The sequence below is a fragment of the Diadema antillarum genome, unplaced genomic scaffold (assembly GCF_040938485.1).
Source record: "Diadema antillarum isolate AM-2024a unplaced genomic scaffold, OU_Dant_1.0 scf00000051, whole genome shotgun sequence".
Classification (NCBI taxonomy): Eukaryota; Metazoa; Echinodermata; class Echinoidea; order Diadematoida; family Diadematidae; genus Diadema; species Diadema antillarum.
This window is the reverse complement of record NW_027270940.1, coordinates 1,963,082-2,035,170: the sequence shown is the minus strand read 5'-3', so window position 1 is coordinate 2,035,170 and position 72,089 is coordinate 1,963,082.

The window sequence follows — 72,089 nt, the reverse complement described above, 5'->3', positions numbered from 1 at the left end:
ACCAGGACATGGAGATGGGGCTGGTCGACCCACTTCGAAGCCCCACATCCCCCACTCCGACGGACTGCCTGCCTGCGAAGCCGGCACCCGCAATCCAAGAGGACGACGAGCCAGAGCCTGCCGGCTATGTCAGCGGCTCCACTCTTCTGCCAGAACAACCCAAATTCACGGACTAGAAGAGGTTTGTTGGCTCGAGGAAAGGGAACAATAAATACAAAAACAGGAAGCGCCGGCAGGAACGGTGGCAACAGAGGCGGCATGAACGGCGGCAAGAGAGGGCCCCGTCCCGTGCTGCTGAAAAAAAACAACAAAACAAAAAAAAAAAATACCAAAAAAAAAAAAAACAAACATGCCACGGACGGGGGCGGAAGCATCCGGTGGTGGAGTGCGAACATGTCACTCAAAAATTGCGAGGACATGTGTATCACCATCTGCCGGAGGACTACTTCCTCCCCCATAAGGACCACCTAAACCCAAGGTAGTCTTAGGCTCGGCGGGTGGAGGGGCTTGCGCTAATAGCCAAGCATCTGATTGGCAAAGGGGCCAGTTGAGATGACCTGGTGGCCCACGTCAATGTACCATATTCATCATGCCCTCAAATACAAGGTGGCGGTGGAGATCCACCCAAAGACTACTAAAGGCAACAAAGTTCACCACCGGGCAGTGGGAATCCTTTTTTCGCCATTTGCAACACTCTCGGGTTGTTGCAGTGAGCGAACTGGGCTTTGATTTGTCAGTGCCTAGGAACCAGTTGGGGCCCAGGAGGACCTTTTTAAAAGGATCCTCGCCTTAGGAACTCTGAGGTTTGTCCTTGTGATGCACCTCCGGGGTAGTGCTGCTGACATCTGCAGCACGGTGCCCCACCGGCTATCTCCCCGCTTGCTAAGGTAGAGATGCCAGCCGTTCCAGAGGATACATCTCCACTGTATCGTTGGGATTGCTGCCCTTATCCGGGGCTGTTGCCAGACTTTCCCAAATGCTTATTTTGGGATAACCGGCCTGGGCGGGACATTCGGGGAAGTCTAGCAGGAGGCCGTGAGGCAGATGAAAGACAGAGGAACAGCCGGACAGGAGACACAGAGAAGAGAGCACAGACTACCAACACGCCTCCTTGACTGTGCCCCGTTTATCGTCTCAATCCGTGGAGAGCAGGTGCTCCAAAACGGTAAGTATGCATCTCATTATACTTTTGCTATTGTCGTAAGGAGAGTAGGATTCCGATCGCGCTTCCTACCCATCAATTTTCAGCACCTCCGACTAGAAATTGGTCGAAAAAAACCCAAAACGCATAAATTGCAGATGGTCAAAATGAAGAGAATTTATGATTATTTACGTATATAAAATAACTACACATTCTCCACTACTTCCATGGGTTATAATCAGTTGGAATTTGACCTTGAAAAATGGCCATCTCCACATCGAAATATCAACAAAGCCAAATGACCAATATGTGTATCTACTACCATCTTGATCTCACTCTAACCACATATTCAAGAATATCACATAAAACCAAGCCATCCGCATATGACTCATTTCTTCAAACCCCGAGGAACCATCACACCACCTCGAAGAAATACAATTCAAGTCCGCAGACGAAATGACAACAATCTTACACAGTATAGAAGGCCAATCGTCAAGGCAAAGCTAAAAAGCCAAGATAGGAACAATTGACATACCGTAAGATGGGTAATAACTGTGGTACCGACTGACGTCACCGAATCAGATCTCCTAGATTCATTGAAAGACCATTAGGTGTTACGGCTGTCCACCGTCTAGTATAAACAAAACATACCTAACAAGAGCAAAATCATTACCGGGAACAATTTCCTGCTTTACAAATTAATGCTAGTATATGCCATGATGACAAAGATTTTCTTTTAATCTTCTAGCTAATATACTTCCCAACAATTAGCCAGATACACCGGAAATCCTTCCAACCAACACTAAAGACATCACTTTTTATAATAATATTTTTTTTCTCTTTTTTTTCTTTTTTACTCTCAGACAGGAGTATACGCAGAACCCTCATGGAAAAATCTAACAATGAAATATACTATAAAAAAAGAAAAAAAAAACCTTTTATACAATAAATGATGTTTGGACATCGTACGGGTATTTTATCTGCAACCCGGAAGCATGTTTATAGTGCCAAACAATATCCAAACATGGGAAACGACAAACAGCTCACATCACCATACCAACAAATTTCACAAACATTTTTTTTCACAATTAGCGCAAAGAATGACTACAAACAGAATGGCCTTGATATTGGAAAAATACACTCCAGGTTTATCATAGTTATATTAGTAATAATACTACTACTAATAATAACAGTAATAATAATAACAATGATAATATTAATAATAATAAACAATCATTGTCTAGCAGGGATTTGGACAAGAACATGCAAAGTCAATGGTTCTGTGAGTGTTTAGCACGAAAAGCAACACATCTTTATGGGCATGATGATCATCTTGCTCATCTTAAGAAGAGCGATAGTGAACGTGTGTCAATTGCACAGAAATTTTTGTAGAGAATCGGAATTGCTCGGATACTTGACATTAGAGAAATCCCCTTCCTCTTCCTCTAGAGAGGCGTCATCTAGTGATTAGACAGGATATTAAGACCATAGAGCGCTCGCTTGGACTACGTGGAATCAGTAGGAACAGAGATGAAGCGCCTAGTTTTGGCATGAGGGTTTAGGAGGATGGGATGGATAGAGGTACCAGGAGCAGTGGGCACCTTGCCCAGATACTGGTAGTCTAGATGACCTGTCGCGGGGAGATTGTGTGTTAGTCCTAATGACACCAATACAGAGGGATATTTTGAAGGCTTGTGGGAATAGCATAGCGTGTATGGACGCGACTCATTCTACATGAAAATGGTATGATTTTTCACTTGTTACCGTGCTGGTTGTTGACAGGCTTGATAAGGCTTTCCTGTCGCATGGCTGATGTCTAACAGAGAGGATCGTGTTGTTCTGACTGCTTTTTTTTTGCGTTGGATAAGACATAATATACAGTGTAGTGGGTGCACGAGATAGCACCAAAGCGGGTCACGACTGATAATGCGGAACAGCACTTCACACTCGTGGTTTTGAGCATAGGCCGAGTAGAAAACTACTGTGGAAGTGGAACTACTGTGGAAGAATTGAATGATTATGATAATAAACAATACTCTGTTCTGCATTACGGAGGGCGCGGGGGATGTTATAATCAGCTGCCTTTGGAGGTCCCTGCTAAACCATTTTTGGTTGGGTATAATTATACAGTCATGTTTGCATTAGTAGGTATCCTCGCATGTACGATCCTTTATAGTATGTTTGTTAGTAAGGAGTTATTCAAATATTAAAAAAACATGAAAAAACATACATATGTGTTTAAATTGATTGTTGAATTATTCGTTTATTTGTTTGTTAAATGGTTTGTACCAAAGAAAGGACTTTGTTTCGAACTATTAATTTTGTATTTCCTTCATCCTATGAATGATTACGTGGCTTCGAGAAATCAACAAATTTTATCATTTGGAAAAAAAAAAAAAACTACTGTGGAAGTGACATGTGGATAGGGTATGGTGAGGGGCTGCCTACTCACATTAGTGGGAATTTTGAGCTCCACTCTTCTGTCTACAAAGCACTGCGCTACTTGCTAGATATACTTCCGTCCAACACACATCACCGTCGCCACTAGAACAGCGCCCTCAAACACAAATACAACACGACGCTCAGTACCAAAACCTAAGCCACAAAATGGTCGACAAATCAGAATCAAGTAGAAACAGCGAGTTTCTGAAGAAACACAAGCAGGTAAAGCAGATAAAACCAACACCGGAGCTAAACTGTAATAAAGAAGGAAAATGCTACAGACTTCAGTTGGTTCAGTTTCAGAAGCAAGCTGCATAAACGTGCATTCAATCAAGCGTCACTCCAACCGAAATTAATTCCATGCTTGAAAAAATGTTTCCTAATCTGCCACATCACACTACTCTACTAACACTTTCCCTTTATCTTTTTTGTTTTTATGGCGATCTTCACTTTACAATAGAATGCACGAGCCTAATGACAAACAGCGGGGAGTTTCTCCACTATATCGACTCCCTAGCTGAAAAGCCTCATTTCATTTGAATCCAGGAAAGTCGGGATGGCGAAAACTCGTCTATTAATTAGTATACCGAACTTTATCCTCATTGCACTAAACTGTACAAATAAACGGCGAGGTGAATGCGCCATCTAAGTCCAGTCGAGCATCACTTTTCACATCATCACACTCAACACCGAACTTGAGTTGCAGCAAATCAGTGCTTCCTTTTTGATCGCCAGACAACTCGTCCTCGAATCAAGTCGCCCAGAAGACAGCTCTCCCTCGTTTTTTGAGGGCGATTTGTTTTTGGTCCGAGAGTGAGTTTTCATTTAGCTGCCTAAGTTAGATATCAGAATGCACACAGTTTTGATTTTCTCCAACTAAAATCATTTTTACAATGAAAATTATGACATTTTGTTATCGCATTTAATCAGTTCACTGCCACGAGCCACGCCAGGGGAAGGCAGAGAGGATCGCCATCCATCAGACCATCAAGGGGCACTAGCCCTGGCTAGCCCTGGCTAGCAGGGACCAACACACCGCTGGGGCAGCCTTCGCCTAAGACGTCTTTGCTGGACCATGTATCGTACTATTATAAGACCCATTATTGAATACGCCTCAGAAATTTTTGACCCCTTACCAGAATATTTAACCCATCGAATTGACAAAATCCAATATCAGTCCCTCCAAGTCTGTACAAGTGCCCTACCTACAACCCCTCTTCACTCACTACAAGTCGAATGCTGCGAACTACCCGCCAGCCTCCGCCGGAAGAGAGCTGGTATGATTTACAAACTCTACATATCACGGCTGGACCCCCAACATCCTGTCCGCCTAGCTCTCGCTGAGTGCTGGCAGCACCATTACTACAAGTGGCCCGAAAAACGAAAACATTTCTCTCTAAGAAATCCAATTCCCATTCCCTGCACCGATCCCATCCAACTTACGAATACACCACCATGGTTATTACTAATTCCCCAATCGATTTCCAAGTCCACACTTTATGTAGCAAATCTAACTCCCCCGTACAACAGCAACAAGCTGCACTACAGGTAATAAACACAGATTATTATAATCATCTACAGGTGTATACTGATGGTTCCGTAGACACTTCTCGCTCTAGAGCAAGCATTGGCGTTTATATCCCATATTTCAAAAAAAAGTAAGCAAGCCGGCGGATCTCCTATATTTCAGCATGTAGGACGGAACAAGTTGCAATATTACGGCTACAATGGCTAGAGAAATATCGGCCAATGCAGGCAGTTATTTTCACCGACTCACTTAGCACCTTAGAAGCACTACAAAACTTCCATGATAACTTCCGATCCCTAATTTCCGATATATTACAATTGTATACCAATTTACATCAAACCGGTACTCATATTATTTTCACCTGGGTCCCTGCCCACTGTGGGCTCATAGGCAATGAGATTGCCGACACTGTGGCGAAAAGGGGCCTCAATCATCCCAGCATTGTAATAAATATCAAACCAAATGCCAAGGAAATAAGATCTATACTTTCTCAAAATGTACTAACACAGTGGCAAAACCAATGGGAAAACTCGGCCCACGGTCGACAGTTATATTTCATACAATCCAATGTCAACAATATTTTTTCTCTAGATGTTCCAAGTCGACGAAGTGAAATTATCATACATGTACATCGCCTGCGCCTGGGGCGGGCCCGCCTCGCGCGTTACATGCACACAATACGCAAACATCCCCTCTGCTGTGTGACAGGTGCAGGATGCCGGAGACAGTCTTACATTATTTAATGATGTGTACAAAATATCTACATCAACGACAAAGTTTTTTTGACAAAGATCGGGAAAGCCCACTTAGATATCACAGATTTCTTTAGTCCAAATACAAATGTGCTACATACGTTGCAATATGTTAAGGATACAGGGAAATTTTCTACTTTATAATCAGATTTTTCCCAAGACCATTTTCACTATTTCCCTTGGTATCACCCCTTCTATACTATACTATACTATACTATACTATACTGTACTATACTATACAATAACTACCTCATTGAATATCAATATATGGACGGCACGTTCGCCTCCACTGATCTATCACTCATGTTGAATATATGTGTCATTTATGCTACTGTTTCTAAACAGATACCAAGAATCTGCCCAGTCACTCTGGATTTGATATATATGTTACTCCTTTCTCCCTCTGCATTATTTTCCCCTATTACAATTTTATCCTACATATAATAGCTACTACATTGCCAAACCAGATAACAAGGAGCCGTCCAGCCATTCTGGATTTAATATGTGGTATATTGTGCTACCCCTTCCTCCCTTATATACAATTTTCTCCTTTATACAATAACGATTATATTGAATATACCATTGCACCGATGGGAAGTTCGACAACGTTTAATCATCATACATGCCAAATATTATATTTGTCAATTTATTATGTTACTATTATTATGTTACTAGTCCAGCCATTCTTGATTTAATATATATGTTACTTCTTCACATATGACAAGGTAAGAAATATTTATATTTTCTGTATATATATATGTATACATAGGTTACATAAATGTCTTACAAAATTATATGTCCATATGGAATATATATATATATATATATATAGATAGTTATTAATAGTTAAACTACATATGAAGGGTTTGTTTGCAAAAACCGATAAATCCATTTTTGAAGATTTTGAAGTACCATCTTTGTCATAAAGTACAAAATAATACCTTTTAAATGATATATTGGTCATTACATGTAAAGGAATATTTTCTAAGTTATGGTCAAAAGAAGCAAAAACATTCTTATTATTCTCTTTATTTTTCTTGACCTTTGATCGCAAATATCTCCATTTGGCAAATATGGACTTATCGGTTTTTGCAAACAAACTCTTCATATATACACTGTATTTATGAACCTATATAAAATGCGCAATAATATGATATATAATTAAGTAAGCATATGATATTTATATATAATATGAACCCATATTGGGCCGGGGAGCCTCGGCAGTTTAATATAAACATGTATATCATCATATATTATTAATTCATGTTATATAAACCCACAAGTATACTGTTACACTGTACAAATATTATAGAACACTGTACAAATACTATAGAACAAATCAATTTAAATTGTTACGAACTCATGAACACACACATATCGCTACATCCCTCATTTCAACTATCAAAACCACCCATCCTCATTAATAACTCATAATTCATATAAAGAATACGTATATGGTAGGGAAAATTATCAATAGATAGGTCCCCATTAAATATAAGAATAGAATAGAGTAGACTTTCTCTCACTCCTGAGGACGGACAATCAACTGTCCGAAACGTTGAGTCTCTTCTAACTCTTCCTTTACTTCCTTGGTTCCATACTTCCTTGGTTCACAGTCCTCTTCAGGACTACACTCACTCCAGAAAGAATACTCTTACTCAATTTCTCACCTCTTATACAACCTTTTTTTTCTATCTTTCTCCTGTCATTTCAACAGTCCTTCTAAGGACTATGCATACATGGTGAACCGCAAACCAAGTGTATCTAATATCCAAGGTTTGTTCGTTCGTTCGTTTGTTGCACTATGCCATGACGGTTGTTATACGCCCGCCACATGTAGTGTGAAGGATGTCGGGCGGTCGGTCGGTCTGTTGCAAAATTTTCGGTCGTTAACTTTTTCTGCAGTTTTGAAATAATGATGAAATGATGATATTGAGGAATACATATGTAAGACATGTTTGTTTTTTTTTTGTTTGTTTGTAGGACATTGCATTGCCATGGTAGCCATAATTTTACCAAAATTTTGTGGATTGGATAATTTTTATAGTATATAAGTAATTGATTTTAAAATTGGTATTTATGATGATTTACAGGTGTATTTATGCAAGACAATCTTTGTGTTTGTATTTGACAAAGCGTTGTAACCGCATGTTTTCTTCGAAATCTTGCGGAGTGAACTACTTCCACAGGTTTGAAGCAATCACAAATAAATTTGGTAGGTATTACAATGGTCTTGAGGTAAAGATGTGGAATATATATATTTTTTGTGTCTGTTGGACAAAGTTTTGTTATGGTAATTATAACTTTATCAAAATTTTGTGGATTGAATATTTTTGTAGTATTTAGGTAATTAACTTTAAAATCGGTATTTATGATGATTTATAGGTGCAGTTATGTAAGACACTCTTTGTGTTTGTATTTGATAAAGTGTTGAAATAGTAACTGTACGTTTGTTTGTTTGTTTGTTTTTTGGAAATTCAGTTGAGTGAACAACCCCCACAGTTTTGAAGTAATTGAAATAAATTTGGTAGGCATTATGGTTTTGAGGTATTGATGTGAAAAAAAAAATGTTGGTCAGAAGTGGAAGATTTGCTGAAAGTTGAATTTTTGATAATAAGTATAATGATTACAGAATTTATTTAAATGAATGAATTGATTGAGATATATGTAATATGTATTATGAATATAATGGTTATCATTTTTACTTTTCTGCAACAAGTATTGCAAAACATTTATATTTCATGTTTTTCGTAATCTGTGACGTATATGTTGTTCAATGAACAATGTTATCTGTTTGTATCTCTTGTAGGTAACGCTGGTGGAAGGCACATTTCCACATTGGCATTGTGGACAATAAAACACTCAATTCAATATAGTTATAGACAAGTATAGATAATTTAAATGTCAGTATGTTAATATTGTATTGTTTGAGCTGGTTAGAATATTATTTAGATAGGAACGAACTTTTAAGTAGTGAATTAAATATGTGTATATGAATATATAATATGTAATGTATGCTGTATTTAGTATTGGGAAGGATGAATTGTTAAAGTAATATTGGTGTACGTAAGTAGGCATGTGGATAAATAGATTTATGTAGATGAATTATTTATGTACGCGGATGTGTGTGTATGTACAATAGGAAGTGCATTAATACGTGGAAATTTTAATTATAATTTGGACGTTTTTTATGTTGTCAGATGATTACAAATTTGAGTATTGCTAGTTTATAACTGATTAATGAGAACGAGTCTCAACAGAGAACCCCCAACCCCCTTTATACACACATAAGATACATCCGGCCACAAATATTACACAGACAACATCACAAGACCGCACTTAGCAGTAATACAATGAGTTTTGTTCTTTGATTGTATTTAGTGATATTATGTTCGTTTGTTATTTTTTTTATTAAAAATGTGTTGTAACTTTGTACGCAATGTATATGTTATGTTGAGTATATTTTCGAATGTGTAATAATTGAAGGTTAGTTAAGTTTGGTAAGATTTTACATCAAGGTTGGTTTTGCTTATATGTTGTTGTCATTGTAGATTCTGAATAAAGGCATTTATCCCGAAAGCTTTATAAAAGGGGTGCAATCCCACATTAGCCACATCTCTGTGCGAGTTTTGCTGCCAATATCATAGATGCCTTTATCTGAAATTTTTGAATTTTATTCCAGTATCACGAATCGCTTCCCGGCACCATGTCAATCCAATCAAAAAGCTGGGAGGGATTAAAAATGTCATTACTTGGAACTATCTAAACTATAATTATTACTACTATGATTATGATGATAATATTATTATTATTATTATCATTATTGCTATTATCATTACTACTATTATTATTTATGACACATTTTAAACTACACTTGATTTTCATGAGCTTGATGAATTAGAATAGATAAGTGTCTATATACATACATACAAGCGTGAGCGGGAATGTATATGGATGTATTTCTAAGTGTATTAAGAAATGTGATGAAACACATGAATAATGGGTAACATTAGCATATGCTTATACTAGCACGGGTGTGAGGGTATATGCATATATCTGTAAGATTAGAATTTTAAGATAGTCTGAACATCCAAAACTACATTGCTAATATCATACAACAGTGAAATATAGGCGCCTGCTTTGGTACCGTGTGCTCGGTCATAGCTTTGATGCCTTTAGTTTTCAAAAGGTCATTGGTTCTTATAATATGAATATAGACAATAAATTATGAATTCAACAAAGTGTACACCCCCATTCCATCGTACAACCCACCGATCTTCATTAACAATACATAATTGATAAGAATACGTCGTTTGTGGGGAAAATTGCCAGTATATGTACAATGTAGAACCTCATTAAACCAAAACACAAACAAAGACACAAAAGTGTTTGCTTGCTTACTAGCTCCCACAATTTCTACTTACAATATGTTTGTCTCCTTACATTGATTCGTTGCTTTGATTTATTCTTTTCTTTGGCACCTGCAAACTGCACACCTCTACTTCCGAATCTGTTACTATTTGTCTTACATTTGCCTATACCTTTGTACATTTTCACATTTCCCACGAATAGTGTTTAATACTTATTGTGGCTGGCAAAATAAATCCGCATTATATTGTAAGTGTAAGGGCAAAAACCTGTACGGTTAACGGTTCTGTGAGTGCAGTACCTAATGCAACGCATTGTGGGCCTGACAATGATATTCCTCATTCTGAAGCTGAGCGATACTGAGCGTGTGTCCATTGCACCGAAATTTGCGCAGGGAATCAGCATTGATAGGATACTTGACGACATAAGGAGTTCTCTTTCTGACACTCTAGATAGGCGTCACCTAGTGACTACGCGAGATATTATTAGAACTAAGAGCGCTTGCTTGGACTACTTGGAATCAGTAGGCAAAGAGATGATGCGACTAGGGTTGGCATGTGCGTTGAGGAGGTTGGGATGGAAAGAGATAGCAATCCTGTCCTCTTGTACAAAGAGCAGGGGGCACCTTGCCCAGATATCTTAGATGACCTGTCCTGTCACAGGATTATTTTGTGTTAAGCCTAATGACACCGATACAGAGGGATATGCTGAAGGCTTGTCAGAATAACATAGTGTGTATGGACGTCACTCATGTCACAAATGAACAGGATTTCTCTCTTGTTACCGTAACGGTTACAGAACGGTTCTGGTTGTTGATAGGTTTGGTAGGAGCTTTCTTGTCGCATGGCTGATATTTAATAGGGAGGATCGTGTTGTTCTGACTGCTTTCTTGAGTAGGATAAGGGATACTAGTCATCGTTGGTGAGATAGCACCAAAGTGGCCAACGACTGATGATGCGGAACAGCACTTCAGCGCGTCGATTGGTGTTTTTGCTCATAGGCCGAGTAAACTACTGTGCATGTGACATGTGGATAGGGTGTGGAGAGGGCGCCGCGTATTCACATCAGTGGGAATGTCGAACTGCAGTCTTCTGTTTACAAAGCACTGCGCTGCCTGCTAGATGAACCCGATGTTGTGAAATTTGAAGCAATGTTAGGACAGGTCACTACTGACCTACTAGGGGATGAAGGTACACGATGGTTTGGAGAATATTTTAGGAGCTACGTGGATAGGAAGTCACAGTGAGCAGTGTGCTACAGGAAGGGTTCTGGTATCAATACGAACATGTACGTAGAGGCATTCCACCACTCGCTGAAGTACATCTTCATGAAGGGGTTCGCCAATAGGAGAGTTGACAAGTGTGTGGGTCTTCTAGTGGAATTTGTCATGGATAGGACTTTCGATAGACTTGTAAAACTTCGAAAGGGGAAGACGAGTAGACGCGTCAATGATATTGACAGTAGATATAGGCTAAGTCTTAGACTACGTAGTGAAAATGTGAGAGAGGTTGAGGGCAATAGGTGGGAAGTTAGATAGACTGACAAAGTGTGTGTGTGCATTGTGTATAGGAAGACGAAGTCATGTCAGGGATCGTGCCAACTGAATTGTAAGAAATGTAGGGTTTAGGTTCATGAGTTTGTACGTATACTTGCCCACCTGGGGTGGTTCGGGGTACACTTTGCAAACATGTTCATCTTATAGTGAGGAGTCGGGGTAGACTAGATCATGTTGGCGGTAGTGACCATGAATCTTATGCAACAATGCCTCCGGCGGAGAAGGACCTCGACAGGGATTTGACTGCACAGACTATACAGGCACCGATGAAGGTTAGTAAGGACAGAGTAGAGCGTAATTTGCATGAGATTGGGTAACAGTTATTGGAAGTACCAGAGGATGTAGACTTAGCTTCTGTGTATAGGCACTACGATGCTGCGTTACAGCTACTTAATTTAAGGTTTCAGGAACAGTCGTCGACAGGCCATTTCAGGATATTTGTATTAGAGAGTCGAATGTACCACAGCGGGTCACTCCTCAGCGGACACCATTCAAGTCGACTAAGAAACCTAGGGATAATAAACGGGTCCAGCTGAAGAATCCAACTAGAGTGAGAAAGTATTCCATGCAGGTTAGATGGAACAGATTTTGTAGTTGGCCAGGGAAGCGATAATGATTATTCCAAATACTTCTAGGCCTGGAAACATTGATTCTGCTATGAGGGATACAATATCAGAGAAGAGTGCGAAACAGAGCTGTTTGCCACTTGTAAGGTGGTTGCAAGAGCGAGGACTAACAAGGATAGAGTGAAGGAAACTGAACTTCAGGTTCTGCCTGGAATTGTGCCTGACAAAGTGGTAGATATATTTGAAGATGATTCGAGGAGATTGAGGCAATAATGTTATGAATATTAATGTTAATGTACATTGATTGCTTTTTGAAAGACAAGCATGTACCTTGGTTTATTTGGTGTAATTAGTAATCAATACATCTCTCTGACCTTCAAGTCATTTCAATGCAGCATTTCCATGCTTTTTAGACTCGCATTTAGCTTTGGGCTTACGGCTATTGAAACTAGAATGCGAGGTGCAAAATACCGGCGGACATGAAACCAAACTGGTTTAAATACTTGTGACCTATGTTTATCAATTGTCCAAGTTAGTGATTGATTTTAATTCCTTTTTTTTTTGCAGTATTTCTCTGCTCTTTAGTATTGCCATTTCATATGAGTAGCTTGTGGCTTTGCTGCTACATAAAGCTATACGAAGTACAAAATGCCGGTTGATGTGAATTCACGCTGATCTGAATAATTTGCTTGTGGACAATTTGTCTTAGATAGCATTATCTTGACAGGTTTTGAACCATTTCAGTGAAGAATCTCTTTGACGATGCTTATTCATTTTGCTTTTATCGTAAATTGATTTTTTTCTTTATAAGTAGCTTATGAGATTGTAGCTACATTAAGCAAAATAGTATAATCACTTTGTGTTTGATCATTTGCTTGGTCCTTCTATCAAAAATCTTATTTCATTGAACTGAAATTTTTGTATTACACTTGATTACTTATACTAAGGATGACATGGTTGCAGCTATATTCAAATTTGACGTTCGTTTTGAGGTGCACGGTCACATATAAGCACTTTGTGTTTGATCATTTGCCTGGCCATTCTATCAAAAATCTTATTTCATTAAACTGAAATCGTTGTGTTACACTTGATTACTTAAACTAAGGATAACGTGGTTGCAGCTATATTCAAATTTGACTACATTTATTGCCCTAATGTTACACATATTGACATAGAAAAAAAAATACAAACAAACATGAGTCATTGAAATATTATGGCCTATGGAATTCTTCAATCAATTCTCTAAGATGCTTGCAGCTTGATAATTTTTAACATGTTTGTTAAGCTCATTGTTGTACTGCCTTTTACAGAACTTGACCTGTATTCACCGATGTTGACACTAGGTTGGTGTGGGACACCGGAGTCTTGAACATGTCCTCCCTCCCCTATTCTTGACGAAAGGAGATGTGATGGCTGGCAGCCTCTTCCCTACTTTTGGACTGAGTGGAGCTGGTCACCTCAAACCAAGTAAAGGCCAGGTTTTCACCTCTCTTACCTTTATCGTTTTTTTAATCGTTCCTTATCTTCAATTTAGATTGTTTATTTTCTTACTGCCTTTATTATTTAGCCAATACTGGCATCAGGTTGGTGCGGGAACTGTTTAAAGCTTGACCAGTTCTCCCTCCCTCTTCAAGGCCAGATGTGGTAACTATGTGGCCTATTCCCTTTTGAGGGACTGGAAGAACAAGTTAACCCCAACTTTCAGCTGTTATGTGCATGCAGTTAATTATTCATTTTTGTTCATTATTTATCCATGCCCTGCTGATATGTCGTAAGAAAACTCTCTTTCTTATTTCGAGGCAGCCTCAGCGGAAAGGAGATTTGACAGCACCCCGAATCCTGCTACATCACATTATCATCCTATTGTGTGTATGTCTGTGAATGTGTAAATATGTAAGTATATTATAATATATATATATATATATACATATATACATTATAATATATATTACATTATAATATATATATATACATATATATATCTGTGTGTGTGTGTGTGTGTGTGTGTGTGTATGCGTATGAGTAGAGAAGGTGAAGAATTGGGAAATGTGCCAATTGTCAATCTTTCTGATCATGTCTCCCAATATTGATCATTTTCATGTACACACAAATGTTCTTAACTTTGAAAGACATCTAAAGTGTTCAGTGAAAATGATCAACCCTAAGATGAATCGCAAGGTTAAACACTTTGTTATTAAATGTAAGAATCAGAAACATTAAACGCACTCTTTGGTAGTACCAGTTTCTGCAACTGTGCAGTAAAGACCTTCGATTCAAGTACGACCATCCACCGACAAAAGGAGTTATTAAAAGAATTCCAGCGAATCTAACAGAAAATTGCAGAGAGACCGAACTTTTGCCTCCAACGAGTTACCGAGGCGAGGCGCATTAAGAAACGAGAACGGAGCATTCATACCAACCAATGTCGTAATACTAACCTTCGCTTCCAAGAATTTACCTATCCGTATGCATCCGTACCCGTCTATGGTACACTATACAAAGATGCATGTGCGGCGCTTCAGTAAGTTTAGTAAGTACTCCATGACCGACAACCAGCTCTCGCCTGAAGAGTGAACACAATTTAATTTGTGCGTACCACCCATCTCCCCTTGTAATTTTCGCGACCTTAAAGCAGCTCTTTTTGAACAATGGACACTTTAACTTGTAACTTAAGGCCGTACATCCAACTACCCCTTCGTAAGCAGGCACAATTGATCTAAAATGACCTTGATAGCGATTCTTTCCACACACACTCTCGCCCATCCCGCTCCCGTTTTATACCTTTACGTAGCAATAACTGCCGTAGATTAAAAAAAAGTAACGCAGTGCAATCCCATCCAAATTGCTAGAAACAAAATCGCAGAGAAAGTGGAAGATGTAAGAGGTAAACCCCCCAAAAAACTTTGTTTTAAAATGTAAAAAACAAGGCTATTATCCATCAGTTTCTGCAATAGTTGCGCAGTGAGAACCTCCAAAATGAGGAACATCCCAACAAAAGGGGTCATGAAACGAATTCCAGCAAACTTCTCATACAAAGCGGTGAGTTGGCTCAGTCGGTAGCGCGTCTGCCTCACGATCACGCGGCCCGAGTTCGAACCCGAGTCTGGACTGAGCAATGTTGTGTGTAAACATACCGTCTCCTCTACGAAGAGGCCAAACACTCTGTCCCTCGGATAGAACATAAAATGGAGGTCCCGTGTGTGAGAGAGTAACATCTCAAAAGATCCCGCTTCATTTACTCATCGCAAAGAGCAGGGTGTTTATCCCGGTGAAGTGGTCCCACCTCACATCCAACTAGACCCCATGGAAGACCAGCTTAACGTAGCTGAATATGGGATATCCAGCCATCTTCTCAGATGGAAATGAACAAACAAACAAAGATCTACAAACAGAACTGTCATGTCAAGGCGTAACTAAGGCACGCCGAATACAAAAAAAGAACAAAGAAAACTCACCCAAACTAATGTTGTCAACCCGACTTTCGTTTCTAAGGATCTACCCCCCTCTAAAAAACATCGACTTTGAAACTTTCTCATTACGATGGGGATATACCTCCTGTAGTAAGGTGTTTCAACTGACAGCGCTTTGGACATGATGTTAGTCAGAGAGATAAAAAAAAGTAGGTGCGTAATGTAGGCAGTTTATCTCAAATGCTCCACTTAACATCGAGCGCATTTAGATTGTTGATATTGTTGTTTTTTATTATCAAAAAACGATAAACTGTAATTAAAACAGCGGCAAAAGCTCAAGTCTGCTTTCAAACAAACATGGAAGCAGTTAAAATCTAGGACATGCATCAGAAATGTTGGAACAACATTGGAACATTGGAAGCCGCAAGGTTCCCATTGTGATTTTTGATAATGCTTGTCACTCACTTTCAGAGATTGGTTTAGATGACGTCATTGTCAACTTGAATTTCACTGCACACACCTAAACATGGGGATCTCATAAGAGAAACGCCAATGGTGAAATACTGCAGACTTTTGCAAATATCGCAAGGAAAGTGGAAGGAATGAAACGTAAAATTTTGTTTGAAAATGTAAAAAAAAAAACATGTCACATCATTGCTGTCTATCATAAGTTTCTGCAAGAAACGAAAATAAGCTATTTTTATACTTGAAATTAAATCTAGTAAAATGTTTTTAATAACTATGTAGAATAATTTATGAAACACATATTTTGTAGTCGTTGCGTAGGAATTAGGAAAGGAATACTTTTTCATTTCACAAATGGTATTTGTTTTAGTAGATCTTCACAGAAGTTGCCGAATTCGCAGTTGACACTGAAGCGATGAAGAAGTTTCGCAGGCCCGAAACCGTTAGCATTGCTGAAGGGCGAAGGGCGGCCCCTCTCAAGAGAAGGCCTAGTGTAACCGGTCTGACTTGCCGGGGGAGCGATGAACTTCTGCGACCCGGAGAAGTTCGCCGAGACCGGATTTGAGGGCCACTTCCATCAGGCCCTCAAATACAAGGTGGCGTTGGGATCCACCCGAAGATGGTGGCGAAGTTTACAGCCAAGCAGTGGAACTCCTTTGTGCGCCACTTGCAACACCTTCGGGTTGTTGCAGTAAGCGAACTGGGTTTTGATTTCTCACTGCCCAGGAACCAGGTGGAGCACCAAGAAGACCTCTTTAAGAGGATACTCTCCCTAGGAACCCTCGGATACGTGCATTTTATGCACCTCCGGGGAAGTTATGAGGACACCTTCAGCACGGTGCCCCACTGGGTGGCTCTCCGTCTTGTAAGGCAGAGATGCTATAGCCGTTCAAAAGGATCCACATACACAGTTTCGGTGGGAACATCGCCCTCGTCCGGGGCTGGTGCCAGACTTTCCCAAATGCTTATTTTGGGATAACCGGCCTGGCCCGGACCTTCGGGAAAGTCCAGCAGGAGGCCGTGAGGCATATTAAAGACAGAGGAACAGACGGACAAGAGACACAAACTTGAGAGCACGGACTACCAACACGCCACCTTGACTGTGCCCCGTTCATCTAGACCGGCTCCAAATGGATTCTCTTGAAAACCCCGGGAACAGAACATTTGCCCCTAGGGAGGACGCCAAGGATGCCGGTCCGACTTGACGGGGGGAGGGGGGGGGGGGGGGGTGGTGAACTTTTGTGATCCGGAAAAGTTCGCCGAGGCCGGATTTGAGGGCCATTTCCATCAGGCCCTCAAATACAAGGTGGCGGTGGGGATCCACCCAAAGAAGGCAACAAAGTTCACCACCGGTCAGTGGGAATCCTTTGTTTGCAACTTGCAACACCCTCGGGTTGTTGCAGTGAGCGAACTGGGCTTTGACTTGTCAGTACCCAGGAACCAGGTGGGGCCCCAGGAGGACCTTTTTAAAAGGATCCTCGCCCTGGGAACCCTGGGGTTCGTCCTTGTGATGCACCTCCGGGGTAGTGCTGCTGACATCTGCAGCACAGTGCCCCACCGGCTTGCTCTCCGCCTGCTAAGACGACGCGACCAAAGGAGCCTGATCGAGCCCTGAACTTTGTCCTGGATCCGAACCGTATGCATTAGATTTGAAAATTTCCCCGTCACCACGCATATACACCAGTTGTCAGATGTTTCAAATTCCAAAGGTTTGGCCACAGCCAAGAGGCATACCGTTTTAAAATCAGATGCGAACACACTTCATTTATTCATGGCTTGACTGCCTCTTATATCAGCGAACTTCTCATCATAAAAACAACCCAGTTTTACAGACTTCGTAGTTCAAATGACACCATGCTCCTCAGTCATCCACGGTGCAAGACGAAAATTACCTCAGGTGATCGTGTTTTTGTTAGCGATGCACCAAAACTCAGGAATAACCTCCCTCCCTCAATCAGACATACATCATCAATTAACAGTTTCAGAAATTTCCTTAAAACACATCTGTTTTATAAACAATTTCCCATGGTCACTGTTTAGTACATCATCTACATGGTTCCCACATATTCGACATTTTTTTATGAATTATGAATATGCAATTATCAGTTCTTTAATTGTATTTTACTTTTTAATTTCTGTATGATTTTTCAGATAAAAATTACACTGTATTACTTCCTTATGAATCTGATTGTCTTTCTTTGATTTTATATTATTGTTATGCGCAATTCAGTATATATGCTTCATAAAAACTGCGCAATATGAATTCACAATTATCATTAGTATTAGTATTATTTCTCTCCACCCCCCCCCCCCATTTCTTCAATTTCGTATATTATCCATTTCTTTGTTGTGTTACTATGAGATTCGACGTCGGAAATTACTCCTTCAGCTAAAGGGTCATCCAAGATAGGACTAATCTCCCTCCTTCAGCAGTATATCATGCGGCACCACTCACTCGGCTGGTAGTACCATAATGGAGTGTAATGAGAAGACCTTCCGCGTGGAATTCGGGAAATACAAGAACCGGCAACAGGGTAAGTATAGCAAGCTGACGGAACAGGGTAAGTGTGACACTGATTTCATTATTTCCGATAGTTTGGTACTTAATTTGTCCTCACGTGAATTGACTTCTGACGAGAATGCACTGCTCAAGAAGGGGTTAAATTTATGTAAAGTGATGGAACGAATGATCGTTAAAATAATGTTGTATATTGACAAACATAACATAACTCCACATACACAGTCTGGGTTTATGCCCAAGAGAACGATACTGAACAACTTAGTCAGACTAGAATCTGACATACAAAAAAACACTTATAAGTAAGCACTACCTGATATCTGTGTTTGTTGACTTAGAAAAAGCGTTTGACTCTATTCCACATTCATTATTGTTATACAAACTGAAATGCCTTGGTTTTGAAGGTAACATACTAAACTGGATTAAAATGTTTTTGTCTAACCGCACCTTTCAGGTGAAGGTTGGCGTGACTCTTTCAGATACACTGCCATGCAATATTTGTCTACCCCAAGGTAGTGTTATAAGCCTACTGTTGTTTAATTTATATGTATGTGACTTGCCTGATACATGTCAATATGCCGATATCTCCATATATGCCGATGATGTGGCAATCTGGAAGAGTTCCACTAACATCGCTTTTCTCCAGACTCGCATCCAACAAGATCTCAACAATCTAGCAACTTGGCTATCGAAATGGAGTCTGACCCCATCAACCACCAAATCAAAGATGATGATTTTTCATACACCCAGAGTAGATCCCAATATTATCCATTTGTATTTCAATGATGAACGCCTAGAGGTAGTTACCTCATACAGAGTCCTCGGCGTTATATTCGACCCGGGTTTAACCTGGAAATCACATATTGATGACATGTATTTCAAATGTATAAAACGTATTAATATGATTCGCGCCCTTACAGGCACCACCTGGGGTGCAGATTGTAAAACTTTATTATTATTGTATCGTACTATTATAAGACCCATTATTGAATACGCCTCAGAAATTTTTGACCCCTTACCAGAATATTTAACCCATCGAATTGACAAAATCCAATATCAGTCCCTCCAAGTCTGTACAAGTGCCCTACCTACAACCCCTCTTCACTCACTACAAGTCGAATGCTGCGAACTACCCGCCAGCCTCCGCCGGAAGAGAGCTGGTATGATTTACAAACTCTATATCACGGCTGGACCCCCAACATCCTGTCCGCCTAGCTCTCGCTGAGTGCTGGCAGCACCATTACTACAAGTGGCCCGAAAAACGAAAACATTTCTCTCTAAGAAATCCAATTCCCATTCCCTGCACCGATCCCATCCAACTTACGAATACACCACCATGGTTATTACTAATTCCCCAATCGATTTCCAAGTCCACACTTTATGTAGCAAATCTAACTCCCCCGTACAACAGCAACAAGCTGCACTACAGGTAATAAACACAGATTATTATAATCATCTACAGGTGTATACTGATGGTTCCGTAGACACTTCTCGCTCTAGAGCAAGCATTGGCGTTTATATCCCATATTTCACCAAAAAAAAGTAAGCAAGCCGGCGGATCTCCTATATTTCAGCATGTAGGACGGAACAAGTTGCAATATTACGGCTACAATGGCTAGAGAAATATCGGCCAATGCAGACAGTTATTTTCACCGACTCACTTAGCACCTCAGAAGCACTACAAAACTTCCATGATAACTCCCGATCCCTAATTTCCGATATATTACAATTGTATACCAATTTACATCAAACCGATACTCATATTATTTTCACCTGGGTCCCTGCCCACTGTGGGCTCATAGGCAATGAAATTGCCGACACTGTGGCAAAAAGGGGCCTCAGTCATCCAAGTATTGTAATAAATATCAAACCAAATGCCAAGGAAATAAGATCTATACTTTCTCAAAATGTACTAACACAGTGGCAAAACCAATGGGAAAACTCGGCCCAAGGTCGACAGTTATATTTCATACAATCCAATGTCAACAATTTCTTCTCTCTAGATGTTCCAAGTCGACGAAGTGAAATTATCATACATCGCCTGCGCCTGGGGCGGGCCCGCCTCGCGCGTTGCATGCACACAATACGAAAACACCCCACTGGGCTGTGTGACAGGTGCAGGATGCCGGAGACAGTCTTCCATTATTTAATGACATGTACATAATATCTAAACCAAAGACAAAGTTTTTTGACAAAGATCGGGAAAGCCCACTTAGATATCACAGATTTCTTTAGTCCAAATACAAATGTGCTACATACGTTGCAATATGTTAAGGATACAGGGAAATTTTCTACTTTATAATCAGATTTTTCCCAAGACCATTTTCACTATTTCCCTTGGTATCACCCCCTTCTATACTATACTATACTATACAATACTGTACTATACTATACAATAACTACCTCATTGAATATCAATATATGGACGGCACGTTCGCCTCCACTGATCTATCACTCATGTTGAATATATGTGTCATTTTGTCTACTGTTTCTAAACAGATAGCAAGAATCTGCCCAGTCACTCTGGATTTGATATTTATGTTACTCCTTTCTCCCTCTGCATTATTTTCCCCTATTACAATTTTATCCTACATATAATAGCTACTACATTGCCAAACCAGATAACAAGGGGCCGTCCAGCCATTCTGGATTTAATATGTTGTATATGTTACTCCTTCCTCCCTTATGCAAAATTTCCTCCTTATACAATAACGACTATATTGAATATGCCATTGCTCCGATGGGATGTTCGACAATGTTCAATCATCATACATGCCAAATATTATATTTGTCAATTATGTTACTATTATTTAACAGATTGCAAAGAGCTGTCCAGCCATTCTGGATTGAATATATCTTTTACTTCTTCACATATGACAAGGTAAGAAATATTTATATTATAGTTAAATATAAGAAGACTAATGATTATTTAGAATAATGTATTATGCAAGAGTGGGATATAGGTGTTTTTTTTAAGGTGACAGTTTTGGTGCCATATAAAGCAAACACAGAATATATAGAGTTTTGAATCAATATCATTACATTTTTACAAAAAAAAAAATCTACATACATACACTGTATTTATGAACTTATATCAAATGCGCCATAATATAATATATTGTTAAGTAAGTATATGATATTTATACATAATATGAACCCATATTGGGCCGGGGAGCCTCGGCAGTTTAATATAAACATGCATATTATTATACAATGTTATTGATTAATGTTATATGAACCCACAAGTATTCTGTTACACTGTACAAATACTATAGAACAAACCAATCAAATATATTACGAACTTATGAATTCAACACATATCGCTACATCCCTCATTTCAACTAACAACCACCCATCCTCATTAATAACTCATAATTTAGATAAAGAAAATTATCAAAAGATAGGTCCCCATTAAATACAAGAATAGAATAGAATAGATGTGAGAAAAGGAGACACGAGACAAGGAACAAGAAAGTAACCCGAAAACAGCGAGGGACTAAGGGAAACTAGCGACACCGCGTACCAGCCAGGAAAAGCAGCACCGCACGACCTGGCGTCCGCGGCATCCGGCCTGTCTCTTCCCGCGCTATAACGCAGGACTACCGAGCGAGCTAAGTTCAGTCGGTAGTTACTTATTTATATTCATTGACCATGTTGTACGAGGCGTCGCGACAGACTAAAATCATCACAGCAACGTTTGGTTGCAGCGCGCCGCACAACACTACCTAGGTTTTTACGGTGGTATATCCTGCTTAGTAGAGCTTTAGTGTGTATGTGAAAATCTTTGCAGTACAGCTGTTGCAAACGCTAGTGTTATTTTGGCTCTCTACCTAGGTATTTACGGGGGTATATCCTGCGTAAAAGAGCTTTTGTTTAGTGTAATTTGGCTCCTTACTGTACGGGCGAGTGGCTTCTTCTCTATAGCGCTCTAGTTAACAATAACATTTCAGCGGCGCTTCGGCTCCCGCTAGTTTACTCACGTGACACTCGTGCTGTTCAGTGTCGTGCGTTGCCCCGCTCTCCACAATGGAGGAAGAGGAGGACAATACTGTGTTTGAAGAGTGCAATGAGGGATTCACTCCCGTTACCAACAAAAAGAAAAGACAACGTATAGCGACCCCATCTGGGGACCAGTCTCCGAACGCTGGAATAAGACAAGAGAATCTCACAGTCTCATTGTTTTTTTGGCACCCAAACAAAATGCATCAAGTCCGTTTCCCCCATCAACTTTGCCCGTGAACTCAACCGGCTGGTTGGGCCCGTTAAACAAGTTCAAAGAAGGAATAGGTAACCCTCCTGTAAAAATCTAACAATGAAGTATACAAAAAAAAAGTTCTTGTTATACACTAAATGATGTTTGGACATCGTACGGGTATTTTACCCGCAACCTGGAAGCATGTTTATAGTGCCAAGACCCAAACATGGGAAACGACAAACATCTCACATCACCATACCAACCAATTTCACTAAAACCGTTTTTTTTTTTTCCACAATGAGCGGAAAGGATGACTACAAAGAGAATGGCCTTGATATTGGAAACATACAGTCCAGGTTAATCATAGAAATAATGAAAAACATCAGAAACAGACACATTGGAAAATCTACGTTTAGAACCTAACGCACACAAACTCAACTCCCGGTTACACACATCACCGTCGCACCTAGAAGAGCGCCCTCAAACACAAATAAACGACGCTCAGTACCAAAGCCTAAACCACAAAATGGTAGACAAATCCACACGAGAAGAAACAACGAGTTTCTGAAGAAAGACAGGCCGATAAAGCAGATGAAACCAACCGGACGGCTCAACGGTCACACGAACAGCTTGATGCCTTCTTAGTGTTTGTCATAATGACCTGGATCTAAAAGAAGGAAAAAGCAACAGACTTTAATTGGTTGCAGAAGTAAGCTGCACAAACGTGCTTTCAATCACGCGTCACTCCAACCGAAATTCATTCTATGCTTGCCAAATTTTCCGTAATCCGTCACATCACACTACTTGTTCTAATAACACTTGAAGAGTTTGTTTGCAAAATGGAGATATTTGCGATTAAAGGTCAAGAAAAATAAAGCGCATAATAAGAAAAGTTTTGCTTCTTTTGACCATAACTTCAAAAATATACCTTTATGTAGTGACCAATGATTATATCATTTAAAAGGTATTATTTTGTACATTATGAAAGAGATCGTACTTCAAAATCTTCAGAAATGGACTTATCGGTTTTTGCAAACAAACCCTTCACTTTTTGTTTATCTTTTTTTATGGCGATCCTCATTTTACAATGGAATGCACGAGGCCTAATGGCAAACAGCGGGGAGTTTCTCCACTATATCGACTCCCTAGCTGAAAAGCCTCATTTTATTTGCATCCAGGAAAATCGGGACGACGAAAACTCCTCTATCAGTATCCCGAACTATATCCTCATTGCACGAAACCGTCCAAATAAACGGCGAGGTGGATGCGCAATCTACGTCCAGTCGAGCATCACCTTTTATTATTATTATTATTACACTCAACACCGAACTTGAGTTGCAGCAAATCAGTGCTTCCTTTTTGATCGCCAGACAACTCGTCCTCGAATCAAGTCGCCCAGAAGACAGCTCTCCCTCGTTTTTCGAGGGCGATTTGCCTTTGGTCCGAGAGTGAGTTTTCATTTAGCTGCCTAAGTTAGTTATCAGAATGCAGACAGTTTTGATTTTATCCAACTAAAATCATTTTTGCAATGAAAATTATGGCACTTTGTTATCGCATTCAATCACTTCACTACCACGAGCCACGCTCGCCTTCGTTTTTTTTTTTTTTTTTTTTTTTTTCAAGGGCGATTTGTCTTTGGTCCGAGGGTGAGTTGTATTTAGTGGCGAAGGAATTACATACGCCGAATGATTGATTTTATCTGAAACAAAATAAAAGCTGCTTCAAAATAATTTTGCATTTATCTGCCTAAGTTAAATATCAGAATGCACACAGTTTTGATTTTCTCCGATTGAAATCATTTCTAAAATAAAAATTACGGCCTATTGTTATCGCACTAAATGATCAATCACCTCACTGCCACGTGCCACGCCAGGGGGAGGCAGAGAGTGTCGCCATCCATCAGACCCTCACGGACCACTAGCCCTGGCTAGCAGGGACCAACTTACTGCTGGGGCAGCCATCGCCGAATACGTCTTTGCTGGACCATTGGACTGGGTTACGCCGACACAAACTTGGCTACCATGGCAAGGGTGGCCAACAGGGTAGGGGAGACGACGCGACCAGAGGAGCCTCGAGCCCTGAAGTTTGTCCTAGATCCGTACCGTATGCACTAGATTTGAAAATTTCCCCGTCACCATGCATATACAGCAAATTGGTAATTATAAAAAGACCAACGGGATGATAACACTGATGATCCCAAAGTGACATCAGATATACATCTATGTTATAAAAAATATCACATCCATCCTCGATGCTGACAAGACGGCCATGCATACTAGGGAAACATCCTCTCGGCCCTCAACAAATTGGTGGACGGCAGAATGCTCTGCAACAACAACAGATCGCGAAACGTATTTTCCAAAAATCACATCTTTATATACTTATCGATGAACACAAACTCAAAACAGCCATCGCCCGAAAAAAAACAATCAGAGCTGCTAAACACTGCTACTTTCTCAAGTTCTGCTCCAAATCAAACCGTTTTACCCCCATTGACTAGATATGGTGAGTGGTGCGCACAATAAGCACTACGGCAGCAAAAGTTAAAGCAATTTCCTTCGTTACATATCGACAAGACAAATTTTGTCAAGATGGTAAAACCAAGGTTGATGCCTTAGCTGCGCAATTTCATCACAGTCAGCCAGATACGTCAGAGCACCTTCACGACACTACTCCTGACAAAGAAGATATCAATAAATAAAACGATTCTTTTAAAAGAATCCTTCAATATTCAGGAACTTGAAGCAATTATCTCAGCGTCAAATGACCCCTAAATAATTAGTGCCCTCTCCCAGAGCAGACGGTTGACGCAAACCTCTCTTACAAAACCCAACAATGAAGCTTTGAGAAGAAGCTGCTTGCTATAGTAAATGATATTTGGGAAAGCGGTATCTTACAGTTCCTGCAACATGGAAACATTCAATTCTTGTACCAATACTCAAACCCGGTAAAGATAATGACCTCACGACATCATATCGCCCAATATCAAGCTGCACAAACGTGCCTTCAATCAAGCGTCACTCTAACCGAAGTTCATTCCATGCTTGCTGAATGTTTCGTAATCTGCCACATCACTCTATTCCAATGTCACTTTTCCTTTATCTTTTTCTTTTATGACGATCTTCATTTCACGATGAAATGCACGAGGCCTAACGGCGGGGAGTTTCTCTACTACTTCGACTCTCTACCTGAAAAGCTTCATTTAATTTGCATTCAGGAAACTTGGGATGACGAAAACTCCTCTATAATACTTTAGTATACGAAACTATCCCATTGCAGAAAATCGTCCACACAAACGGCGAGGTTGATGCGCCATCTACGTCCAGTCGAGCATCACCTTTCATTTTATTCCACCCAACACCGAACTTGATGCTCGAGGAGCATCACCTTTCATATGATTGTAATCACCTGCAAACTCATTTTGCCATCTACGCCCAGTGGAACAGCACCTTTCATATCATTACACTAAACACCGAACCTGAGTTGCAGGAAATTAATGCTTCCTTTTGGTGCCTCTGCTTCTCATTACTAACTTACTTTGACCAATGCACTATCATATATTTACACTATACCTAATGTCTATGGTAGATAATTGTTTGGAAAATGTTATTGTTAGTGACTTTAATGCCCACTGTACTCTACATGGGATTTTAAGTCCACATCTAAATATGGACATATGTGACTCTGCACCTCAAAACAAACAAAAAGTCGCCAGACATTAATTTTTAGTTAAGACCATATTCTGAAAGAGCAGACTTTAAGCTTTAAAATGATGTATAACTCAAATTAAATGGACTCTCCTAACCTATCTAAATATTGGAAAGAAAGCACAAACTCAGGAAAAGTGTGAACTGAGAAAAGAGGCTCTGAAGTACAATGTCTATTCCAGCGCTTAATCTTTACCAAACCGTGCTGGCTGTGCGATGAATGGGACAAAAAACAGGAAGTAAACCACCAGAGTAACAACAATGAAGGGATTATCAAATTAAACTGAAATTAAGCATGCCTCATTAACACATTCTGTCCATAATCAATGCCAACTTTCAAAGCAGTGGCACTATCCTTTCAAAAGTTATTAGAGTTGAAATTGAAGAGTATGGACAAGGTTTTTCAGAAATGAAAAAGGGATTCTAAAGACACACCTAATCACACTATTCTACCAAAAATGTTCGAGATAAACTGCTAAAAAAACACACTTTCCTGCCCGTTTTATGATACCAAATTTTAGCATAGTGTAAAAGAAGACCCGCTCTTTCAGAAAATATGAAAAAGTCAAGTTCGGCTAGGTTGACCCATTTCACTTATTTTCAGTCCTCACGCAAAATCAGTGTGGGCGACTTCATGTTCGTTTTGAGGTGCACTGTCATATATATACAAACTACTGAGGAAGACAAAGATATTGTCGACATGAATGATTGCTCCCACACTAGATTCGATATTTCTACAGGAATTTCGCAAGCAATTGGCTTAACATTAATATCATATTCACTTTCAAGACGATTCACTTTGAAGCAGAGACAGAACAGATTTCTCTCTCTCTCTCTCTCTCTCTCTACAACAGAGAGAGAGACTAGATACAGAACAGAGAACACATGAAGAGTTTGTTCGCAAAAACCGATAAGTCCATTTTTGAAGATTTTGAAGTACGGTCTCTGTCATAAAGTACAAAATAGTACCTTGTAAATGATATATTGGTTACTACACATAAAGGTACATTTTTGAAGTTATGGTCAAAAGAAGCAAACATTTTCTTATTATTCTCTTTATTTTCTTTTTTAAAAGGGAGACTCGAGATCGAGAGCAACGTCCGCCGCAGTCTAATTTCTTTCAGTATAATTATGCTACCCACAATGAGGCATCGCGCACGTTTGGGAGGGGAACTATTTGTTGCATTATATATTTTTCATATATTCATATTATACTCATCCCTCTGACTTCACACCACACACAACACGCATATCTCAACGCCTAAAAAGCCCTTGAAAAAGGCTGGTTACACAGTCGAAGCTTAGGAAATAAGGACCACATTGAACATTACTGCAACGTCTGCGAGGCATTCCTCCGTCACACACATATTCAGACGCATAGAGACGATGTTGTATTCTAAAAGATCTCTCAATATCATCCCTTTTCTCCAGCACGAGATAAAGTTACGACGGAACAGTATTCAGTCGCAAAATCAACGTTTGAAACAGGTCGAAGGGTAACATTACAGAAATAAATAGATTAACAGCTTTAATGGTAGGGAGAATCAAAGACAGAAACAATGTACCATGTCTCTTCGCTCTGCCTTCTGTTTGTGACCCCGTCCCGCTCTATGGCAAACAATGTAAGAAACGGGGATTATTCTTTTCACCCAAAATTAAGGAATAAGGCTGTTTTAGGTGGGACTACCTAGACAGGTCCTGGAGAGACCAATGAGATGGGACTCGTAGTTTATCCAATCCAAGTTCGTAATCGAAGTTGAGGACTTGTGCATTAAAGAACTTTGTAGTCGCCCGGATCAATTTGCAAACAGTACAGTGGCACTCGCGTGTCATCAGTATACAAGAGTTTTATTGGTGCAGTAATTTCGTGTTTTATGAGCTCTTAAAAAGTTTAAGTAGCCAATGACCATCCCGTCTCACTCATTCGCATTGAATTATAATTCGGTAAGCCCCCCACAACCAGTGCGGTTATGCTCAAGTTCAAAAAGTCACTAACCGAAAATGTATCATTAGGATACGAAGTTTTTGATGTCAGAGAATATATTATACCCGTGTCTAGATGTTTCAAATGTCAGAGATTTGGACATACTCGAGATTTATGCCGCTACAAACAGCATTCTGTACGTTGTGGAGAGGAACATGACTTTGAAACGTGCTCACAAAAAGCATCACTAAAATGTCTGCGTTGCGGCGGCTCCCACAGCGCCGCATACGCTGGCTACGCTTTTATTAAGGAAGCCCGAAAAGTCCAAAGAATAAAGATCACCAACAGAATATCGTATGCTGAGGCCGTCAAGCAATTGAAAGACTCAAATCCCTCTCCTCCGCTAGAGCCCTCCCGTCCCGATCCACCACCCAACCCCACCCCTCATCCTCTACCGCAACCGCAACCTACCCCTGTCTCCTCACATCCCGACCCCTTGCCAATTACAAGCCAACGCTCGACAGCAAATCTACCAAGGCGATCTCTCCCTAAGCCTAAACCAGCTCTTAAAGATACGTCAACACAAGTAGAAACCGATTCTCAATCACCACAAACGTCTTCTCTCTCTACTCCAATCCCCTTAACTCATGAACAGCTCATTTCATTTGTTGTCTTTGTTATCAATAACTTAGAACTCAGCTCCTCGAAAAGCAATCGCTTGCAGCTAGTCGTCGAGGTCGCCCAAACCTGCTTAAAATCAAACGTCTCACCGACGGAAATTCATACATTACTAGCTAAATGATTTTGTTTTTACTACTCTCTTACTCTATCCTCTCTCCAATCATGGCTCTAAACATCATTCAATGGAATGCTCGCGGTCTCCATACTAATGGTGGCAAGCTGTTTAACCATCTTCAAACACTATCTACCCCATCCGCTGTTTTAGCTATCCAAGAAACGTGGATTAAAGAAGACAATTTATTACACTTGCCTGATTATAGCTTAATAAGTAAGCATCGATACATAAGTCGGCGCGGTGGTATTGCCATCTATGTGAGGAACAACATTTGTTATAATATTGTGAATACCCCGCCCCATTTTGAGGCCTTACAAATCAATCAAATATTCAATATAATTCAAATAAGTTATCTATCATTAACTTATACAACCCTTGCCAGCATATTTCACTCAATGATCTCTCATCATTGGTGGCTAATTGTCTTCCGAATTTTATTATATGTGGTGACTTTAATGCCCACAACCCAATGTGGGGTAGCAGTAAAGTTAACACTAATGGAAGGAATGTTGAGACATTTTGTAATGACAAAGATATTGTTATTTTGAATGACGGGTCTCCTACTCGCATAGACATTCATAGAGGCTCCTTATCAGCCATAAATCTGACACTAACTTCTCGCTCTCTTTCCTCAAAATGTACATGGTCCGTGTCTCCTTACACTTTTGGGAGCGACCACTATTTAATTGATATGTTTGTCTCCTTTTGGCCCAAATGTGCACCCCCACCTTCCAGATCTCCCCAATCCTGGTCCTTTCGAAGGGCCAACTGGGAGTTATTCAAGCAAGAACTTTTGAGATGTCACATTGAGGCAAAACAGCCCATAACTAATATATTATATATGTTGTATGATTTCTTTATTCAGTGTATTCAAACAGCTGCCAACAGTGCTATCCCACTTAAAAGACAAGGTACTCGCAGACCTAATCCATGGTGGACTCCAGCTTATTCTAAAGCTGTTAAAGATAAACACCGAAAAAAGGCGTAAATTTGAAAGATCTTATCAATATGCTGACTTATGCAGATATCTGGAATCTGCTGCCCTTGTAAAGAAAACAATAAAGACAGCAAAACGTAAAAATTTTCAGTCATTTTGCATGGTGCGATTGAAACAGTGCACGAAAATTAAGTTGGCTTTCAAACAAATACGGAAACAGCCAAAATCTATGACATGCTTCAGACATGTTGTTCATAATGGTTTTCCTTTTTCTTTGCACAATGGTTCTTTGCATTCTCTAGTGGAACGCCACTTGTATCGAGTTATATTCACCTATGTCCGAATGTCTGCAACGATTGAAGAGTTGGAAGGACTGAAGGACATATCGACATGTAGCGTTAGGAAGTGATTTTTCTTTTGCAGGATATTAATACGAATGTGCATATTTGTATATAAGTGGGCAAAGATATATTGGAGCGTGCTCATGGTAGCAAATATATTAATAGAGAGAAATAAAAATGATCAAACTGTGATTCAGTAAAAGATTTGGTATGTAGAATAATCTACCAGAGACATAGTTTGTACTAGTCGGGTACGTATTTGGGAAGGAATATTTTTCATCTCATTAATGGTTGCAGTTGACACTGAAGCATAAAGAAGTTTATCAGGCCCGAGACCATTAACATTGCTGAAGCGCGAGGGGCAGCCCCTGTCAAGAGAAGGCTTAGCGTAACCGGTCAAACTTTCCGGAGAAGAGGTGAACTTTCTGTGATCCGGAAATTTTCGCAGAGGCCGGATTTGAGGGCAAATTCCACCAAGCTCTCTAATACAAAGTGGCGGTGGGGATCCACCCGAAAGAAGGCGAAGGGGTTCACCGCCGACAGTGGGATGCCTTTATTCGCTACTTGCAACGCCATCAGGTTGTTGCAGTGAGCGAACTTAGTTTCTCAGTGCCTAGGAACCAGGCGGGGAACCAGAAAGACCTTTTAAAGTGGATCCTCGCCCTGGGAACCCTGGGGTTCGTGCGTCATTCCAACCGAAATTCATTCCATGCTTGCCAAATGTTTCGTAATCTGCCACATCACACTACTCCAATAACACTTTTCCTTTATCTTTTTTCATGGCGATCTTCATTATACAATGGAATGCACGGGGCGTTACGGCAAACAGAGGGGAGTTTCTCCGCTATATCGACTTAGTCGCTGAAAAGCTTCCTTTTATTTGCATTCAGGAAACTTGGGATGACGAAAACTCCTCTATAGTATACTAAACTATATCCTCATTGCACGAAACCGTCCAAATAAACGGAGAAGTGGATGCGCCATCTACGTCCAGTCGAAAATCACCTTTCACTTTATTCCACTCAATACCGTACTTGGGTTGCAGCAAATCAATGCTTCCTTTGGGTCTTTCTGCTTCTCATTTTAAATTACTTAAATCCATGCACTATTAAAAATTTACACGACCTAACGTCTATGTTAGATAATTGTTAAGGATTTTTCTTTTTTTTTTATTGTCAGTGACTTCAATGCCCACAGTACTCTATGGGGTTCTAAGTCCACAACTAATAAATGGACGTATTATACAAATCTTTGTGGAAGACAATCATTATTATTGTCGTCATGAATGATTGTTCACCCACTAGATTTGAACTTTTTACGAGAAATTCGTCAGCAATTGACTTAACATTAATATCACATTCACTTTCAAGCCGATTCACTTTGTAGCACAGACAGAACAGGTCTGTCTCTCTGTAACAGATACAGAACAGAGAGCACAGACAGAACAGCCGCGAACACGTACGCAACCGGTATGTATACAGGTATTCGCGGGGTCGTTGTCAAACAGCGTTTACCCAACAGAGAGAAGATGAGCACACGGTGCTGTGATGCAGGACATCACGTCAAATGATACACATCTCGTGCAGATCCCTAGGAAGCCTGATGACTGGCCGAAAGCTGGACTGATTAAAAGGGAGACTCGAGATCGAGAGCAACGTCCGCCGCAGTCTAATTTCTTTCAGTTATTATGCTACCCACAATGAGGCATCGCGCACGTTTGGGAAGGGAACTATTTGTTGCATTATATATTTTTCATATATTCATATACTCATCCCTCTGACACCACACCACACACAACACGCATATCCCAACGCCTAAAAAGCCCTTAAAAAAGGCTGGTTACACAGTCGAAGCTTAGGAAATAAGGACCACATTGAACATTACTGCAACGTCTGCGAGGCATTCCTCCGTCACACACATATTCAGACGCATAGAGACGATGTTGTATTCTAAAAGATCTCTCAATATCATCCCTTTTCTCCAGCACGAGATAAAGTTACGACGGAACAGTATTCAGTCGCAAAATCAACGTTTGAAACAGGTCGAAGGGTAACATTACAGAAATAAATAGATTAACAGCTTTAATGGTAGGGAGAATCAAAGACAGAAACAATGTACCATGTCTCTTCGCTCTGCCCTCTGCTTGTGACCCCGTCCCGCTCTATGGCAAACAATGTAAGAAAAGGGGATTATTCTTTTCACCCAAAATGAAGGAATAAGGCTATTTAGGTGGGACTACCTAGACAGGTCCTGGAGAGACCAATGAGATGGGGCTCGTAGTTCATCCAATCCAAGTTCGTACTCTAGTTCAAATACAAATTCAACCTAAGTTGAGGATTTGTGTATTCAAGAACTTTCTAGTCGCCCGGATCAATTTGCAAACTGTATATGTCATCAGTATACAAGAGTTTTATTGGTGCAGCAATTCCTTGTCTTATGAGCTCTTAAAAACTTTAACTAGTCAATAATCATCCTGTCTCACTCATTTGCATTAAATAATAATTTGTTAACCCTCTCCCCCCCCCCTTCTGCTCAGTTTTACTTTTATTTCACTGCTCTTCCTGATCATTTTACTATCCCGTTCCCTCGGCCGCAAAACGGCCCCGCTGGCAGGGGGGGGGGGGGGAGGGGGTGACGGTGGGTATCCCGTTTTGTCTGGCTGCGCGTCACTGATTACATTACTAATCTCTTCCTTTCATTTTTTTTTCAGTCTCAAATGCCCACACGGGGCTTTAAAGATAATATAAAGTTTTGGTACCTCAAAGTTTCCCTGCGTTTCCATGTCTTAGTTTGAGTTTCAGGTTAAAGTACCTTTCATATAACTAACACTGTGAGACTTACTCGCCCAAAAGTGCTCTCATGTCTTAATAGTAAGCATGCAATAATAGTTTCGTACAATACATACGTGTATATTGATTGTCGCGGTACCGCGTCAAGTCAAACTAACGGCTCGTTCGAAATTTTCAGAGCCCGCTCTGATCTGGTAGGAAACCATTATAGCATGATTACTAAGACATGAGAGCACTTTGGGGCGAGTAACTCTCACAGTGTTAGTTATATGAAAGGTACTTTAACCTGAAACACAAACTAAGACAAGGAAACTCAGGGAAACTTTTGAGGTACCAAAACTTTATATTATCTTTAATTTCAATACATATAATAAGATTTTATAGCAAGTTCAACATCGACAAGAATAGTAACTGAGAAACTATTCAAAACACAATTCTATATTTTGAAATGACACCCGGAGGTGTTAATATAACACCATAAATGAGCACCGGAAATCTATCACCAGTTCGGTGTTTTATGATTATTTACATAGGACTTTTTGCAGTGTAAGAATTCACGAGTATAAGACGTTCACGGTTGTGTTTTGATAATGTGTAAAACAAAGGTCCAGTGAAAATGCCTTTGTGTTTTCCACTGATTTTAAAATGAAAAGAATAAGCGGGCAATTATGAGAATCTGAATTATGTATCTACAATCTTTGTGTTCACACTATATTGCAATGTTCAGTTGTAAGTTCTTCCTCAACACTGTTTAGCTTTTTTTTTCCGGTGCAGTTTATCAACGTCGATTTGATATATACAAGATGTCGTGCTTCAACAGGGCTTTTTTTTAATCACAACACACACGTCCAGGTTATTTGAAAGTCTGTGGCGTATGGGTCAAATGAGGTATGCGCTATTTGAACTCCTTTATAGCAGGCCTGCTAGAACAGAATTGTTTATAAGCCAATATCTGCGTCGAAACAAACGCTCATTAGTAACGTGTTATTCTAGTTTCAGTTTTACGCTAGAATTCAAATTTTATCAGAAAAAAACTAGAAATGTCGCTATGGCGACTGGTATGCCTCCGCCATAATGCACGATTCTCCTAATAGGTCTAGATAGTACATGTGGACAATGTGTGATTACATTTTCACAAAACTGGCAAAATACTGAAATGACAAGTTTGTCACAAATGTGTTGAATGTTCTCCTTCCTTGACCTTGGTTTAATTGGATGAATAGGAGAGCATGTATTTTGGGATTTAAGGACTTTAACTTGACTTTGACCCATTCATACATTTATGCATTGAGTAATTTTCATGGTACCGGTATGGAGAAAAAGTGCAATTTCTGTACTGAATAGTAAATTGTTACCATGTTCATCTGGCCTTTGACCCTAAAATTCATAAGATAATCACTTTCAGGTAGAACATGCATAAATATGCAGTAAGTTTCACGATAAATTGAGCCACTTCCGAGATATGGAGGAAAAAGTTAGTTCAGCACTTTCACTTGATCTTTGACCTTTTGACCTTTGAGGCATAAAAAAAGGAAAAAAAAAAACTCTCCAGAGAATTTCTATTACGTTACACATGCATACACCAAGTGTAAAAAAAAAATAATAATAATCCTGCTGGCATTGCATGAACATGAGGGAAATAGTAAAATTTTGAAGTGTTGCACTTGACCTTTGACCCCTGACCTTTGACCACATGAACCCTACATTCTCTAGATAATCACTGCCAATCAGTACATGTATATACTATGTTCCATGAAGATACCTTGAACAATTTTCCAATTTACAGAGAAAAAAAAAGAAGTTTTAATACTTTCACTCGACCTTTTGACCTTTGACCTTTGACCTCATGACCCAAACTTTCACCAGAGAATCTTAATTGGGTAATACATGTATGCACTAAGTTTCAAGAAAATATCTTCAGGCATTATTTAGATATGGTGGAAATAGTGAAATTTTATGTATTTGACCTTGACCTTTTGACCTTTGACCTTGAGCACGTGCACCCAAAAGTTGATAGGCACAACTTCACCCCCTAATACACATACATGCCAAGTTTCATTAGGATACGTCAACAGCTTTTGATAGTTACCTTGTCCACAAAATTCATTACGGACGGACGGAAAGACGGACGGACGGACGGAAGGACGGACGGACGGACGGACGGACGGAAGGTTGGACGGACGGACAACCCGAAAACATAATGCCTCCGGCACCACTTCGTGGCGGAGGCATAAAAAACAGTTTGTAATGTGTATTTTTTACTACACGGGAGCCACTTAGGTCGACAATTACGTCCATGCAATTAATAGTAACTGGTAGTTAAATTAACTGGTTTCCTCCACCTGTACCCCAAAACTCCTGGACCCCTCGGTAGAACAGCTGTGTCGTGTAGGCATAGCTGAGTAGGGCAATCCATCCGTATTTTAAATATCATTCTGTTGACTGTACGATTGTTTTGTTGTTTGTTTTTATATGGAAAATAAATAAAACAAACTCACATATTTATTGAGAACGGGATATCCATCTCTTTTCCTTTTGAACTGATATCAGCAAACTGCCATTTCGGCAAAAAGATATCACATGATATTACACTATCATGTCGTTTCCAAAAATTAGCAAACCACATCAATGTATCAATGCATACAAAACCTCCAAACGTTTCTTGAAATAGCAGTAGCAATAGCAATAGAGAAAGATTAGTGATTTTTTCAAAGTGACTTGTGTAGATGCAAACATAGAAGCGGTTAAAGCACGATGAGCTAATCGGACGTATTCATTTTACTTGAAATAGCGCGTCCTATGGTCAGCTTGTCACTGGACCTACCCCTGCAGTTGCGCGACGTTCCTCTAACGCCCGAACTCGTAATTGCTCCGCTGATGGGTTCTGTACCTACGTACGAGCGCTCTTTTCCTCCAGCAACCAGTCTGTCCTGGGTTCGCCATGTCTGTCCGTCAAGCATCGACCGTCAAGCTGTCTCCTGCGCTGCTCCATGTTCCTGCTGGTCGGTTGTGGCTACCTTGTAAACCTTCTTGCGTCGTTCCTTAAGGCTGGGCCTCGTGATAACAGTCAACCTTGTTAGGCTGATTATATCACCAGAATGATGGAATTCTACCTTGGACTTTCCGTATAGGTGCCAACCTGTTGACCATAAATGTACGATAGAATGGTAGTGATAATGATGATAATGATAATACATATTATAAAATGGGTTCAAGAATGTAGCCAATTGGAAGCGCTGAAATGAGTCACGTGTGCGTGCATTATTTTCTTCAGGTAAGCACTAAGAAGAGTCTCTCTTCCACCTCCCTGGCCTGACGTACGTCACAATGTTTTACACTAGCAGTGCGCACTCAATCAGTTGTTACAAGTGCGTCACGCGCTACTATACGCGCTGTCAATCCTGTAAACAACTTCTAGTTCGGGCCGCGGGCTGCCACAACAGCCGGCGGCCTTTCTTGTGCATAACAGTACGTGGCGTACGTATACTCTTATACGTACGTACAGTACTAGGTGAGTGTGCGGGATTTCCGAGTGCGACGTGCGTAAATGTTTGGGACGAACATCTTCGGACATCTTGACTTTTGAGCGAGTGCTACATGTAGCTGACTGGTATTGACCCACAAAGGTACGTGAATAATGCTGTTAGTTTTCGACCCATTTTATAAAACTAATGATGCACAGGATTATTTCGTGGCGTTAGTGAAGGTGCGGCGCACTCTCGAGTATTGACAACGGTTGCAAACATGCACTCGGCTGCGCCTCGTGCATGTCGCACCATTGTCAATACTCTCGAGCGCGCCGCACCTTCACTAACACACTCTATCCTGTGCATCATTAGTATAAATACATATCTATAGCGTTATTTACATTTTATTACAACAGTTATTCGTAAATGCATTAACATGCAATGTATCACAGGGATGCATGCACAAAACATACACCCACCCACACACACACACACTACATCCTATCTCCATCAACAGGGGTGGATCCAGGAATTCTGTTAAGGGGGTGGGGGCTCATGAATAATATTTCTGGTGCCACGTCTGGGTTTCATTTCATTTTGTCCTTTTTATTTCTTCTGTTTTTAACGAAAAATAAGGGGGAGGGGCATGCGCCGGTTGCGCCCCGCTCTGGATCCGCCACTGCATCAAGATAGGGGGAAATGGAAAACGAAAGTAAAAGGAGCTTCATTCGAGAACTGTATACTTCTAACACTTGGGCTGCAAGGGCAAGTTATTCTTTAGTAGATATGAACTTTGATTGCGACATCATCATTCATAAATACTAGTCACTACAACAACTATATCAAAGCAGTGATATTTAATTCGTGAACGGCTAGCCAAAGGCAGGATGCCCAAAGAATGACATAGTACTGCAGGGAACAAAATCGACCAAGAAAAGATTAATAATCATGTATAATCATAAAGTTCCTGAAATAGAATTTCCAATCTGAGGTCACGTTAACGTAAAGGTTGGACTTTCCTTGGCAGCCATCTTGACAGCTGTATCCGCTAAAAAAATCACAGGTTGCATCTTGGATAGCGTTTCGGCAAATAATATGCATGCGATTGATGTGTGCATGCGGTTGACGGTATATGGCCTAATTGTGTTCACTGGACTGATATTATTCACGCCACTGTTTTTCCTCGTTCACTATAATTGTATGTAACTATAATCTATATGATGCGGTATGTGAATCGTTAGTAAACGTTCTTTGCTTTCCTACCGAATGCTGGCGCTTTCTTATACGACCACCAGTGGCAATAAGTTCCTTGGTGCCAGAAACCTAAAAAAGAAGCGAAACAGAGATGTTAACAAGCCATAGATAACGATTATTATGATACCTATATGATACTCCTTGAATATAAAAAAAAAAACACAACATCCTTGATGAAATGTATCTCTCTTTTTGTAACACTCTTTCGGAATTACAACGAAATACTGAAATTCTATTCTGAAATTCTATGATACATGGAGGAATCGTGACTCATGCAGAAGATTTTTGTACCGTTAAGGGAACATGGGGGGGGGGGGGTTCATAAAGCTGTTCGTAAAGTTATGAACAACTTACGAGCGACTGGTGATCATATCTTGTGCTGAATTATAGAAATTCTGATACATATAGCACATCAGAACTTATCACCAGTCGCTCGTAAGTTGTTCGTAACTTTACGAACAGCTTTATGAAACAGGGCCCGGGTGATTTATGCCGGTATGGAGCGCTGCGTGGAAGACCACTTGGCCGTTTTGTGGACATGCCCCTCCCTGACCTGGAGTTGGGAAGCTGTCTCACTGAACCCATTTGCACCTGCAGTCAAAGTAAAGTCGACAACGCCACCAAGCCGGTCTGCCCAGTCACCTTTATATGGCGTGCAGCCAGCACAGCCAGTAAAACTCAGCCAAAACTTTTGTGCGTGTCTGTGAGTGTGTGTGTGTGTGTGTTTTTAATTATTATTGAAATTGTAGCTGGTCTCTGTAGGCGTTTTCACATCAGCCCGATAAAAATCCAAGCTCGAGAAATTTTTCGCGATTGCGAGTTAGCGCGCTATTTCATTTCTTATTCACATCAACCCGAAGAGAATCGGCCCGAATTTTTGTCGAGCTAATTCGACAGCTGAGTATGTGCAAATAGCTGCTAGCAGCATCAGTAATGTGTGTGCCCTCTCAAAAATCCCTCATGATTTGTGTGCAGTTTGCCTCGACCGATCCGGTCACACACGCTAGGCATGATGGGATGCATCGCGCTAATTTCTCGAGTCGTTTTCACATTATCAAATAGCGCGCAACTATCCCGCTATTTCAGAAATTTCCTGAGTTGGACTCGAGAAATTTTCTCGATCAGAGCGATATAGATAGCGCGCTAATTTGTGTTCACATTATCAAATAGTGCTCTATTTTGCTATCGGGAAAATATCCTAAGTCAGACAATAGCGCGCTATTTCGGAACATCGGGCTGATGTGAAAACGCCTAGTAAGTGTGTATGCCGACTTGGGTTGGGGTCCAGCCTGGTCAAATACAGTCACATAGTCTGGTTTCGTTTGAACGAAACATAGCATGGTTCAATCCTCCATACAGCAAACATGTTAGAACAAACATTGGGAGAACTTGGCTCCCCGTTGATTAAGTCCACTTTCCAAAAGTACATCAACTCCACAAGATGTGCGACAGGAACACGGTCGACCCTAAAGGTCAGCTACACCTGCAAGGACAGCACGAATACCATGACAATGCATGGCGCACAACAACAAAATCAACATGATGATCTTTGAAGGAAGGCGTTTGAATAGTATAGTACATACGATATACTCTATCCTCTTCTATATCTTTGGTTCACAGTCCTTTTCAGGACTACACACACTCTAGAAAGAATACTCTCACTCAATTTCTGACCTCTTATCCGACCATTCTCTCTTCTGTCTTTTCCCCTGTCATTCCAACAGTCCTTCTATAAACTACACATGGTGACCCGCAAACCGAATATATCCTAAAATCAACACACTCGTCCAGGACAAGCCAGGGACTCGGAGGACTGCTAACTGCAGAAAGGATTGCGCGATCTCTGACAAATGCACGGCCAAGAACTTCATGTATTGCGAAGTTAAGATAGCGACCTCTAGCGACGAGGGAGTGTACGTCAGCCTCACGTCAACGTCGTTCAAAGCAAGATACGCAACACAAAAAGCAAGCTACACAGGCAGGGGAAAACGGTACTGACAGGAACTACGCAAAGTACATCCGGGGATTCAATTTGAAGGCTGAAGACACACCTGAACCACCTACATGGATGATCGTAAGACATGCCCAACCCTACTCATCGAAAAGAAATGGATGCAATCAGTTGTGAACTAATTTTGCTTTTCACTATGCAGTCAGGTAGAGTTGTTGAGACGTTAATTTTTACTGTTTTTATGTAGGTAAATATTAGAGTTCCATGCACTATCTACTTTGGCATTTTCTGACGGACAATGTAAATCTTAGGCCTTGAAGCATAAGACTGAATGAAAGTCGGCACTCTTAATAAATGTAGTTATAGACAAATGAATTGACGACATGCGTTGTGATGCAAGTCATGTTGTTGATGCGATATTTGAAATACAAAAATAATTACACAACAATAATGACAAAATATTTAAGATTACAAAAATCAAAAGACTCTAGCTCGTAGAACTTTACATCAGGCAATAGGCAATTACTGGAATGATTTTTATAACGGATTAAATCGTTTCACTCTGGACACACAATAATGTGGAATAATATGAAAAATCAGACGAATGGAATTCTACTATATGAATTGAAGACTATGTCGGTTATCACCGACAGGGATGACGTAATCTAATTAGCAAAAGACAGAAAAGAAGACGTCATTTGTTCATATCTCATTGAATGATAGGAAGAGAGCTGTACACATCCATTTAATAATGACTTGAAAGTGAACTTCAAAATATTCAAAATAGTTATGAAGTTCATGTGAAATTGATTATAAACGAACCATTGTTATGAAGGAATTAAAGGCCTTTTCTTAGTGTCTAAGCAGTTGGGTCAGGGGTTGAATACTGCTGTCATCTACTCTCATTTTATTACTGACATTTTATAAAACTACAATCCGGTCAGTCCTTAATTACAGCTGCGAATGTGATACCTTTTACCTGATTCTGTTCAAGTATTTGGAAAAGTGTTGTTTTGTTTACGTTACAAACCCCGAAGAAGACCTGTAAAAGGGTCGCAGGCTTGTCAACAAATGAAGTTATGCAATGTCTGCTGGCCGCGCCCTTCTTCCTCAGTCACAACTATACTGAAAATGCTGCACCCATCACATACGAAGCCAAGCCACTACACATTATACAGTATATCATGCAATACTATGCCATTTAGAACGTACAATTGTTCTGTTGGTGGATCCTGCTGAAGGCCTGATGACAGGCCGACAACTCAAGAAACACACACACACATCTGCTTAGCAGGTAACTACATTATGACGTTTAGTTATGATATGCGTTTAATATTTTTTTTTAATGGTATGATATGCCTGTATGCAATATAAACCCCTTATAACACTATATATACTTAGTTATGCATTGTTTAATGTTTTGCAACTGATAACTATGTTGCCAAGTATGCTCTGAAACTATAATTAACTTATGTTGAAATCGTATCCAATGTATTATGATCAATACTCCATAATAATGATCTGTCATGATCAAAGCATCTATTTCTTTCCATATAAACAGACAACAAAGCTGAAGAAAACCGAAGGTCGAAAGCTTTTAATCCACCCAGTCGGCATCCTGCAACATCTTCTGCCCTCATTATTGTCTAGAGTATATCATATATATATATATATATATATATATATATATATATGTGTGTGTGTGTGTGTGTGTGTGTGTGTATTTTGGTTATTTTACTGTATTTCACTTTGTTTTAGGTGATTAACAGAAAAAATTACAAACGAAGGTTCCTTTTGAAGAGATTCCAAGATGTGCCGTCTATTAAACTCCCTCAATCTTCCGAGCATCAAAAAGGTCTATTTTCATAAACCAAGAAACCTGTTCAAGGAACCAAAAATACAATAGACTTGGGTTGGGAAGTTTTGGTGTAGTCTGACACAGACTCAGTTCTCTATTTCCTTATTCCCCTAAGAGTAGAAATTGTTCTAAAGAAGAAGATGTGAAAAGTATTATTTCAATTGGTGTATATTTCAAATATCAAAGGAATTGTTCAGGACTGGTGTAGGTATTTGATTTATGAATGAAGTCCCCAATTAAAAAAAAAAAAAACATTTTATAAGCAATTGCTCCTGTCTAGGATTTTAGTTCCCTATACTCATATTGGCCTTACCTTACGAATTGGGGGTCTATTGGGGCTTCTTTTTCAGTCGAAGGTAGCCTTCTCCATATACCGCCATCATGATGATGGCAGCTCCGTGCAAAGACGAGAACACGATGCCAACACAGTCCGTTGTAATAACCAACCTCGCAGACAGCTTGACCGTGTGTGCGTGGCCACTGTCTTGACATCAGAATGCCTACAACAGGTGCAAGGCGGCGAGAAAATCAAAATGTCTTGTAATACGCCAGACTTATCCTTCCCGTCGGAATCTGATCAATCCTGTAAAAGTGTAGATTCACAAACACATACATGAATTCTTACAAGCTTGTATGTATTCACCTGCTAGCCACCGTGAATACCTCACCTAAATGACAGACTGTACAGATTCTGAACCTGTCCACCTGTTTTACATGCCACATACCCATCCCCATTCTTCATTTCCAAACAATGGAAATTCACCCTAGATTCTGACGTGCGCAGATGTGTCCACTGTATTTTGTGTTTTAAATTGTATCCTCTCAACAAAAGGGGGAAAACACCCTTGGCTACAAGACACTTCTGAACCTATATTTATCATTACAATAAAACAAGCCTTGAAATCTCTTTTAAACATGTGTAAAGTTAAAGCAAGCAAATTGGTAAGTGTAACATGAAAGAACGGATTCAATGTTATAGACCGAGCTGCGGGGGTTTGATAGAAAAACAAACAAACTGCTCCATATCTGGAAAGAGTTCCTTATGCCCCCCCCCCCCCCCCCCCACTAGTTTGCGCAAAATGGATAGATTGCTATTTTTTTAATACTAATAATGGACGAAATAAAGGTTATGCCATTTATGGGAAGACTTCCCTTAACCTTTATTTAGATTATTATTAGTAAGGGGGAATAGTTAGTGGTTCGTTTATTTTGTGCAAGTTGGTGGGGGGGGGGGGGGGACATAAGGAACTCTCTCCCAATAGCTCGTGGCTTCTTGGACTGCGATGACGATTTTTCATGGTGCAGGACTATATATTCATGTTATGACAGTTGGATTTTCTTCCATTGTTTGTCAGGATTGGACATGGAAACGACAAAGTAATGGAGACCTAGTAATTTATTATCAACTAACACAATATAAGTTTACATTAGAAAGTGATAATTATTAGCCAGTCTAGAACAATCAGGATGAAAACAAGTCTCGGAACGATTACCCGAAATACACATTCCGTTTGTTGTTTTCAATCTAATTTCTCTTTCTCCCATTGATGAAGTTTAACAATGCCCAAAAGGGAAAGCATTTAATTAAAACTTATCGGAAAAACAATGTTGTGGAAGAGGGCTGCTGCAGAGTGAATAAATGTATATAAAGTTTAAATTAACTATAACTGTAACTTGTATTTTTTTCCTCCTTTTGACCTAAAAAACGCGACAAAGTGCAACATTCAAATTAATTTTACATGTAAATTTCAGTTTACACCAACGGCTACAATTGAATACAACGCTTCGTAACGAAAGGAAAACCGGTAGAGGTACACTGTACCCTTTTATTGTATATGCTTGTCAAAAGCCTCCAAGACACGCCCCGCCCTCCTTGACAGAGAATTGGAATTGCAGTAAATATTATGGGTTCTTTGTAAAAGGTTAAATACATGCACTGCAGTCTTAATCCACAACCACAGTAAATTCGAGAAGGGAAATTCTTTAATATTCAGACAAAGTGATAAAGTCATGTATCTGGATTCTAGACCAGTTTGATACTTACTAGGTTAGTACGTCCTCAGATACTTTCCACACAGACGAGCAGGTTTAACCGGCCAGTCATGTTGTTCATTCATGGGAGAGCTCGTTCCAACCGCGGGCAGCCGAATTCCGAATGCGAATGGTCTCTCTCTCTGAATTTTATTCTTCTCAGTGGTAAAATGATTTGAGAAAGATTTCCAATCCAGTGGTAGCTCTATTTTACTCGAGGAAATCACATTTTACACTGGACTGAATGATATGACATTCTGTCCTACAAGCTCGCTAAGTCTGATTGTTGAATGTACCCAAGTGGTACTTGTACACTGTCTTTAAAAGGGTTTTGAGATTCAGCCAAGGGGCAGAGCTGTCTTGCCTCGGAATTCGCGGTAATTGCATTATTAGACCGCATGCAAATTAAATCGTCAACATGAAAGAGTGATTGGTTGTGTACGAATATATTCATATTATGCATATTTATTTAAATATTATTTAGATTTGTTCCTGCTCCCCCTGAGGCTGCGTTCACATAGAAGTATTCGGTATTCGGTATTCGGTATTCGCTATTCGCTATTCGCTATTCGAGCATCGAATACACCATCACCCGCACCGTCAACTCACCATCCCATGTAGTGAGGATTTCTTCCTCCTACATCGCAGCAAATCTTATTAACAATTTCTAAACTGCATCAGAATGTCAGTCTACATGCTTGTATTTGATAACGGGCAAATCCAGACCAAAATTGTCATGATTTCATAAACGAGGGACGGTATACGCTGCAAGAAAATCGAACAAGCTCGATTCCCACTTTGATTGATAGGATTTCCTCACACCGGTTCACATAGGAGGGCTCTATTCGAAAGTACCGAATAGCTGCGAAAAGTATAGCAAAGTGGGAATCGAGCTTGTTCGATTTTCTTGCAGCGTATACCGTCTCTCGTTTATGAAATAATGACACTTTTGGTCTGGATTTGCCCTTTAGCAAAAATAAGCATGTAGACTGACATTCTGATGCAGTTTAGAAATTGTTAATAAGATTTGCTGCGATGTAGGAGGAAGAAATCCTCACTGCATGGGATGGTGAGTTGACGGTGCGGGTGATGGTGTATTCGGTGCCCGAATAGCGAATAGCGAATAGCGAATACCGAATACTTCTATGTGAACGCAACCTAAAGATTGGTCGAAGTACTCAATTGCAGGCATTCTCTTTGAGTTACGTAAGAGAGGGAGTGGTATAGTCTCCCAAGTTATGCAAATTGTCCGTAGGTTGTGCTTCATGGTAACAGAAATGGTTAGCATTCCACTGAGTTCGATGTCCCATGCTCTAAGCCGTTTTTGCACGGTATAGAATTTGATTATGAGGACCGAGGAAACATTTCCTAGTTTTTAGCGATGTTAAGCTGTGTTTAAGAGCAATTGTTTTAATATTGAACAGAACGTTTTAGTAATAATCATGTTAGGTAACATTTTTTTTTAAATCTTCTCATTATCAGTCTCCTAAGACTGAAAGAGAACTGCTTGTATTTGTTTGAATATGATATTTCGCTTAAAGTAATTGGCCCGTGCGTGTTTCTGCTTGTTTGCTAGCATTTACAGGAATTTCTTTTTTTTTTTTGTTAATACTGTTCTCTACACACTTGATTACTCCTAATGTAAGAAAGAAATTGTAAATCACTGCTCACACAGCATGCTGCAATAAGCCAAAAAATGATCTTTCATTTTTCTTAGTTGGCTACGCACTTCACTCAATTCAAAGCGATAAAATGAAGCAGCTTGCCCAGCAAAGCAATTTATGAAACTCGTATTCTAAGAAACAATGAACCTGTCTAGATGAGGTGACCAAAATGGTTCGTCAATCAATACATTGGGAAGCATCTATTTCAGTGTGCTGTTTTGAATACATTAACAAACTTTTTCTGTTCACATTGCCAAATACCAGGCTTGCTGTCACGGGGATGTGCTGGCAGGCACCATTTATAATGATTCATGAATAATCATAGCATTACAAATGCTTATAACTGTGAAATTACACATGGCCTTTTTCTGCACATGCTCAAACTGGAACCCCGAACTGGCTTTTTAATGAGTGCTGCAAACAGAAATCTGCCTTTTGCCAAAGGAATTTACCAACACCTGTGATAGCGTACCTAACTTCTTCGCTACAACAGAGCATGACCAGTGTGCAAGTAGTCCATTGGCCAGGCCAGATATTAGTACCACGTGAGGTGGCAAAACCTGTTTGGTGTCATTTTGTTTGTCGGGCATAGATATGCTTATCAAGCTATGATAGAATTTCCAAATGAGTAGCTTAGTCATAATAAATGAATTTTTAACCAATTTGGTCTCGTTGTTATATCCATATACTTCTGAATCGAGACTAACCGCTATACAAATAAGAGCACTGTCTTCTGTATGTCCGTAGGTGTTCTGTTGTAAACGCAGTGCGCTTAGTCTTTATTCAAGGCAGCGAAGGCAATATTCAAAGCTTATGATACAGAGTATATCCCTTTATCTATAAAAAAAAAAGCAATTCCAGTTGGAGGTGATTTGAGTATGAGAGCTGCTTGAGTCAGTTTCGTTAAATTCATGATTAATTTTAAAGTTAATGTAAGTTCCAGATTTTGATCAAATTTGAACTATCTGTACAAAATTGAACTTTACACAAGAACCACTGATGTGTATGTAAGTGTACTTACAATGACCCTGAACAATATACATGAATACCAAGAATACCACCTTTTCAGAGCAGCTCTGCTGACTAGGCTTCTGGTCTCTTGCCCCAGTCACGTAGACATCCCGGATCACCCAGGACCATCCCGGATCTGATCCGGGGAGATATCCGTGTTGACGCCGGGAGGCCAAGACGGCAACTTTTGGAGGTCAAAAACATCCGGCGTCATCCGGGGATTGCCGTGTTGGCAGAGCAATCCGGGGTGGTCCGTGTGGCTGCCGTGTAGCTGCCGTGTTGATCCGTGTAGACGCCGCGCTCTTCCGGCCTTATCCGTGTAGCTGCCGTGTTGATACCATGTGTACAGTCATACCAAAATCCCGGATCTCCCTGGACGTCCCCGGATCTCCCCGGATCACCGTGTAAATCCTTTAGCATCCGTGTTTATATGTGACTGGGCCATTACTTCTTGTCTCTCTTGCCAGAAAACGTGTGTTAGCCTTGGGGTAGCCTCGGGTGAAGAATTTTCCCTTGAGAAGATTGTGCCTGTTAAGACGCAACACATTGGACAGGTTCGGGGTAGCCGCAAGGTAGCCTCGGGCGAAGTCTTAAAAAACGCAGGGTAGCCCCGGGGAAGCCTCGGGTGAAGAATCTTCCCCGGTGTCTGTTAAGACCCAGCCTCGGGGTAGCCTCGGGCGAAACCTCACCCTTCGATCAGCCAGGGTAGACGCGGTGTAGCCTCGGGCGAGCCGCCGCGGGCTACCCCGGCAGCGTGTTTTTTTTTTAGACGGCGCAGATTGGGGAAACTAAAAATCTATCGGGGACCCTATCCCTAAACCTAACCCTAATCCTAATCCTAACCCTTACCATCGAAACCTAACCCTAACCCTAACCCCAACCCTAACCCCAACCCTAACCCTAACCATAACCATAACCATAACCAAAAACCCTAACCCAACGTTTTTCCCATAGGTTTAACACGCGCCATGCCCCAATCTGTGCCGTCTTAAAAAAAAAAAAAAAACGCACCCCGGCAATGGTGTCTGTTAAGACGCTCGCTGGGTGAATCTTCCCTCGAGGCGTCACGTGACCAGCGCTAAGTCAGGTAACCAGTACTGCGAAATCCACGAACTCTCCCTGTCTATTACAAGTAGCACGACCAGACTGTACGCTGTGCTTCGCACGGCAACTTCTGCACAACGCGTATTTTGCTGTTGTGTACTCACGTACTAGTAATAAAATGTGTTACACACACACACACTCATACACACACACACACACACACACACAAACTCACACACGCACACAAATCCCGCTTTTGATGTTTAATACAGTTAGATACTATAGTATATCAGATACATGTTACACTGGCATTGATATTAGCAATAGCTGAAGAGAGTACAATTTTGTTGGAGGTAGTTCAAAAATGAAAACATTCAAAGATTCATTTTGTAGAAGTGTGAAATGCTTGTTGTAATACCTAGGCATTATGTAAACAGTTGTAATACTCCTCGAGTTCTGTGAGTTGCACAGTACAGTAAATAGACATGCTCTGATTAAACCTGGGGTTGATTTCATGATTTCTACTTTCTTTACCTCTTTTTGAAAGATCATTATGAAAAGACAAAAGAAAGACGCTTTCACAGTAAACACATTTTTTCAGGAAAAAAAAACAGTTTGTGTAATAAATATTGAAACGCATCTATAGATAAATGTTACCACATGCCTTCAGTGTGTGAGAAGTAGGCCTACACACTTGTCTTGTACATTAGTACTTAACAACATGCTAGTGCAATGACAATGATGTGCGTGTGGAATGCTTTATTTTCAGCGTACCTGTAATGTGATTGGCCGAGGAGAGCGTATCCTCCTCGGTGAAAGTTTTCGAGCAATGCCTGTTATACGGGACACTTTAACGGTTAACCCGTGTTTTATGGAATTTGTAAATTGTTAATGCAATTTTCGCCGCCGAACACCCGGGCGCACCCGGAGAAGATCTGTTAAGACGGGGCTATGGAGAACTTGTCTTCCCCGGGGAAGGTTTTCGAGCAATACCGTCCTGTTAAAACGGGGTACTCTGTGTTTCATGGAATCTGTGGAATGTATAATCTATCTTCGCCGGGCGCACCCGGGGAGAAGGTCTGTTAAGACGGGGCTCGAAGCACATGACTACTTTGTTAATAATTCCTTGATTGCCCTGGGCACTGCGAGTCTGAATTCATGGTAAAGTGAGTAAATGCATGCACATGACAAAATAAGCACATGTCATGTTTTCATGTGCTTGGATACACTGCATTTCAGGATGAATAAATACTAGCTGTGACATTGGAATTTCTCATGATTATGTAATAAAACACTCCACTCCTGCCCATTGTAATCAGGACCATTGTCAGAGTGTTAGGCTGTGTTCACATAAAAGTACACGGTATCCGGTATACGGTATTCGATATTCGTTATTCGCTTTTCGCTATATGCTATTCGGCCATGGCGGGTCACGTAAGGTAGCACGTGTGTCCTACTTTAACTGGCGCCGTCGAGTCGATCCAGTACACCATCACTCGCACCACCATGAGGCAAATCTCTTGTTTGAAGAAGCTACACCCCTGTAGACAATGCCAGTGTATCTTGGCAATCAAGGACTTAAAAACCAAAGATATAAAACACCTGATTCTTGACCCTGGCCTAATCTAACCATCAGTCACCGCCAAGGGGGGGGGGGGGGGGGGGGGGGCACCCGCGAGAGGAGAAGATTATTTTGGTTTTGGCATGGGCTATGTAGCTCCATGTTGCTTCAGTGTGTGTCGACAAACTTCTACAATGCTCTCCTTCTTATTCCTGTATTTTCGTTATTTATGGGTCAAATTTTTTCGTTCGAAATTCAAAACGGATGACCATAGAATTTCTCAATAGAATATAAAATATAAAAATTTAAAAAGAATAGAAAAAATTGAGTGCAGTTTGAATGGTCTGCCACAGGCAGATATCCTTATCATGCTCGTACGTAGTATGACAGCTGTTGCAGTCATTAAACCCTGGCTTGGCCTCCAGGTTTGCCACGCCTGAGTAGAAAGTTATTTTGTAGTGGGCAAATACATCTACTCCTACTTTTCAAACTAGGAATCGTTAGGGGGTATAGCACCCCATCAGCTTCGTTTGCCGATGGGGTCTCGCCTCAAACGGGGGTTTGACGGCATGATCAACTCCCTATCCCATACAGGGAGGAATTCTTTCTCCTACACAACCACCCCAGCAATCTTATCATTACTTTCTAAACTGAGATTGCATTGGAATGTACTTTTTTTGTTACAAGAAAGTTATAAATTCAGTATATGAATACAAAGAAAATGCACTCGGGGTCATTTTTGGTAAATCAATTGAAACTGGTAATCTTTAATTTGTTTAATAACATAACACTACATCAGAATATCAGTCTATGTGCTTATTTTTGCTATTCAAGGGCAAATTCAGACCAAACTTTTCATCATTATATAAACGAGAGATGGTATACGCTGCGCGAAAATTGAACAAGCACGATTCCCACTATACTATACTATAGGCAGCTATACGGCATTTTCAAATAGTGCCCTCTTATGTGACCCGGTATTAGGAAATCATATAGTTTTATTCAAGCTATTCTTGTGCCCTCAAAAACGTGCACCGTATACCCGAATAGTATACTCCATATATGTGAACCCAGCCTTAACGACACACTACCATACATACCAATTGACCCCTGCGTAAAATCAGAATGTTGTACAGAGGGTTGAAAACAGAGCAAAATCTGAAACTTAACTTCAAACTAAATCTTTAATTTATTAAATGAAACTGATTTCAGCTTTCATTTTTAGATTACCTCCAAGAAAATTGTAAAACATTCAGCGATTGCTCATAATAATGTCAGTGTTATCTGATATATAGTATAAAGCTGCGTTCACATAGAAGTATATGGTATACGCTATACGGTATTCGCTATTCGTTATTCGCTATTCGCCATACGCTATTCGGGCATGGCAAGTCGACCAGGTACACCATCACCCGCACCATCAACTCCCTATCCCATGCAGTGAGGATTTCTTCCTCCTACACAATCATCTTATTAACAATTTCCAAACTGCATCAGAACGTCAGACTACGTGCTTATTTTTGCTAAAGGGCAAATCCAGACCGAAATATTCATCATTTCATAACGAGAGATGGTATACGCTGTTCGAAAATCGAACAAGCACGATTCCAACTAGTCTATACTATACCTAGCTATTCGGCATTTTCGAATAGTGCCCTCTTATGTGTACCGGTATTTTTTGAACGCAGCCTTAAGGCTGCGTTCACATAGAAGTAAGAATTATACTATTCGGGTATTCGGTGCTCGTTTTCAAGGGCATGCGAATAGCTTGAATCGAACGATAGCATTTCCTAACACCGGTTCACGTAAGAGGGCACTTTTCGAAACTACCGAATAGCTAGGTATAGCATAGACTAGTGGGAATTGTGCTTGTTCGATTTTCGAACAGCGTATACCATCTTTTGTTTATGAAATGATGAAATTTAGTCTGGATTTGCCCACTAACAAAAATATGCATGTAGACTGACATTGTGTTGCAGTTTAGAAATTGTTATTGCTGGGATGATTGTAAAGGAGGAAGAAGTAGGGAGTTGATGGTGCGGGCGACTGTGTACTGGGTCGACTTGACGGCGCATAGCGAATAGCGAATAGCAAATAGCGAATAGCGAATACCGTATAATTCTATGTGAACGCAGCCTTAGAGAGCAGTATTGACCTTACCCTCAACCATTGTCTGCTGTCTGAATTTGTTATTAAACAATTGAAGTTGGCTTCTGCCTTTTGTCTTTCTCTCAAAATCACCACCTAAATCTGACAAATAAAAAAAAAAACATTACATTTTTGCCAAGCAATGGAGGAATATGAAGGAGAGCTCATTGACAAAAGGGCCGCCGACAAAAGAAGCCATCCCCCCCCCCCAAAAAAAAAAAAGGACAAGAAACGAAAAGCAGTAGACAAGAGCGAAGGAGAAACTTGAGGAATTACATAACTTTCGTGTAGTCCAACTCAAGTACAAACACTTTGTAGGTATGGACTATGCCATATATAACTGGCTTCACAGGTAATAAGTGTGTGACACCCAGTCTGAAAGCAAAGTTACTTTGTTAAATGTAAATACAATGGCATGAAATTCTGACATCCCTACCAACAGTGCTTTTCCATCTGTCGTGCTACGTGCATAATGTAAAGTACCAGAGCTGGAAAGTACGTAGTGGCATAAAGCTTTGAACACTAGATTCATTATTTATTCTTGTAGTGACACATGTTACTTTTACAATGTCACAAAGGTTATACCAACTGTGTGTTTCGTATAGATGGTCATATTAATCACACGTATGCATGTATATATTGGGACCACTGGTCCAGCAATCGGACTACCAATCTCGATGGACTGTATCACGCCCTCAACGCCAGCAAGAGGATCTCAGCTTTCCATTACACCATAAAGTAAACTACGTAACGTGAATCATTTAGGTAACAATCCGGAGAGAGGACTCTATTTTTTTTTTTTTTGGACAAGTACTCGACATTCAACGCGCCAAACCGCTGATCGCCACACTCCAAATCGGTCCAATAATGCGTACACAACCACTCCCCCCACCCCCCCCCCAAGAAACAAAGAAACAAAGAAAGAAAGGAGAGAGAGAGAAAAAAAGGATAGGTAATTTCATTTCATTTCATTTCATTTTTTATTTCATTTCCGGCCAAACCATACAATATGACATTGCATATACACAAAGTCAGTACAAAGTAACTTTTACATGTCCAAATGAAATTTAAATACACGTCATTTGTTTAATGTAATTCTGTGTAATTCACACGTCAAATCAACGTCGGTGGAGGAACACTGCATACATAATATCCCTTAGGAATACAGACCAGGAAGTGGTTTACATGTTTCTGTTTTTTGAGATAACACAGGCACGAGGTCTTTTCACCTGAGAAACTGACACTCTCATGCATTAGACGTTTTAGCACGTAGGCCCAATGGAATTAAAGGGATAATTTAACAAATAGCTTAAAGGAAATGGCTAGTAACTGATCAGTGGGAATCAGTGGGAATGGTAGGGGATGATTGTCCCGATTCTTGTGAGATTCATTTAAGAGTGAATTATATATCTATTGCTGTGTGAAAATTATTTGCTTCAGAATAATCTTATATTCAAGCAATATGCAGTTTAGTGTTTCCATGCTGGCATGCCTGCAGTGACGGTGCATTAAACTGCGCATTACTTGAATTTGAAACCGTCCTGAAGCAAATAATTTTCACAAAGCAATAGATATATAATGTATTCTTAAATTAATCCCACAACAATTGCAACAATCATCCCCCAGTTGTTGTTGTTGTTGTTGTTTTATAGAAATAAAGAGGAGAGAGAAGAATGGGACCCAATACAAATAATTTGCCCCAGACAGCACTTAACATGAAACATACATTATAAAAACTTAGAGAGATATAAACAAGATTATATATATATATATATATATATATATATACATATATATATGAAGAGTGTTCGCAAAAACCGATAAGTCCATTATTTGCTTAATGGAGATATTTGCGATTAAAGGTTAAGAAAAATAAAGAGAATAATGAGAAAAATGTTTTTTCTTTTGACCATAACTTCAAAAATGTACCTTTATATGTCGTGACCAAAAGGTATTATTTTGTTCTTTATGACAGAGACCGTACTTCAAAATCTTCAAAAATGGACTTATCGGTTTTTGAAAACAAACTCTTCATATATATATATATATATATATATATATATATATATATAAACCAAGTCTCCACGAGGGAGCTCATATCGTCTCCACGAGGGAGCTCATAATGTCTCCACTTCATCCCCCAGCATTCCCACTGATTCCCACTGATCAGTTACTAGCCATCCCCTTTAACTAGAAATACTCAGAGAAAGCTAGTGGACAACGAAATACCCATTCTAAATTTCCCATTTCTGAATTTGGTTGGATTCCATCTGGCGTCTTTTCTTAAACTTTATGATTATTTATGATGTCAAGATAGTAGAGTTATACTGGGAATTTTAGGCTAATATGAATTTTGGGGGAGATAGCTCAATTGCATTCGTGAATTCCTGAAATACAGAGGACATCCCCTGCCTACAGAATAAAAAGAAAAATACCCACAAGAAAGTAAAGTAGCTCGTTAAATGCCATGAATGCAATGCATATGATCAGAAGAAGTACTCTAAATAACATCAGTCAAGAACTAAAAAGGGCTGGGTGGTACTGGATGCCACTGTGTCGTGACTTTCGAACCATGGCTTTAAAGGACAAGTTCACCTTCATAGACATGTATGTTGAGTGAATGCAGCAATATTAGTAGAACACATCAGTGAGAGTTTGAGGAAAATTGGACAATCCGTTAAAAAGTTATGAATTTTTGAAGTTTTTGCTCAGTCACGGCTGAATGAAAAGACTAATATAGCTTGTGATGTCACATGAGTACAACGATATAAAGAAAGAATAAAGAAAATACAACACATTTCCATTTTTTTCGCGTAACAAAAGAACTCTCCACTTCTCTCTTTCAGAAGGCAAGGGGAATAATATTACCCTTTACATACGTCAGTAGCAAGTCGAAGAAATGTGCACTTTATTACAAAAGTACAGTTTTGTGAAATTCTTTTTTTATTTTCCTTATTATTATAATTGTACGCATGTGACATCATACACTGTAGTAGTCTTCTCCTCCAGCAGTGACTGCGCAGACACTTAAAATATTCATAACTTTTGAACGGATTGTCCAATTCTCCTCGAACTTTCACTGATGTGTTCTACTAATATTGCTGCATTCTCTCAATTCTTATGTATTTGAAGGTGGACTTGTACTTTGAAAAGGCACGTGCTGTCAATATTGCTTTCAAGAATACTATTTTCAATTGCTTTGTGTACACCAATCGTGCACACGAATCGTTTAGCTTTCCGATACACTGCGTGTTATGGGAGCATGAATTTAGTCTTTAATAATAACAACCTGCGTAGCTATATTAGCTCATAATGACATATAAAAATAGCAAGACAACTTTGAGGTTTCACACGAGTAATGATATGTTGGGCCTAAGAGATTTCCGTTTGTCTGCAGAATGTTCTTATACCTGACTGATGCAGGACGAACAGTGCGATGAACGATATATACTCCTGCATTCATCAGACACCACGCTTTGTGCATTAACGCAACGATTAACGATATTTAGTGAACTTTAGATCACTGCCCCCACCCCCCCCCCCCCCCAAAAAAAAAAAATGATGTGACTTGGTGCGAGACAGCTGTTTCTATTGTCAACCAGGGAAGATAAGTCGTCTTTAACAGCGTTCGCGTTGAAGATGTAAATCGCGATATTATCAAATGGACGAAACAGTAGTCGGTCAATCTTGCAAGGTCACTCTTTTCGTCACACGTATTCCTATAGACAGGTTTGACTATAATCGTGCAGGGTCATGTCGCGTGACTGTGTGTAATCACTGTTATTATATCCATCCTGCTTGTGATGAAAAATAAGATAACGTCATTATAGCTTGTTTTGATTTACATGGAGGCTTCCAAAACGGATGAAGTGGCAGGGGAACTTCAGCTATCAAAACATGCAAGAACTGTAGTTATATTGTAAGATACTTTCTATTTGTTTAAGAAGAACAACGAATTTCCTGCGTGCATGAGATGCAACAAACCATGACATAAACATATATCAGAATTCTCAAGTACTTCCCCAGGAAGTAGACGCAAAGGAAAAGCGGAAAAAAAGGCTAGAAAAAAAGGAAGGTATAAGTCCTCTTTGCATAGTTCGGTGCTGTCACGTGAAAGAAAAACGATAAAAGGTGATGACTGTCTGTAGACACAAACGGCTTGATTGCGTGCTGGTCCTTTTAATGTAATAAAATGAATCAGTGAGTACATGATGCATGATCCGACATTATTTCCATACAGTCACTGACATCAAAGATTCTTTTTTTTTATCTGATTTTGTGAAATGAATTAATAACACACGAATTTGAATCTTATTAAAAGCGTTCATCCCATCAAAAGCTATTGTGTAACTCACTGGTTTTTAGTTAGAGTCTGAACGTGTTTCTATTCGCACCTTTTCCTTTTTAATGTCTCCGCCACGAAGTGTCGCCGGAAGCATTACGTTTTTGGTTTGTCCGTCCGTCCATCCGTCCGTCCGTCATTCCGTCCGTCCTTCCGTCTTAATCATTTTTTTTTTTTTTGTGGACAGCGTAACTAAAAAAAAAAAAACTGTTTCAGGTATTCTAATGAAACTTGGCATGTGTATCTATGAGAGGACGAAGTTGTGCCTATCAACTTTTGGGTGCACACGCTCAAAGCAAAGGTCAAAAGGTCAAGGTTAAATGCTCAAAATCTTACTATTTCCCCATATCTATGGAATGCCTGAAGGTATTTTCTTGGAAATTGGTGTATACATGAACTACCGACTAAAATCACCGGAGAGAGAGAGAGAGAGTGTGTTGGGTTATGAGGTTAAAGATCAAAGGTCAAAGGTCAAGTGAAAATGTCAAAATTTCACTTTTTTCTCCATATCTCACCAACATTTCAAGGTATCTTCTTGGAACTTAGTACATATGCATGCGCTAATTGTCAGTGATCATCTAGCGAATTTAGGGGTCATGGGGCAAAGGTAGGGGGTCAGAGGTCAAGGTAAACTTTTCAAAATGCCACTATGTCCCTTTTATCTATACAATGCCTGCAGGATTTTTCTTGAAAATTTAGTGTATGTAATATGTATTACCCAATTGGGATTCTCTTGGAAGTTTTTTTTTTGTCAAAAGGTCAAAGGTCAAAGGTTAAGTGAAGTGCTAAATTTCACTTCTTCCTTAAACTTATAAAAGGGTCAAAGGTCGGGTACAAATCCTCAAATCCCCAAATGCCTGCACTCATAGACACTATAGCTATTCATCCAATTAAACCTAGCTCAAGGAAAGTCAACATTCAACACATTTGTGACAAACCTGTCATTTTGAAATTATGCCAATTATGTCAAACTGTCATCACATCATCACACATTGTCAAGACATAGTACTATAGACCTATTAAGAAAAACATGCATTATTTCGGAGGCATTCCAGTCGCAATAGCGAGATTTCTTTTTTGTTTTTGTTTTTTTTTTAGTTTCCTACCATTTTGCTTTTCAACGGATACATTGTGTCTGAAAATTAGCAGGATTTTTGTCTTAGGGGCAGTGTAGTCTGTAGTTCATCCAAACGCTTACAATGTTGCCTCTAATTCGTTGTCTCTGGTCTCTTTAATCTGACAAAACCTTCTAATATTTCAGGAATTTTTCCAGACCTAAGTGAGCAGGATGCTGGTATGGTGTTTTTAAAAGAGATCCAGTGGATATCAAATGTGAAAAATAGATACTTCAATGTATTTTCGATAACGGAAATATTTCCTGTTGTTTGGCAAATGTGTCGGAAGTATGTTTAAAGTTCAATAGCGATTACTTTTCACTTTGACCCAGTTTGATTACAAAGTAACATGCAAGAGACAGATTAAAAATGGAGAGAAAAGAAATAATATCTGAATAGACTCCCACAAAAAAAAAAAAATAAAATAAATCATTATGCATCAAGTGCAATGTGTTAAGTTGAATAGAGCTGTTAGTTCCCCAGCCTTTGGGCAAGGCCTCGTTGCTGAAAAAGAGACTAACTGTGAGAGAACGGGTGAACGCTAGACCGAGCGCGGCTTAGTCTCGATCTTCAGCCACGAGGCCTTGTCAAAAGGCTATTAGCTGCCAAGAACGCTACACAACATGCTAGAATTTATTTGATGTCACCGAGGTACCGATTACCCGTTATTCTGCAAAGGTGCAATCTGTGCCGAAATTCATCTGTCCTTTACGTCTGGCAAAAGATGTAGGCATAGTCTCTCCCTAATTCCTTTATCTTGTTAGTATTATCCCATCTTAGTAAGCTAGTGAAGGTGCGGATCTAGCTTTTTTTTTCCAAGGAGGGGGTTTTAGGGTCTGAGATGGGTATTGCGAGCGAGCGAAGTGAGCAAGGGGGACGGGTGGGAGTGGGGTAACCCCCCTCCCACAGTAGGGAGATTTTTCATTTTTAGGGTTGCCAGCTTGCACCTGCTGGCATTGCCCGGTACTTCAAAGCCGCGACAGCTTACTTTGAAAAGATGATACAAAGAGCCGTGTCTTCTTTGATCGACAACATCAAGCAGGTGGAATTCCAGCGGGGATCAGCCATTGACTATGGGAGCCTGCGAGTCACTGAGGTGGAGGCGAAATACTCGCAACTGTAGAAGAGAATGCAGGCAATGGAGAAGGAGGTCAGCGCTCTGAGGTCAGAAGTTGCCAAGCAACAACAGGAGATCAACAAGAGCGAACGCTTCTTGCGGAGAAACAAAATCCGGGTCATCGGGATTCCAGAATCCGCCAAGGATTGCGTCGCCTTGGTTGAGAAATTAGTCCGGAAGAAATTCGCTATGAACGTCAAGGTCGAAAGAGCGCATCGCGACGGGAAGCCCGCGAAAGACCGCCCACGACACATCCTGTTCAAAACGCTGTTTTCAAAACGCAGAATGAAGATTGGGAAGATGTTTTAACCTGTGACGATACCGAAAGAGCATATCAGTTATTCTGGGCTAAATCTGAGATATATTTCAACATTAGTATACCTAAGACCAAGGCAGGGAGAAAACATAATAAACCTATAAAACCTTGGATAACAAGAGGAATTTTGAATTCTTTAAATAAAAGAAATATTTTGTATAAAATTAGTCTTCATCAAGCTAGCCCTGAAAATGTTTCCAATTATAAGACATATCGAAATAGATTAACAAGCATTATCAAACAGTCCAAACAAATGTATTTTTCTAAAAAGATAGATAATGCTCAAAGTAAAAGTTCAACTATATGGAAAACAATCAATGAAATTCTTAATAAGAGTAAATCATCATCTGATTCTCAAGTATTCTATAAAGATGGCAATAAGTAATCCGGTAGACATAGGTAATATGTTCAATGAATATTTTGTGCATATTGGTCCACAACAGGGCTCTAAAATCGATAAGAGTAATTGTGATTTCGCAGATTTTCTGCTACAATCAATAGATTCATCCTTATTTCTAAACCCAACTGATTTTATTGAAATATTAAGAATCGTTCGTACTTTTAAAAATAGTTATTCTGTCAGTCATGATGAAATCAGCACCAATTTACTTAAGCAGATTATAGGTAGTATTTTGTCCCCCTTAGTCCATATTTTTAATCTATCTCTTTCTTCTGGTATTTTTCTTCAGAAGTTGAAGTTCCTTCAAAATTGCTTAAGTAATACCGATTTATAAAAAAGATGATCCCACGTGTGTAACTAATTACCGTCCCATTTCCATTCTCTCTAGTTTCTCCAAAATACTCGAGAGAATTGTATATAATAGGTTGCATGGATTTTTATGTCAGAATGATTTCTTCAATCCTGATCAATTCGGTTTCCGAACCAATCATTCTACTGATCACGCGCTAATGCAGTTATTTGATAGAGTATCGAGTGCCTTGGCAGATCGCAAATATGTAATTGGTATATTTATGGATCTGAGCAAGGCATTCGATACTCTTGACCACAAAATATTATTATATAAGCTACGACATTACGGGGTTCGGGGTACTGCACTTACATGGTTTGAAAACTATTTGTCATGTAGAAAACAATTCGTTTCCTTTGACTCAGTATCCTCCAATACATTACCTGTAATATGTGGAGTTCCCTTGGGTTCAATCTTAGGGCCGTTATTGTTTTTAATCTACATTAATGATATTTCAAACGTATCATCTATGTTACAGTATATATTATTTGCTGATGATACAAATGTGTTACTCACATACTGACCTAAACCACCTAGTTGCTACTCTGAACAATGAATTATCGAAATTATCTACATGGTTTAAAAGTAATATACTGGCACTTAATTTAAGCAAAACTAATTTCATTCATGTTAGATTTAAAAGAAGCTGATCTCCCAGAATATGAATTGTATATTGATGGTATATCTCTTGAAAGGAAACTATTTAATAAATTTCTCGGTGTGTATATATATGAAAACCTAAAATGGGATGATCATGTAAAACACATCATTTTGCCTATATCCCGAAACATTGGCCTGTTAACTAAGCTTCAGTATTTTTTACCAACTCGTGTATTGTTTACTCTGTATAATGCCTTAATCTTACCATATATATCGTATTGCAACATTGTCTGGGCAACCCACAAATGTAACACAGACCGTGTACTTCTCCTACAGAAAAAAGCAATTCGAGTGTGCAGTCGAGCACGCTCTCGAGATCACACCGACCCATTGTTTTTCCAGCTTAAATCCCTTAAGATAAGTCAAACCTCTTGCCTCCAATATTTAACAGAATATTCAAAGATTCACTCTTATCCAACCAGACAATCCACAAATTTACATTTATTTAACCCTAAAACCGCACTCCCGCATCATTCTGTCAGACACTCCGACCCTGATACTTGGAATTCCCTTTCCATCGAAATTAAAAATATGACCACTATGTATTCATTTATGAAGGCTGTAAAATTTCACCTCCTTAAGCAGTATTCCCCAGGATAACATTCTGATTCCTTTATTGTATAATAATCAAATGTATATGAATATGTACGTGGTACATGATGCACGTATGTGTGCATACATATATCGATTTATTTGTCTATCCATATTATGAACATGAATATATATGTATGTATAGGATAGGTATATCATGTATGTTGTATGAGCATGTATATGTATGTGTACGATGTGCCTTACCATTACTGCGTACATGAAATAAGCACGATATATATCATTCCATATCAGATAACAATATGCATAGGATACTTTGTATTCACACATTATTATTTTCATAGTGCATATTCGGTCATTACTCCGGCAAAGGCAACTAAACGTGTTAACTTTAATATCATTATAATATTGTATTTGTCATCATTACTATTATTGTAAAGTAGTTGGAGTGGTACACATACACTCTGTAACTTTCCCTTTTCCCCCTACCCTTCCCTATTTTTTTCTTTCTGTATTCCCTATTCTATCCAGAGTAGGTAAGCATATAGTCTCTATATACCGTCAAGCCTCGGGTTATTTTGGAGACCCTTCTGTTTAAGTTCCATATTGCTGTTTGTATTTGTCTTGTATAATTGTACTAAAAACTATGTGTCGATATACTGTTTGTCATAAATGACATGTACATAATCATATCTGATGTAACGGAATTAAGCAGAAATAAAACAACTCAAAACAACTCAAATAAAAGCAAATTTCTAGGAAATTAAACAGTGTATAATAAACCATAATCATTGCGAAGGACTCTGATTATAACATACGGCGGTACATTATTTTATGTGACGGTGTGAGTTCCTTGGTAAGGAAGCGAATCGGTCGAGCGGGGGATGGTGTGGGAGGGGAATACCCTTTCCCACGATATATATTGTTTGTTTGTTTGTTTGTTTGTTTTTACAGAGTATAAAAGTCGTGTATATAGAACATTATATATAATCTCTATTGAATTAAACAAAGTAAAAAAAAAAATCAGTGCGAACGACTATGATCATAACTTACAGAAACTACGGATAGAGAGAGCGAGCTATTCTCACTTTGCCACTCGTCTGAAATGTATTCATTAAAAGCTAAAACGTAATCGCATTGTTCGAGGTTTATATATATGTGACCGTGCACCACAAAACGAACATAAAGTCGCACACACTGATTTTACGTGAGGACTGAAAATAAGTGAAATAAGTCAACCTACCTGATCTTGACTTTGTCATATTTTCTGAAAGAACAGGTCTTCCTTTATATTATGCTAAAATTTGGTATCATAAAACGGGCGGGAAAGTGTGTTTTTTAGCAGTTTATCTCGAATATTTTTGGTAGAATAGTGTGATTAGGTGTGTCTTTATAGTCCCTTTTTCATTTCTGAAAATCCTTGTACACACTCTTCACTTTCAACTCAAATAACTTTTGAAAGGATAGTGCTATTGCTTTGAAATTTGGCATTAATTATGGATAGAATGTGTTAATGAGGCATGCTCAATTTCAGCTTTATTTTGATGATCCCTTCATTGTTGTTACTCCGGTGGTTTATTCCCTGTTTTCTGTCCCATTCATCGCACAGCCAGCGCAGCTTGGTAAAGATTAAGCGCTTGAATAGGCACTGTACTTCAGAGGCTCTTTTCTCAGTTCACACTTTTCCTGCATTTTTGCTTTCTTTCCAATATTTAAAAAAGGTTAGGAGAGTCCATTTGATTTGAGTTATACATCATTTTAAAGCTTAAAGTCTGTTCTTTCAGAATATGGTCTTAACTAGAAATTCATGTCTGGCGACTTTTTGTTTGTTTTGTGGTGCAGGGTCACATATACTATTTCAAAGCATAGAAGAAAACGAAAAATATAGGGTTTATTAAAGTTATGTTCCATGGGGCACACTCAAGGATGCGAGGCTTCTATCTTGATATACGCTAAATTTACTCATAAGTTGATATTAGTGTATAGATAATATAATTATGTATCTATAGTGTATTATGATTTGCATTTTCACTTACGAAATTAACAACTTTTAGACAAGAAAAGTGCCTTTTATTCATTTTGATCTTAAATTGATTGATTAATTATTTGTTGTTTGTTTGTTTTATTTTTGTTACTTAGCAGTCCAAGGACGGGGTTTAAGCCCCCGACCCCCCCCCCCCCCCCCCCTCCTGTAGATCCGCCATTGTTGTACATGCATCTCAAAATATTATGATACTTCCCCAGAGTGGTTTCGGTATTTTTATGATTTTGTTTAGTAAAACGTTCTAATGCTTTTTGTCCTGTCTTCTCTTTCTCTCTAAGAATATGTTCCCTTTCTCTTTTAAGGTTTTCATTTATTTATTTATTTATTTATTTACTTAACATTTTTTGTGATCTGTGTGTGTGTGGGGGGGGGGCGGATAAAACTTAAAGGTCCTGTTTACCTTTTGGAGCAGTGATTCATTCCCTCCTTTTTTTAAAAGATATCACATTTAATGCATATGTGTAGGTCTATTGTATCACAAAACATCTTATACCATTAAGTTTTCACAGTAAAGCCTATACACCTATACGGAGATATCGTACTTTTTTTTTTCTAAATAAACCATAAATGTTCTATGGCCGGTTTGGTATGGAAACATTTTTATTATAATTATTGTTCACACTTTGTGTATTTAACAACTTTTAAGTTCTGTTATACAGATTCATTTTTTTACAGTGGCTGTTTCTATCCCTAACTCACATTTTAGAACCATTTTAAAGCAGTAGTGATGTGTCTTTGTTTCATCTGCCAATGGTAAATTGTGCCTTTACTCATTTACTTCGGTTATTAAAGTCGCGAACGTTTTTTCCTCACCTGCTTGTCCTTTATGAAAGTTCTCAGGAAACAGTTGCAGTCTCCATAGATCTACATGCGTAGCCCGTGGACATGCTTCTCCATGGAATGGTAATTTTCGACGGATGATACTGATGAAAGAAAGAAGAAAAGAAAATGAAGTGAAAGTAATTATTTCGAAGATTCGTTATTACGTAAATCCAAAGTTCCTTGTATAGAAGATCATGTAACGTAAAATGGGGAAAAGTGTCAAAATACGTGCATTTGCAGTCTCATTCCAAAGGTTTGTCATTAAGAAGATTCGTTAATTCGAAGATGAAAGAGGGTTCCTTGTTCCTTAACCTTATTTCATTTTAGAAATAATGGCCCTTATTTCACACTCATATCAACAAATCGTCTAGATTTTTGCAAAGGCGGCTCGCAGTGGAGTGGCATAATACTTATATATAGGAGTACGGTGGGCGATGGACTCGCGCGCACACAGCGATGGGATGGGAGCGAACGCCTTTTCAAAAGTGATAATGTAATTACGTGATCCGTGTATCCCCTCGGCTAACCTTTTGTATCTGTACTGATTCTTTCTTTCTTAATTCAATCTTCTTTACTTCTTTCTCCTAAAATCCTGCGTAGAGGTTATCACAAAAAGCTCTTGGACTTCTTGTAAGAATGACAGATCTAATGTTTCATTGTGATTGGTTGATCATGACGTCAGTATGACGTCATTTTCTAAAATCACATTTTTGTTCGTATCTTCAATAATGGAATGGAATTTCTCTATGAAGTTTACGTCTCATATAACCACTAAAAAAATGAGTTCCCCCTGAAACAAACCTCTGCAATTTATGAATCAGGAACCTTTGAGGAAATCTGAATACAGGACCTTGTAGCTGTATTTTTTTTCGACTACCTTTCATGTGAAATTCAGTTGATATCACTTGATCACGCTTGAGTGAGCATGACTTAAAGTTAAAATGGTCACTTTTTGAAGTTCATAAGCCCAATTTTGCAACTTTGATTTGGTGATATCAAATCAAATTTCAATTTTCAGGATAAAAACACATGCAACGTATAAATTATGTGATTCTTCTCGTACCATGTTACTTTTGCACAACATTTCACGGTTGAGTGACCACGGAGTGAATATTGCCAAAATGGTCGATTTGATATGTTTCTCGCGGTAATTTCTATGAATTGAGATTGAATTCGTGTGTTGAACAGTTTTTACACACAATTCACGTATTTTCACGGTTGAATGAGCACATTAAAACAACCAAAAATAACACTTTTAATTGTGCAGTTAGAATTGCGTTAATTTCGCGCACTGATATCAAGTGTTGAATGCTTTTTGTATCGTGTTTAATAGCACAGTGCACACAGTGATCTCCTGACATTTCAGTCACGCTTCAATGAACATGTAGGGCTGGAAAACTCTTTTCACCCTATATAATGGAAAAAAATTATTCATTGTTTTTATGTCTTAGTTGAAATGTTGGGAAATTACTCTGAGTTCAATGAAAAAATAACATTTCAATAAAGATGACATTGTGCCATGCTTCAGTGACCACATACGATGAGCAAAGTGTGCAGGTCAAATTAATTGTCTGTTGCTGAAATTCCCATAAGTTTTAAATTTGTCTTGTTTTTGAAGACGTGTTCAGCAATGTTAGCGGAAAGAGCCTAAACAATAAGTGCTGATGCTACCCAAAACTGTGTTATTTTGCCACAACGATCGCATAATAGTCAACCAACATTTTAAGCAACTGTCATCACCATCATAGTCATCAACACGACACGAACAGCGAAGACCACTATCTCACCACAATCAATATCCGTCTCTAAACTCTTAAGGTGCAATCACACATCGCCGGTTTGATGGCGGTTCATGGCGGTTCAGCAAATCGCCGTGCTCCGCCAAAGACCGTGTTTACACCGTACACAAACCGTGGTCATCCGTCACTCATCCGCCATGAACCCCGAGAACCGCGGGGAACCGCGGGGAACCGCCAGAAAAAATCAAACATGTTTATTTTTTCGTGGCGGTCTTGGCGGTTTGAAATGGACCGTGTTCACATCGCCGTCCATCGTGTAAAGACTGGCATCCTCCGTGTTTGCACCGCAAGATCCGTGATAATACCGTGTTAACAACGCCATAATTTTCAAGCGAAAAGAAACAATGAACTTAAAAGAGAATAATGGATCCGGCGATACTTCGTGGCGGAGCAATAAAAAATGGAGAAAAAAAAAAGCAAAGATGAACCCATAATCCACGATCGGGTAAATATATTGAATGCTATAGTTTCCTTACTTCTTTAACACATACAGTAAGAAATAAAGTTTGATGTTCAAAAAGTTGTTAGGTATGTTGAATTACCTCATTTACATTAAAAGGTAAGTTCATAATTGTTATTAAAGCTTAACAGCTTACAGTTATACACAGAAGACTTATGTAAATATGTTATGTTGATACAGATATTATGTTGAAACTTAAGAAAGTAGAGGGAAAAGCAATGTTGAAACTTGAAAAAAAAAAATCACCATTATTGTGTTACGTGAACCTGTAAGTAAAGAGGAAACTATGCAGCCATACTGTATATGCTTCTTCGATAATGTATAATGTACACATGTCTTTTTATTGACTATCGTTGAAGATATTGTTATTATATTATCATCATTGCCGTTCTTATAAAGCACATAATACCTTTGGCAAGGTCTCTATGCGATTAAGAGGGGGAACAAAAAGATAAACAGGAAAAGGTAATTTCAGAAACAGCAACATGCTGCATTAATCATCATCTACAATTACTATGTTACTATTTCAACAGATAAGTTTTGAAAAACATTTTGGACTTATTGATGGAACTTGCATGTTTTATCACTTGGGGTGCTGTTCCACAGTTCTGGGGCGGTATAAACTACGTTTGTCATAGTAGTTTGTTGTAATGGATCGAGGGTATCACATACAGATTCCCCTTACGATTTAGGAACTCTCACAGGCTCATATTTCACAAGGAGCTCTGAAAGGTAAGAAGGAACAATTTTGTGAAAACATGGGTGAACAAGCAACAAGATCTTAAATTCAATACGCGAAATAATTATGTGAAAACTTAATACAGAAAAAGAAAGATGTTGAAACAAGCAAGTACTTGTACATCACTCGATAAATAAACCTGCAAATGAAGAGGAATCTTTGCAAACTTTGTTGGATTCTGCTTCGATATGTATGTCATTTAATGACATTTAATACAGATATTTTAAAAATTAAAAGAGAGAAAAAGCACGTTGAAACCTTGAAGATAATTTCTTGTTGCATCACTTACATCAATCTGTAAAACACAGGGGGCTACAACGTTTCATACTTTCTTTAAAATTGTGTTTAACTAACAAAGCAAAACGCTCCTTGTTGAAAGCCATTGAGGACAAGTGAAAGGGCTCTGATTGCATCCAACTACATGGGCTTGGTATGGACTCCTCCACCTTCCGGGGAGATCCGTGTTCCTACCGCGTCAATCAGCGTTTGCTCCGTGTTCAAAACGTGTTGAGAACGTAGTCGCATCGCGTTTAAGTGCTTTCCGCCATCATTGGGACACGGTTCACGGCGGTTTGAGAACCGCCATGAACCGCCATCTAAACCGGCGATGTGTAATCGCACCTTTAGTGCATATGAGACCAGCGACAACGGTTTCAGGCAAAAGTCGGGAATTTGGAATTTGGAATTTGGATTTTTTTTTTTCTGAATCACACTGCCTATTTCCTAAGCTTTCCATTGATATCAAACACTTGTATTCTTCGGCACCATAAATAGGCACAGAAAGCGAAATAAAATGGACTTTTTAAGTTGTTAGCCTGACAAAATTGCGAGAAAACGGGCTTTGAAGATTGCCCTCTTTCTCAAAGACAATGTCCGAGCGGCGATGCGAGGTGAGAATCAACCATCCGTACAGTGATGCCAATCGATGTTAAGCTCCGCCTTTAGCAACCACATCGCCTTCTGATTGGCTCACTGAGAGAATCAAATTTCCCGGGCACCTTCCTCGGAGCTCAGCGTATGGGAGCCAAAAAAAAAAAAACAACAATGCGTTTCGCTCGGCTTTGTCTACCAGTACGTATTTCAAGAGGGCGGATAAGATAATTGCAAGCGTGATGGTGTACGTGTGTATGGAGCACGCATTATGTAATGGCATCCACACGCCATGACCATGTGCATGTAACACTACCAGGCGCGGATGGCGAATCCACACATTTACAAATCGCGTTTGCATTGTAGTTGATTTGTCGTTATCATTGGCGACCCTTTTGAAGGCAGAAAATTACTAGAGCTGGCAAGGGTCATGCTTCCTGTTTGTTTTTTTACAAGCCTTGCATATGTTGCTTTGTTCGGGGATGTTTATTATATCAAAACAAACAAACAAACACGACTCATTGGTTAGGTGCAATCTTGACGTGTAGTGTTTGAATATAATTGGTCATATTAAAGGGATCGTACAGTTCTGGTTGAGACCTAATTTCAGGTTTCTAACATTCTTAGGTGATATAATGAGAAATCTCATATGAAATATGAAAGAGCATGCAATTCTATGAGGAATGCAACGTTTATTTGATGAAAATTGGTTTTGAAATGGCTGAGATATCCAAAAAAGAGCGATTCTAATAAAGTGTGGGACCCACACTTTGTGACGATCGCTTTGTTTTACTTTGTTTTTGGATGTTTCAGTTATTCTAAACCCGATTTTCGTCAAATAAACTTTGAATTCCTCTTAAAATGGTATGCTCTGTACTATATCGTTAGAGTTTGCAAAATTTAAAAGCCCAATTCCCATCTCAACCAATACTGTACTATCCCTTTAATATGTGACCTCTCCTTTCTTCTCGTCTACCTTCACTTGAGTCAGCCTGCTGTCATAATTTTTACTACGAGTAGACAAATTTGAGAATATTAGTTTTCTTTTCACACAAGTATGTCATGCTACAAGTGACAGGTGAGTTTGCGATAGCATGATGCACGATTTGTGTAGAGATCTGCGACTCTGATGTGATCAAACCATGTTCCCCATGAATCTATATTCACGTTGAATGTTAGCACTGCTGTTCATTTTTTGTTTCACTTCTGTTGTCGAACAATGCGGTATAATAGCTCGGATAGAAAGCTAAACGAAGAGCACGTACTACAGAGCAAACGAATCTATTTTAGCAGAACAATGGAGCATGTAATCATGCACGCGTCGACAAAGCATTCACGAAACGCTGCAACTGGTGTCTCCGAAAGCCGAACTATGTAAATGTGTGCGACGCACCAGCCAATCGCATGCGAAACCCTGCGCCGTAGCAACGCTGGGGATATTAACGCGGCGTTCGAAAGAAGCTCGAAACTGACGAGTGCGATCCAACATAGGATGCTTAAAATTGCATTTTTGATAGGAAAAACTAAGTCTTATGCTATGAAATTTAGTGTAGATGTAGAAAACATATTAAAGATTCGATTTCTGCAAAAAAAAAAAAAACCTAAATCGACAAAAATAATGGTCAAAATCTTTGTACCCCGCCTAGGAGGGAATTTGCTCTTGCGACTTTTGCCTGAAACCGTTGTCGCGGGTCACATATTTGCAGCACGGGAGGATATTGATGTTTAACAAAAGTGAAATGTTTTATCATTAATTGCATTTATTTTCCCTTGAGTTAATGCATGACTTCATGACGTCACAAAGACATCAAGAACTAATGCCCAAATTAGTATTTAGTAGCGAGAACAAGAGCTCAGAGATTTAACTTGAATAATTTCTCATCTCTGCCCCAACAGGGGGATTTCATCAAACTAAAGGCAGACCAATTTCACAGGAATACTTGAATGTTTCAACAAAGGTAGCCATGGACTATAAGGGGGTTTCCGGCCCCATGTACCCTTTGACGTGTAACATTTTGAAGGAATACCAAGGATCACTAAGACATTTATATCGGTCCTAAAACGCAACAATGAAATGATTTTCAGTTGATTTTGAATGCAGAATATCAAAGCAACACCTGCTGGATGACTTCAATAAGATAAATCATTGTTTATAATGTGGTAATTCAACCGTTACATAAACTACATTTCATGCAAAATCCACTGTCAGCTTCAAAAACATATATTCCTCATCTTCACATAAATTTACAATGGAGATTATGACCAAACTGCCATTTTTTCATTATATGAGGTAAAAAAAGATTTTCCAGCCTCACATGCTTATTGAAGCGTGACTGAAATGTCAGATGGTCACTGATATGCGTATGGGTATAGGCACAATATAAAACGCATCATACAGTTGATTTTAGTGTGCAAAATCAACGCAATTCTTACTGCACAAATTTAAATTGTTATTTTTCTTTGTTTTTAATGTGCTCATTCAACCGTTGAAATACGTGAAATGTGCTTTGAAACTGTTCAACATACAAATTCAATCTCAATTGTAAAAATTACCATGAGAAACATGTCAAATCGGCCATTTGGTACTTTTAACACCGTGTTCACTCAACCGTGAAATTTCGTGCAGAAGTCACATGGTACGATAAGAAGCACATAAATTATAGGTTACATGGTCATAGGTTACATTTTTACTCTGGAAAATTGAAATTCGTTCCGATATCACCTAATCAAAGTTGCAGGATTGGGCTTGTGAACTTCAAAAAGTGACCATTTTGACTTAAATTCATGCTCACTCAAGCATGACAAAATGATTTTCACATGAAAGGTAACCGAGAAATACAGCTACATGATCCTGTATTCAGATTTCTTCAAAGGTTCGTGATTAATGAATGACAGAGGTTTGTTTCAGGGGGAACTTACTTTTTGTTCAGTGTTTAGTTCAAATCAAGCTCTTATCATTCATATTCTCAAAATCTATTTCTTCATCAAAAACGTACGCGTGCGCGCGCGTTCAAATGTTGACCTGTCCCATATGTTGTAATATGTTTAATGCTCTTCCAAGTAAACATACCTAAAAAAATTGATTGAATGACGTCATTATCTCGTAAAATCGATTGAAAGTAACCTTGCCAAATTTGACCAGTTTGCGTGTTGTCTCTATAGGAGTGATTTCTTCTTTTTTTTTGGAAACGAAAATTGACATGAATGTCTTTATCGAGCACTAGCTCACTTACCCTTCGGTTAATTTTATCCCATATTTCATTATGTTGTAGCTGAGACTTTGGGATTTCGTAAGTGTGCCTCCATTATTATTTTTTTTTCAATTTTTCTCACGACGTCAGGATCACGTCGAAAAACTTAGTTGAAATTGGCACTTGGCTTCGATGTAGCGTTATCTTCATTCATTCAATAATTCATTCATTCATTTATTCATTTATTTCCATATCAAAACATAACTTTTACAAATATAATAGCACTATTGCATGGTACATTTATACATGATACATGATTTATACTGAATGGAGGGATCATACAAAACACACACGAAGCTTGCTGGAAATGATTCCCTACAAACAATTATTAATACATTTCAACTTAACAATTATCATACAAATTCAATTGATAAAACAAAGGTGGAAGGAACAATGAAAAGAGCACAAAAGAGGCAGAGGTGGAAACAATGCATACTTATACAGTTTCAGATATGGGGGATGAAATAGCTCAGTGGATATCGCATCGCACTTTTAATCTAAAGTTCCTGTGTTCGAGGGTCACCCAAGCCAATTCATTTGTTTTTTTTAACCCTTATATTTTTCTTTATTTCTTTTATAAGTCTTATCCTCCCTTCCTAACAATATTTTTCTGACACTTTTATTCTTCTCCTTCAAATTTTAATACAATACATTAACTATTCTTTATTTTTCTTTCTTTCTTCCGCTTTCTGTGCAATAGATCAAGAACAAGACTGTCACGAGTGGAGTGACAGACGCTCTCCTCCACTGAGGTCAATTTGCCTGGAATTTGTAAATAAGCACTTAAGCATGTAAATTGATGCAAACTGTTTAACATGTCAATAGAAGACATTCCAGACCGCTCTCGGTAGAGCCACGGTAGTGCTATGTTTGGCAAGGAGCGGCAGTATGACATCAGGCCGTGAAGGGGACATCACGCTGTGGTGCTGTCTCCGCGACACATTGTATGAGAATGGCCACTCGGTAACGGTGACAGGGGCCCCCACCCCAGTCAATATTATTTAGAGATACCCACAGATAGCGGTAAGTGCATTATTTTTGTAATTCTCACATTGTTAATTGGAACAATTCGTTTGTGTAAATGAAATCCGAATTGAGAGTGAATTGTGATAAACGCTTTAGTTAATATGTGATACAGAATATATAATGGTTGTTATTTATGGTTGCATGAGCCTGAATATATTTGTATAATGAGGTAATTTGAACGTCAGTCAGGATGTGAATGTAATATGAATGTGCTTCAGTGCTCTGGCTTGAAGTAATGTGACTATTTTAATATTTGAATGGTTTCCGGGTTTCCCGACGGGTCAAGGACCCACTGACACTGCAAGAGGCAGGTACATAAAGGCGTCGTTGACTGTCGACCCGCTCCGAGGCAGTAAGGGAGCATAGAGTGTCGACTGAACTTCATTTCTGGATGCTGAGGAGACATCGCGAAGACGTCCGTCGGGAGAGCAACCACGCGAACGGCAATCACGACGAGTTGCTACGACAGACCACGCGACCGTCTATACCAGCACCAGCATAACGGGACCCCGTCATCGACTTACACCGTCATCGTCATATACGTCACCGACCCATCTCGTCATACATTATCGTTATAAGCTATTCATCCGTCGACTGCCATAATCGAGGTGAAATAATTCCACTTCAAGTTAAACATCATAAAATTCTAAGAGCTAGAAAGCCACTGAGCAGGAAGGATTTATGTTCGTTCTTTTTTTCTTTTTATAATTTGCTGTAAAACCAATAGTCACAGTTATAGACAATTAAAGTATTTGAGTTAACTGAATGCACATGGTTTCCTCCGTTTCGTCTTGTATGAGTTAAAGC